This window comes from Coturnix japonica, chromosome 5, assembly GCF_054131305.1.
Source record: "Coturnix japonica strain WE chromosome 5, WE-NBRP24, whole genome shotgun sequence".
In the NCBI taxonomy this organism is placed as follows: Eukaryota; Metazoa; Chordata; class Aves; order Galliformes; family Phasianidae; genus Coturnix; species Coturnix japonica.
In genome coordinates, this window is record NC_140667.1 from 49,949,837 (window position 1) to 50,021,925 (window position 72,089).

A 72,089-nucleotide genomic window follows, 5' to 3' on the forward strand; every position below is an offset into this window, starting at 1 on the left:
GCAGCCCTCCAGGGACTGGCTGGTAACACTCAGAGTTGTTGCTACATGCCCAGAGGGAATGCCCTCTCCTTCAAAGACCTAATTCATTTTTCATGACAGTTTGGACTTGGCATTTTATTTTATTTTAGTTTTTTTTCCCCAGAAACTCAGAGCCGTGGTGGAACAAAGCAGTCAGAGATGGTGTGTGATACATAAAGAGTCGGTATCTCTCTCAGGTTGGGATATTTCGTAAGATATTGGTAATTAAAAGCGAGCTTAATATAGCAGATTATTTTCATTCTTCTCCTTCAAATATAAAGAAGAATAAGGGCCCGGAGCTTGTAAACCCAGAAAAAAAAATGGGAAGTGCCTTTCTTTAGCTGAAAGAGTTCCTCTTTGACAACTTAAATGCATTTATACTTAATCTATTTAGCCAGATGAGCAGCCAGGACAGCCTAGAAATACAAACTGCAACCACAGAGCCCTGAGACAATCTTCCACTCCCTTTGATAAGAGTGACACATCCCATCCTTGGCTTAAAATAACCATCATTGTGTTTCCAAACAGTGAGGGTTTGGAGAGTTTAAAATTCCCTGGACGGAGATGAAGTTTCCTGTGCCCTGTAGGAGTTAATCTTTTTTTATTAGGGAAGTTAATGTGGTATTGATTTTGTCTGGGGAGAAAAAAATATACTGCCATATTGCGATACCTGCGAAGGGCGAAAAGATCTGACCAAAAAAAAGGAGATTCATATTTTTATTCATTTTGAGAACAATTCCCATCAAATCTGTAATTGTCCAACATGGGAAACTTTTTTTTCCTGTGAGGCTAAACATTTTGCACTGTTCTTCTTGCAGCTACAAGTCTCTTTCTTTCCCTTTTTGAACACATACGTAAGAGAAGAGAAATGTTATTCCTTGCTATGAAGTGTTGCAGTTAGGTAGCAGCTGCGATGGTATCAGCCAATATGTTGCTTTTAATGATCTCACTCATACATTATGAATGAGGAATCTGAAAGGCAGGAAAACATGGCGTGTATAATCTTTAACTGTTCAGCTGCTAAAGAGCTTTCTACATGAAAGTTACAGTCCTTCTGACTTTCCTGTTTGCGAGAACAACTTGGCATCGTACTCAGCTTTAGATCAATGTAAAACGGATACGCGGTCCAACGGCAAGCCGTGTTAATGGGTTTTCATGTGTTCAAAAAAATCCAGCCTTTAGACTGTCAGCTTTGTTCCACCCCAAATTAACTCATTAGTTTCAAAGCAGTGATTTTGCCTACCGGATCTCACGGTGGCAGGGGACGTGCCTTAAGTCCTGATGTATGTGTTTAGCAGATGATGGGCCTTTGGGGTGCAGTGCTAAGCTTGCAGTCCCTTTTCAAAATGGCACTAGGGAAGGGTATTCTGAGGGCTCTGCTTCATGGCTTTTTAATCAGCCAACAGCTCTTTGCTATCCAGGGCTGGATCAGTCCTGCTGAGGATGCTGAAACACAGCTGACCCTGATGGGGCACTGCAGGGACTCCTCAGCCCCATGATCTCTGCTCAGCCACGTCCCACTTTGCCTACCAGACATGCAGTTTCTTCTCACTGCTCAGGGTTTAATCATCACTCTCTTGTTCCCCTTCATCATTTATTTCTCTCTTTGTGCTGAAGAAAAGGGAACTGACTGTGCAGGCATCCCATAGGATGCTTTGGGCAGCTGTGTGCGATCACTTGCTTTTTCCTATCAGACCAAAAGGCCTGATACTTTAGCTCCAATACCCTAGAGACAAGAATCAGTCATAGGCTTCTCTAACACTGGAGGAAACTGCTGCGTTTACACCCTGTCCTTCCTGCCATAATGGTGCTGGACACAGAGAAGAGATTCTTGCCCTCTCCCTTACAACAACCTTTTGAAAACCACCTCTGGTCAGGCTCCTTGTCATTACTCCCTTCGAGTGCTTTTGCTGGCTGACCTACACCAGGTCCTGCCCAACCACCCCTGTGCAGAAGCAAGTCACGAGCACCAAGCTACAAGCTGATGCCTCTTCTTCTTCCTACAGGTGGTTGTGCAGCAATGTAAAGGACATTACCAATTTACCTTGGTGGAAATGGGCTCACTGATCCTTATAGATCCCATCCAACTCATGATATTCCATGATTCTATGATTCTAGGAAATTAGTCTCTTTCCATCCAACCATTTTAGCAGTACACTAAATATATGGGTATGTATTCCCTTTCCTTTATACAGGACTGCAACACATTCCATGCACGATGAAAAATCTGGAAGATTCTTACTCATTTGCTTTCATTGCATAATAAGAGCACTTGTATGTCCTCCAGTTTGAGGGCCAACAGGGTCAGAGTAGTGGGAGCACAGAGCTTGCTCCCATACTCATATCATTCAGCCAAAGGCAGTGGAGGTGAACACAGCAGAGGAGGAAGAGAAAAAAAAAGTGATCCTGCTGAAGAAAGAAGAATCTTGGAAGACCCTTCTGCAGTTTTTAAGCCAGAATTTTCTTTGTGTGAACTCATGTCAAATCAAAGCGGGAATCACAGGGAGAAACGGTACAGTGAGTGCGCTGCAGGAAATGAAAGCTGATTGTGATTTCTCTTGCTAATTTTAGGAAACCATGGCTTTACATGCATTTCTGGATGATATTTATATGCAAATATTTTAATATGGATGACATATCAAGAGAGGAGTGATCACCACCCTACTAATAGAAAAAAAGAAATGAACATTTACATCCGATTCAGGAGATCGCTGTATAGAAAGCAGCCAGAAGGAGAAGCACAGAATTGTTGATTTTATCCCTGGTAGGCAGGTATGCTGAGCCGCTCCTGCCTTCACAGCATGGCACACACTCAAGAAGAAGAAGAAGAAAATAATGCAATCACCTCACTGCAGGGTTCCCTTGTTCTTGGCATCAGGATTACTAAAGACAAGACAGGAAGCACAATGTGCATAGGAAGAAGAAGGGCAGAAAAGCACCCCACTGTTCCTCCTGGGCTCTGCATGTGCCTGCGGAGCATTCTCACATACATTGTGTAAGCACCTAAAGTAATATGTGGTATGGTGGGCTGTTTGAAAATGGCTGGGGGCTGCCAGGCTTCACCAAGGCTGGGAAAATTGAGAGCTTTGCTGGCCTCTGTGTGAGCATAGGTGCACATTTGCTGGGGAGATGTGTCCATGTGAGTGCAATGAATGGGAATGTAAGGGTCCATGTGCAAGGCCCCCATCTCCTGCAGCCAATATTAGGTGGGCACACCAACCATGAGCCAATCCTTGAGCCCTGGTGCTGGGATGGGGCACCTGAGCTGTGGTTTGCTCAGAAGCGTGGCTCTGCACAGAGCTGGGGCCCAGCTGAAAGCATGGGCAGGCTATGGGGTGGTGGCAACATCTCTGTATCAAGCCAGGTTTAGTCCTTCCATGAAGGCAGAGGCACAAGTAGTCAGAGACTACTACACTGGGGGTATCTGGCATCCATTTCTTTTGAGGTCACCTCTGACAGAACATGAAAGTTTAGGGCTATGCCTTTAAGAAATCCTCTCTTGGCCACACCAGTTCATTCCTCCTTCAGGTTTTTTACAGACGTGTCGCCTTATGGTCAGTGGCTGTGATCCAAGGCAAGACATGATGAATTGTGACTGTCCTTCCTACTCCACTATTCTTCTCTTTTAAAATATCATTAATTCCCTTTGCTGCCCATTTGCTACTTTAAAAAGCCTCATTTGTTTAGAAATTTATTTGCTTAGACTTTGCTTTCATACTGTTTCATGTTGTCCCATGCACTGGGCCTGGGCAGTGAGGACTACTTAGCCCTGCTCTTTAGACACCTTGTAGTATAATGACGTAATAACTCATCCGAGAAGCAAAGCAAAGTCTGATGAAGTTTTCTCATTACCAGAATATATCTGTGGGCTCTTCTGATGGCTGCAGCGCATTACAGTTCACCTAACTGCACTCTCTGCCGTTTACTTACGGTATTATCTTACAATCGTTTCTCCTTCACGGGGAAAATAAAATATTTTCTCAGGCTGACAGACAAGGATTCATGCTCTGTTCTTTCAGTAATTTGGAGAATGAAAATATACTGCTTGCAGGGTGGGTTTTTGTTTTGGACAGATCTATATTTTATCCTCTCATGTCAGAAGTGAGACAGATTAATGGCTTCTGGAATTTATTTCCAATACTGATTTTGTTTCCAAAGTTTTGAGAGCATCGAGACAGATCCGCAGTCCTCTCCCCACTGGGAAAAGGAAGTGGCATCTGTTCCTGCTTTGTCCTCAGAGCTGCCAGCGAGGGTGTCTGGATCAGCCATCCATCCTCTGCCAGCGCATGTAGTCAGCCAGCAAACCAGGCCAGAGAGCCCTGTTCTGCTGATGTAAATGAGAATTGGCCTGGAAGTGCTCTAATATGTGGTAAGGAGCCAACAGTCCCTCCGATTGTCGAGGGAACAGAAGAGTTTTAAATCATCTTTATTCTTCTTGTCCTTGGGCGTTTTGCTAAGCAAAGCTCAGACTTACCAACCTTGGCTTCCTGCTCTGGCCATCACTCTGATGTCTGTTGTGCTGGCTGTGCCTGTGTCACACAGCAGGTAGGTGCAGCTTGTTGCTTTCTGTCCTAAACGGTGTTAAAACACTAAACCTCACAGGGAGCCATACCTCCTTACATGTGAGCTACTGCTTCTGCCTGGTCCTACTGTGAACAAAAAGTTCTGTGCTGAAACTTCTCAGTCCTTCCATGAACATTGTGATCAGCCCCTGGTTTCTGGAAGGTATATTGTACAGCTTTCCGGATGTTGTTAATTCAGGATGGCAATATTCCACTTACAGTTATCAATAACCCAGAGAGAGCCAGAAATGCCAAGGGTATGCACAGGGCTTCAGCCAGGAGAGACCTGAGCACACAGTTGAGTTGGGATGGAGGCAGGGACCAAAGCTTTGCTGCCTGTGTCACAGATGCCACTCAGCCTCGTCTCCCTGCTGACTTCAGTACGTCACCAAAGCCAAATCAGATCAGCACGGTGCTTGCTGTAATGCAATTTTCAGTGTGAAGCGGAGCAGAAAGAATAGCATATCTGAACTCCAGAAGAAGCAGTTCACACTGACTTTCTGACACAACAGATGCCCAACATTCCCTCCCTCCCACAGCAATTTCTGCACCTCTCCCTAGTTTGTCACTGAGCAGGAGCATATTTTGTGATCCAGGCTTGATTTAAGCTCTTTGGGTGATGGTGAATTCACAGTGTCCTGATCTAAATTGTTCTAATTAATTTGATGGTTAAGGATTTCTGCCTTATCCTTTACCTGAATTTATTTCTCTTCAGCTTCCAGCTGCAAAATCTTATTATGCTGTTGTCAGTGAGATTAAGGTTTCCTCTCCATGCAGGTACACAGAGTAGCATTAATCTCTCCTGTTTCAGACATTTGCAGTGTACATCTATATCTGCACTAATGGTTGGTGCTATGTGTATGGTCAAAAGAGAGAAACAGAGTCTAACACGATGCATATTACCATCCTTAAAATAGATGCTCAGCACAGATGGGACAAACTACTCTGGGGAAGCGCCTTTTTCTTTCAGGCTGGATGGGCAGCTCAGCTGCAGACAACAAAATTTAAGGGAGGTGAACCTTCACAGCCTGCAAGTATTCACCACTTATACTAGTGAAGCAGTTTGGGTCGAGTTATGTTTAAACCTACTGAAGAAAGAGCCCTCTATGAAACTGATAGAAATAGCAGGCTTCAGGCATACTTCTTAGGAAGGCTCTGCCCTGTTCTTCACTCTGTATCAGCAGATGCTGGTTGGTGGCTGGAAATTACTTCCATCTCACTGCAGAGTCTGCGCCATGTCCATTTGTCACTGCAGTCCCATTTCAGCTTTCAGGCTTTATGCATGTGCAAATTACACTTGTTTCCAGGTCTCGGTGTTTCAGGGTTACCTGGAATTTATCTTGCTTCCCCACAAGTAGATTACATGGAAGAAGGAGTGTTGATTTCTAGAACTGAGCAAACTAATGAGCTGATATTTCTTTTCCGTCATCTGATCTGATTTAGAAGTTATTTCTACCTCAGCTCTGGAAGGGAACAGACTATTGGGGTTACATCCAAAGAGAGTTCAAAGCCTGGTTTTTAACTATATGGAGAAATGGGTTACAATCAATAAGATTCAACTTTAATTGATTTCCTATAGGGAAGAGTCTGCCCTACAATATCTGAAAGTCATTAGTCAATGTCTCTTTGAAGTATTGAATTTATTATGAACACCCTGAAGAAATGCTATTTTAAATCCATGGAAGCTTATGTACTTACTGGATTATGGCTGTGTATTAAATATAACGCTCACCATCTAATGAATCACAGCAACATTTTCACACTATCATTAGTCTGAATTTCTTCTTGGTCCTGCACACTCACACAAAAAGTACCTATAAAATGTCTTTCTGGCATTATGCCCACTTAATTATCATCTTGAAGATTATTATAATGGGAACAAGGGGATCTCCTTTGAGAGTACAAGGCCCATATAATAGCTCCTTTATCCATTAATGTTTAGGATCTTCCTTCCGATGCTCCAGATGTCTGGCAAAGGGTTCTGGGTTTGGGGTGTTTGCTGGGGCTCGTTGCACTTGTCTATATGCCTAGCCATGGGATTTTCTGTCTCTGCATTATATTTATATTGACTGTCTCACACAGGCAAACGTGTGACTCAGTGAATGTCCCTCACCTACATTTTGCTGTAGCATAAAGCACATAGCATCTCAGCTTGTGACTGCAGGCTACATCTACTGATTAAACCCACTGAGCGTGAGTAGTCCTGACAGCTCTATCAGTGGGATGTTTTATGGGGCTTCAGCCAGCCCAGCGCAGAATATAGCTGCTGGGATTTCTGCCTGGAGGCTGGTGGACAGGGCAGGGAGATGCGATGCTGAATTCATACTTTAGGAGGGGGGAAGTCAGAAGGCAACATGTTGATGAGACCTGGCTTTCCTGGGCAGGAGCCATCCTCGGTCTCTCTTTAGGACAAATGATCCAGTAAGACCAAGGCTCACATATTACCTAATTTTGTCATATTCTCAGCCAGGATTTCTACTGATATTAGAGAATAAACTCCCCTAGTAAATAAAAACACTGCAGTTCGGAAGCTCCTACAGGGTAAATCAGCAAATATTTGTTCTGCTGCTGATGAGACGTGGCCAAGTCCATTAACAGAGAAAGCAATTTATTCCCAAGAAATAAAACTACTGAATGATGAAATATTAATTTATATCACAGTCTTTGTGTCAAATAGATTGTTGTTCTGCTTATAAACTAGAAACAATAGGTTTTTCTCTTGATCCTTTTAAAACTTCTTTAGCAATGTTTCGAATTGTTAGAGCTTTGGTAGTTCTGGTTCATGAATTGAGGAATTAGGTTTTATTTTATTTTCTTAACACTCTTAATAAATCAGTTTCATCTCCTATCTTACTTATTTGTTTGGGAGGTGAGTGCAGTTATGGGAAATGTTCTGAGCTATACACGAGGAAATGGTCTTGGCGTGGAATGAGCTGGGCACACTCAGGCACACAACCAGGGAATAAATTTACTCTTTCTAATTACCTTGCAGTTTTAGCCACTTGGAGCATCTGAGCCAGGAGTATCTGCAAAGAAATAGGGCAGTTCCCAGCTGCATGTGAATTCCTGAACACGATTCCCTGTATGAGAGCAAGGCCTGCTCAACACCATGGGGAGACAAGCCTGCTTGTACACTGCAGCACTGCACAGATCTAGGTCTGTAAAGAAGGTGATGCTCTTTGATGGGACTGAGTCTGGGCTGCTAAACCCAAAGATATTAGTTCTACAAGCTCCAGCCTGCAGAAAGATGGAAGTTTGTGTAGACACAAAGAAACTCACAATCTTCATGCTCTGTCGAGACTTAGCCAAGCAGCTGCTGTTGGCCACTGGTGCAAGCAGAGTATTGGGCTAAACAAACCTTGGGCTGAGCAAAAGAATCTTCTCAAGTCTTAAACATACTCTGAGAGATGTTGCTCATACCCATGTCTGGGTACTGCAGAAGTTTGTCCTCCTCTTTACATACAGATCTGAATGTTTCTCCCCTCTAGTTTTGCTCTTCCTTTTCAGGGGTATTTTCTGCCACAGGTTACAAACTAAGGCAGAATTACAGACATGCTGATACTATTCCGAAAAAGCAATGAAGCTACATAAAGATATAGAGTGGCACATCAACCAGACTGAAAATTTGGATCACTGTGGTCAGAAATGTAAAAATAAATCCCAGAAAAAGATTGAACCATTTTGCTGGTATCCTGGAGAACCAAGACATTCAATATGGGAAGAAAAAAGAGCCCTTCACAGCTATTTCTCCCACCCCAAAGGCCTCTCCAGAGTATTTTTGCTCATGTAGTTGGTTTTTAATGAACAGAGTGCTGAAATGGCTGTTATTCTGGAACAAAACCTCTCCCACAGAGGGCTCTGAAAGTCTGAGCACTCCTGTACAAATCCATCTGTAAACTGCGATCAGAAGTGCCACATAAAGAGCACACGGGGCTCCTGGGGAAGGGCAGGGAAAGACTTAAGAAGTAATTTCATCTAAATGGGATAAGTTTGCTGTTCATTACTTACTCTTGTTTAAAAGGTTGCTGTTGTCCAATCAGGGCAGAAGCAGCAGCACCCCAAGAAATGTCTGTAGCAATCACATCTTGATGAAAAGTGCTTATAAAGCCATCAAATGAAGAAAAATGTGTCCAAGCTCTGATGGCTGGAGGGCTCCTTCCTCCTCCCGGTTTGCTGTTTTTGAGGCAAGTTTTGAAAGCTTCTGCAGTTATTTCAGAACAAACGAAATATTAATTTTCATTTTGGGAGTTCTTGTTTTTGGTTTTGGGTTGATTTCTTTTTTTTTCTCTTAAAATCAAATCCAGGAACAGAACTGTCATTACAAAATGTAGCATTCAATATTTTCCATTTCAAGCACATGGAAACAAACAAAAAAAAAAGCTCTCTGTTGCAGGTCAGTGGGATCCATTCTTCTATATTAAAATGATTTTTCATATTCAAAATGAATGTACAATTTGCCTGATGCGAGAAACATTTCTAGTAGTAGAGTACTTGCCTGATAGTTCTTCTTCACTCATTAAATAAAGGTTTTTCAATAGGGAATGGAAGATAAGGCTATTCCCCAAAGCCTAAACATTTTTACATACGGATGCAGACAGTGGTTCACTAGGGCAAACGGTGGATGTTAATGTACTCTTGTTAGGAAGAACAACATTTTAGACTTCTTTTAATATGATGAATTTTCATCCTGTTATTCCCAGAGTTTCAAAAGTCAGTGGGGAACTGAATGAGAATATTTCCTCTGACTATTATGAAGGGTTTCTGGCTTCACTGTTAGTGAAGGCTTCGATGGAAAAAGAATGGAAGAAGCTGGGAATTATACAAACTGGTAATGATAACAGAAGAGGAATAGAAATCAGGCGTTTGGTGGCCTCATGGCTGGCGAAGTATTTCTGAGTCAAAATGTTTTATTTGCATTCAGACATTGTGCTTCGTGTTTGAAAGCAAAACAAAACAAAAACACGTGATGCAGTGGGGAACTGCAGATCTCTTCCTTGAGAAAAGTTAGCGATCTCCATGCTCACACGCCTTAGTAAAACAGCACATATAAATGTAATGCAAGAAAATAACATATTGATTTTGCCTTTAAATGTTATAATACACAATCTGTTGTTTCAGGAAAGGTTAATTGTGTTGCCCAAAAGAGAAACGTACTATTATATCCTAAGCTATTCCTTTATGTAACGAAAGAACATTTAAAAGATATTAGTGTAGGCCACGAAAGAACATAGGAAAGACTATTAACTTAGCATACAACATGACGAGAAACAGGCATCTGTGCTTATTGGAGGGCCAGGTTTTGCCAAACATGGCTTAAAAGATCATTTATTTGTATTTGTGCCAAAGGCATCATCAGCCCCCTTATTTGTCACCCACCTCTGTTTTCCTGCATACAAATGAATTTCTCTACCTCCTTGCAGTGGTAGTAGTGGTTAGTGTGGAGCAAAGCAGAGATCTTCAAGTAAAGAAAAGGAATTTTGCAGTTCACTTTGCTATGTTCAGTGATGTTGCATGCTAATCTCTGCCACCCATTCAATGATGTTCTGCTGCACCCTAGGTTTGACAGGTACCACCACTCTGTGGTTACCTCCTGCAAGGCATGCTCTTTAGCCTCATCAAATACATCCCCTACATGTTATCTCATGGAGAGAGACAGGCCCTTATAGAGGGCAGTTAATCCGAGCTTAGCTGCCTGTTCTCAGTTCAGATGCAGGACCAGCTGGTGAAAACTTCTTTTGATTACAGTCTGATCAGCAAGCTTAGAACAAATAGCTGATTTTCAGGCAGCCAGTTGTAGGTGACTTAGTTTGAGATTAAGATACCTAGATGTGTTTGTGTATGGGCTATCTGCTCACACTGCTTTTACAAGTCATGTGGTTGTGGTCAGTGCCATCAGCAGAGCCAATGGAGAGATGGTGAGAAGACTGGTGGATGTGGTATGTGACCTACATGAGATCCAAATCATTCTGGGGTTGTAGTTGGACAATTAAATGTCTCAGATGACAATGGAAACCAAAATACAGATAATGGAAATCAAGTTATGTGTTCTGTTCTCCTCAGGTCTGCATCAGGATCTGCATTCAGATGGATTGTCATCAGTGAATCAGTCCCACAGGTTAAAATCCATGGATGCATCCAGGTTTCATACCTTGATGCTTGGGCCCTAAACTCCTTCTACTCTTAAAGAACCGTAATAGCACTTTTACCTTTAGCTGAAATTCTTCCTTTAGTGTCATAAAATGATAGCTTTGTAGGCTCCATACTGAAGCCTCTCCATCACGTTTGCCATTAAGTACAATTTTCCTAAGAGCTAAGGAGGGAGTGATGAGGAGATCAAAGACACATCCAAGAGTGCAGGAGGTCTGCATGCTAAGACGTGCCCTTTTTTTTTTGCACAGTGTTGAGTATATGAACTGATTCAGACTTCAAGGAGATCAAAGTAGGCTAGCAATTAACCATTTCCAGGAATTACAGGCTGACCCCTGCAGCATAATGCATGGGGAAGACATTCTCACTACCAAGCCTGCTGTTTCATTTGGTGTGTCTAGCTAGACAGGGTCAGATCTTCACAGAATCACACAGAATCACAGAATGACCCAGGTTGGAAGGGACCTCAAGGATCATGTAGTTCCAACCCCCCTGCCTGGCAGGGCCACCAAACATACGCCTTTACTAGATCAGGTTGCCCAGGGCCCCGTCCAACCTGGTCTTGAACACCTCCAAGGACGGGGCATCCACAACCTCCCTGGGCAGCCTGTTCCAGGGCCTGACCACTCTCCTAGTGAAGAACTTCCCCATAAAATCTTGTCTCAGTGTAATCAGTTTACCACCACCTTTTTCTTGGGGTCCCTGTGAAAGTTGTCGCTAGGCTCTGCTGGACTGGGAAGGTGCAGCGCTGTGAGATGGCAGCATGTCCCAACTTCCCCAAAATGAAATCTGATGTGTCCCTTCACCACCCACTGAGATGGATATTTCATAAAAGCATCCACATTGTGTGTTCGTTCTTCATGTCTGGAGAATTTCCCCTCTACTTTTTATCCCTTCTGCTTGCATTCCTTCCCTGCCTCAGAGCCACCCATTTCTTCCAAATCTGTTCATCCATACTTCTTCAGGATTCAAGATTTACTTAATTACTTGGGGATTAATGGCTGTCACACAGTCAGAACGTGCTCCCCCAGGCAGCTCCCACAGAGAACAGCTGGCAGAGGCACACTGCAGACTCCTCAGGAGTAGAAGGGAGGCAGAAAGTCTTCTGTTTAAATAGATACGACCCCAGACTTGAAATTTGGCTGTGTTTTATTTTGATACAGAATTCTGCATTGTTGCCAAATCAGCCTCTTTCTCCCGTTCCTTTTCATATTGGTTTTGTTTCTGTAATGATCGCATTCAAAAATATCCTTTAAATCTTTTTCAACTTGAAAAATGACTTTTTAATGACATTGAAGTTTTGATGGAACCGTTTCCATTTTCATTCCTTCTATAAAAAGAGCTCCAGCAAACTTCTTCAATTTGCGAACAGAAATTTAAATACATGACAAAAGCACAACATTTTCAATGACATTCTTCTTTCTTTTCATGTAAAAAAGATTATGTATGTGTGTGTATATACATATTTATATCTTCCCAAAGCTGCTCTCACAAAGAAATAGAGAAGAAGCTTTCAAAACCGTTGCAGCTGATTTTCCTTTCTCAAAGCTGGAATCAGACAGTGCTCATGGGGACTGCTAATGCCAGTCCTTTTCTCACAGACTCCCCAGCAGGAGAGGAACGAGCATTGCAAAATGTGCTGTATTAACCTATGAGCTTTCCATGGAAAACATCCTGTCAATTTCTGCTGGTTTCCCTGGAGTTCAGGTGTTTATACTCTGGTGTTTACGCTCTGGTGTTTACAGGGTATTAGCAACTTATCATCTGTTTGTGATGGTGGAGCAAAAGGATGAACTAGCCTCTCTAGCAGTTCTTTCACTTCCTGAACATCCCTGTCTCCATCTTCCTCCTTCCCTCATCATCTCTTTTCCAAACCATTTCTATGTTCAATCTTGCCCTTCCAACTACACAGTTCAGACTCTTGGCCAAGCATCATTGCAATGGAAATGCTGAGTCATGGCCTTAAGCAGTGATTGAGCACCTGGTGGGAGGGCAGGGCCAACCCAGGCAAGCTCAGGTGTATGTAATGTACCTGAGTGATGAGAAGGGGTGGAGCAAGGATCCCAGACCCAGGCTGGGAGTGAAGGCAAGAGCACCTTGCTGGAGATTCCTGTGTTCCTGAGGTCTTCTAAAGAGGTCTTCTAAAGGTAAGCAGCTTCTTTCCTTTGTTTCTGTGCCTATTGCTGTTGCATTTGAGCAAATCCTTGTTTGCTGTAGCCTACAATCTTGCTGCTCTGCTGTCATTGATGTGTTTTTCCATTGCTTTGCAATGGTAAACACAGTTCATGAATCACCATGTCCTTTTCTGTGCTCCTGACAGTTTATCTCTTGAGTAGGCAGTCCTAATTAAGCTACTAATCATGATTTCCTCAGCCCTTCACTTTGAATTAGATCTCTCTTTGCTATCCTCGATGGGTTCCATCTTCTCCTTTGCTTTCTCCTTTCTGGCTGCCTACAGACGTTGCAGCCTCAAGCATGTTAAATGCCTTGGCATCCACCAAACTTATTTTCTGATTTCTCATCCGTAACCTAAGGCATTTCATTTTATCTGTTTAATCCACTCTAGTGACCTGTGTTTTCTTTCCAGGAGGGTATTTACACACTGCAATCAAGCCGTCACTCGTGCTTCATTCTATAACCAAAATGCATCCACCCTGCAAGACTGCTAGGCAAAGGCATTCTCAGGAGCATTCTTATCATACTATACTTATTTCCTACAGTTAGCTTAAATGTGGCACATGCACCATTCAGCACATTATACTGCATCCTGGATCTCAGTGTCCTGCACTGAGGGCAAATCTCTTCCCTATCCCTTTTCACTGCTTTCCTGGTTTGGAAGTTAGAGATGGCATGGCAATAAGCTTGCTAATGCAATCTCCTGGAGCACATGCTGTGATTCCATTTACAGACAAGCAACTTCTCCATTACTAATATGATGCCCTTTCCAGACTTAATGATTCATAGGATAGTTTCTATGTGCTTTATACTGGCTAACATGTCTGTGTTCTCAGATTTTTACACCTTTCTGAGTTAAAATTCAGTTTGTTATAGTAGGCCCAGGTTAACAACCAAGCCTCATTGCTTTAATGACCGACCAGTATTTTAATTTACTCCTTTAGCATTTGTTGCATGATACAAATATTTCTTGGCAGTTATTTTAACTCTGATCATTTACTACTGTTTGGCCTAGAACAGAAAGAAAGCTTGCCAAGCATGTATGATACAGGTGCATCTTCCTGCTCTTCCTAGTACTACTGCAAAATTGCTTATGAGACTCTTACGTCTGTGCTGGACCATTACTACTCATCTCTCAGCCTCCTCTTGACAATTAGCGTAGCTCAATTCTTCTAAAATTCCTCATATTGTTTTTAAGGATGGGTTTTTGTCCAGTGCTTTTATATATAACTTTTTCTGTACCTCATTAACTTCTCATTTATATTGATTGCTAGCTACTTTACTTTGTTTCTCTCCATTTATTATATAGTGTTATTTTATTTCCAGTTGCTGCCTGCCTTCCATTGCTGAACTAGGGTGGCCTTTTGCCAAAATGGTCTGTTTGACATCAGTTAGTCTGCTGATACATTGAGACTATGAGCCGCCATCCTGACCAATAATGTCTCCTTGTTCCTTATTTTCTCACTTTCCTCCCAGGCAGTCTGCCTGTCTCCAGTTACTGTCTCTTGTTTCCTACTTATACAAAAAGCTTTTTGGTCAGAGACTTCTGTCTTTGCACAGTATCTACCAGGGCTTGTTCACTTACAAGAACTCAATAACTATAAGCTATGGAGTCATACTTGTCAGAGGGGGAAGCCTTAACTTCTTCAGAAGGTACCACAGGACCCTGTTCCCTCTGACTGTGGCTTTCTTTGCCTGCTTTTACCATGGAAGAAGTGGTAGAATGGAGGTAAAAATTCACTCATGCTCTGGTTGCATTAGAAACCATCCTGGTGATGTGAATACCTGTTTCCTTTTCTTTAAATAACACATTGCTTCATGTCATGATCATTGGCTTTGACTAATGTAATTATTAAATACTCAGAAGTTGTAGCTGCATTTGTCAAAACAGATCAAAGTTAAGCTTTTATTAGTCTCCATGCAAGCAGTGTGGGTCTGATGGCACATCAGCTACTACTTATTATTCAACCAGTACGATTGGAAGGGAAGCAGAAGAAGAGGGTTTTTGTGTGTAATGCTATTTTTCAATTAGTTTGCTTGTGGTTTTCAGCATTAAATTGGATAAGTGAAAGATGGTGGATAGGACCCATCTGCCAGGAAATTGCTAGCATGTGGCCATCTGTTGCTATCCTGCATTTGATCAGTGGTACAGAGTGTGTGTTGATTAATTCATTCAAGTCCCTCTGAGGTACACTGCCTGCTGAAGAGTATACATCCTAATAAATAAAAATTCAATCAGGGAGAAGGATTTTCTGCAAACACTGACTCGTGTCACCATTGTGTAGAACAAACATGAGGGACTCTTCCTCTCCCTTTTTCCCCTCCTCTCCCACTCCAGCACAGCCAGGCTGCCATCTGAAAGAAAACCAACTCACCTGCTCAGAAGGAGCCATTCTCACATGTATTGCAGCCCTCTCTGATGCTTGAATATTTAGATGGCATGGAGAGAATAGACCAAACTCTAGTAGTTCTATGCTCAGTAATGGCAGGATGTTTTCACCAAGACCCAAAACAATGATTTATCTGAGCTGGCCCTCACCTTGCTCACTGCCTTTCACTGGAACCCCTCAGGCCCAACTCTTGTTGCAGGGCACTTGCAGAGAAGTGCATCCTGAAGATCCAATCATGCCCTTAGGACATGTCAGAGACTTAACAGGCTGGCCAAGAAAAGCAATGCTGATCTGGAGACCCGCTACTTATCTGCATAGGATGTTGATCCTGAAGGTGTATGTGCTGCCCTTAGTTCAGGAAAAAGATTTGCATGTTAGGTGTCTCATCTCTGGGCTTTCCGGAGGAAAAAGCCTAAATGAATGGTTTTGAAATTAAAAAATCAATGTAATGAGAATAATTAAAAATCAAAAAGGATGCAGTATTGCAGGTGGATTCAGTTATTTTCCCCTTTTAGCAGATTCTCTTTCCTTCCACTCACTCAAAATGGGTTAGATCATCTTTCATCCTTCTTCAGAATGGTTACGATTATCACAAACTCAAACTTTGTACCCCCAGCATCTTGTTTGTTCTTTCTTGCTCTCAATGCTGCTACCATTCAGAGCGTCCTACAGCTCATGTGGTCTTCTCTATATGTAGCAGCAGTGGATAGTAAGTGCATCCAGACACCAGACTGTAGAGCTCTGAGGGGGATACACAGTCAGGGATTATGACAAGGTGAATGAAGGTGAACCTCAGGAAGGCGCTAGTTGTTACACACAAGCAGTACTAGAGAGGGATGCAGTGACAAGAGGAAGCAGTAGCAACTGTTCTGAACTACTCAGGCTTCTGAATCAGCCAAAATATTAGCAGGTATTCAAGTGCTTGACAGCATTCCTTCATTCTCAATTATTCGATCATGCCACACCATCCGCTTGCAAAGTGTCCAAGGTCAGGCTTCCAAAATCATTTGAGTGAGCAGATAAAGGATTAAAAGCATCACAGTGTCTGCTCTGTAAAGTGAGGGGAATAAATATCTCTGCTTACTAAAAAACTTCTAGATCTTTTATACTTTGTGGCTGTTTGGTCAGCACCTCACAGTTTGCTTATACTTCTTATTTCTTTTATGTCCTTGATGAGGCCTATGATTATTTTAATACACCAGATCCTTTGGTAAACCCAGTGGTACCATCTGAGGCTTTCATTAAGAATGTGGCAACTAGAAATAGCAGTCATGCTCAGGAGGTGTAGTGATCAAGTTCATCGCTTATTACCTGGAATAATTCTCTATTTATCTTTTTCTTCAAATATGTTTTAAATAGCGTGTTCTTTTTCTGCTAGAGTGAAATGCTGTTAGTTCATAGCCTTTGTCCTTTCTTTTGTCATGCTTAAACTCAGAGGAGCAACAGAGCGACTGAGCAGTAAGAGCTGAATTAAGAACACTATCTTCTACAAAGCAAAATCACAGATTAAGTTGCTTCCAGGGAGAACTATTTACTATTCAGCCTTCAAATAAAAAAAATAAAGAATGAATAGTATCCCTTAGCAACCCTGACAAAATCCTTGATTTATAGTAAGAAACAAACAGTTAAGTTCTATTAGGTACAATCACTTCAGCTCTCAAATCAGAGGTAATTCAGAGCTGGTGAGGTCCAGGATGGTGTATTTGAGGCCTCAGATCTGAGTGGAGTTTATCCATCTTTGCAAAATGAGCTTTGTCAGAAGTTGTAAAATGTGGCTGCAGCTTTGAAGGAGGAGTGAAATTCATCCAAGGTGACAGCAGTCCTCTGCAGCTGTCTAGCTCCTGGGAATCTGCTGGGCACTTCCCTTGTCATGGTGCTACAGGGGCAAATGAGCTCATAAGTTGAGCAGGATTGCAAAATGCCAGGGACTAAAAAGACAGGGACTATGGGGGGGCTCAGCCACCTCTGCATTGCTCTGTCGTAGTCCCTTTCTAGCTTCTGAGAATAGAGATTTAGGGACCAAACTCAGATGCATCTTGCATCATGATGGAAGAACTGGCTGAAAATACATGCATGGAAAATCCCTGACCTCTGATCCTTTCTCTGGCAGACTGAGATCTGCCCATGGGATGTTCCAATCTGAGGTGCCTGGCAGCAGAAAGAAATGCTTCTAATGGAAAACTGTCACCTTTAAGCATTTGTTTTTGCCTTCTCTATTGTTCCACTCAACATTTCAAAGGTGGGTGACTGTCACTACAGAAGGTACTACAGGAATTAGTGGGATTGCCCTGCAGATGTATTTTGGGTATTTGTGATCACTGTGGAATTGCTTTCTATCAGCACCCACAACGCAGAATTCTTAGTGGGCAGAATGGAGCTAATTAGTTGGAGTTTATTCTAATATTAAATAGGAAATCCTCATAAGTAGAATCTAGAGGAAAAAATGTCAAGGTTTAATTGCTTTTTGTCTTATTGTCTTATTTCCTTTCCACCTTTGGAGTTTGAGTGCTCTTCCTACACTCTCCCTATTTCTGGGAACGTCAGGCAGGGCTTTCCGCAGGCCCCAGCACAGTGAGCTCACAAACTTGCACTGCACAGCTGGACTGCCCCATTATCTGCTGGGTACCCAATGGCATGGCTCTGTGCAGCACAGACAGGAGCTTCTTTGTCGGAATTGCAGACCCCAGAGGGCTGGTTTCCTTATGTTTGTGGCAGTTACCATGACATTTTTCCTTTGAGGGGGGTGAGGTGGGAGAAGAGCTAGGTAAATGCATGTGTAATAATAAATTAAAAATCTGAGGTTTAAAAAAAAACCAAAACGTTTTTGCAGACATCTTAAAAACAGCAGTAGGGGAAGCTTGAACAGTTCCAGGCATTGCTCTCCTTCAGCTCACAACAAGCTGCCAGACAGGAGCTCTGCATAGCCCTGATGTGTCTGCAGACGCTGCTTTTCAATCTACCCCTGTCCTCAATTAACATACAAAATCATCAGCAGTAACAACAGACTTCCCATACCCATGACCTGAGCAGTTTTATGAGTGTTTAGCAGGCACCAGCCTCATGTCTGCAATACAGGACTGTTTGCTTCCAGTACTGACTTATATAGTTCCCCAAATGCCTGTTTATTACAGGATGTGAGAATGATGGGACATGCAGACATCTGTGTTAACCTCACTGTGTTCCCTGTCTGAGTCCTGCCCTAATTAAATTTGGGAGTCTAGTAATTTCTCCACGGGCCAGTTTGCAACACAGACATCAAGTTCTCTCCTGAGATAATTAAACTGTTATAATCTGTGGGATACATTTTCCTGTGCTGCCTGGTTTATACTTGGGGTTATAAAAAGTGCAGGACAAGCTTGAAGTTTTATAATCTTTTTTTTCCATCTCAGTGGTAAGTAACAGTTCTTCAGCTGCCTGGGAATTCCCTGAGCACCATTGGCAGCATGGTGCATCACCATGCTCGACTCCACCTCTGATGCACGAATGTTCACTTTAATTTGTAACATGCTGTACTGTGGGGCCCATTAGAAGCCCAAATGATATATCTGTTATCAGTAGCTGGTGCTTTTGTTTTTCTCAGTGAGCAGAACGAGAAGCCAGCAATCCTGCTGTGTTGAGACAGGGCTGGAGAATAGTGTGGCCCACTGTCAGCATTCATCTGGCAGCCACAGGGACATGCTAAGGGATGTATTATCTTTATTTATTGAGGCCCCACCATGGCTTGGATCACTCTTAACAAGGTCACCATAATCACATTGCAATCAGGCTGCCCTTTTCCTTCCCAGTTCTGTAATTAGTGTTTGCCCTTGTAACTGGAAGATTAACCACATGACCTATTATTAACCTCTCTTCACCTATTACAGTCTCTTTGGTGTTCCTTTTTTAATGCAGATACTGTTGAAATAGGGGCTGGTTTAATTATATTGTATTAACATGGGAGAGATTCTCAAACATGTAGGAAATGTGGTGATTATAGATTTAATGATTATTGCAAGTATCAGAAAGTACCAGTGTTGTGTAATTGGAGAGGAACTCCAGTGCATTAGCACATGGTACTCACTACAAATCACTGGCTTCCCTGTACAAGCTGCTGACATAAAAATAGATGCACCCTATTTCCCTTTGAGTTTCATTTCAAGGCATCCAGCCCCAGAGCTGACAGTCAGGAGCCAGATTTACGACCTAAAGAACTTACTCCCATGTGGCAATCATCACTCAGTGCTTGTGTATCCCTTCACTGGAGGACCTTCATGCATGGATGGGGCAGTGAACAACCTGCTTTAGAAGGAGGTGTCCCTTCCTATAGCAGGTGATTGGAACTGGATGATCTTAAAGGTCCCTTCCACCCTAAGCCGTTCTATGATTCTGTATCCTTTGGCTAGCTGAACTACCTGCTACCCTTCCCAGCATTAATATCACGCCCGGCATCACTGCAGGGATATGTGCATGCACATAGATACCTCTCTTGACCCCTGCACCATGATCCTAAGTTCACTTAATGCCTCGTCACCATATCCAGTAATACAACATAGTCCCATCTTTACTTAAATGGCTAAAAGAAAATGGATGTGGTGTTGGGTCTCCCTAGCTGCTAGGGAGAAGGGAGTCAGCAGCAACATCTAATCATTTCCTTATGGCTTCTGTTGGTTCTTCTTTGGTGCTCTCCTCTCTCTGCCATGGAGAGTGGTCCTGGATCTCCAGTGCTGTAACTCAACATCTGTCAGCAACCAAGAGCCTCCAGTTCTACCTATTACGGTCTTGGATTATGGGGATAGCAAGAGAGGTAACATTTAGGGATAGCCTGCTCCAAAAAAAAGCAAATAAATATTAACAAGAGAGACATGCAACCAGCTCAGTGGGATGCTGTATTTTCATTTCTGTTACAAAAATAAAATAATAATAATAAAGAAAAAAAGGGTTAAAGTGGCATTTTAATCTAACAGCTTCATCTCAAGTGAAAATAAAAGCAACCAAAAAAGCCCTATATGACTGCGTTTGTCATCAAAATTATCACTGTAAAGTGATATCATAAATCTAATGGCCTCTAAAAAATACCTATAAACTCTTTATGTCTTATCTCTATTACAATTTGCTGTAATCACTAGGGGGAAATTTGAAAGCTGTCTACATCTCACAAACAAGTGGAAAGAAGGATTCATGATTTATGGTGTAATCTTCTTCCATCATTTTGAGGGGATATCAAAAGTGATGGTTTAATCACACATCTATGACAGGAAATAAAGGAAAGACGTGATATAAAGGGAGAATTCAATTCAAGCAGATATTCTATATGGTCAGGTGATGGAAAGAAAATTGTCCATGTCTGCTGCTAATTCAAATCCACTTACTGTAAGTTGCTTCTTAAAATATTTCTTTTTCTATTTAATTTGGTTTTGAACTCCAGTAACTGATTCTCATTTTTCATCTACACACAAACAACTGATTTCTGTTCTACAAGGCCAAGGAAATACCTCCGATGGTATTTCCTCTCCTGGCAGAGTTGGTGAGATCTCTTGTAGTTTTGTTTTTGCTTTCTGGTAACATTTTGGTGGCATATTCCAAAATATCCTGAAGGAGAAGTTGGGGAAGGTATGCTCTATTTACATATGAAGAGAAGTGGTGGAGTCATTCATTATCTGAGTCCAAAATGACCTATTTCTTATTTTCTTAAGTTAGCCATCCCTGCTGTACAGCTCCCACATCACTATCAGCATCCTACCTTTTGTCTGCTGCCCCTTGGCTGACACTTGTCCTGGCACAGAGGCCTTCTCCTTGCTGAGGTTTGAAACAAGCACTTCTTTGCACCTTGTGCATCTTCACGTTCATGGCATCTGTGTCCATCTTATCATCACTGATAACAGGCCATGAGCTGTTCTTCCTTTTCCTCTGGGCTTGGAAGATCCAGAGTACTGATCTGATTGTGTTACTGCTGTTTGCCATGCTCTGAGGTGATTTTCCCAAAGTTGTTCTGCTTATTCATAAGCCACGTGTTCGCATCATTTGCATGCAGTCGTTTCTTTCTCCTGCTTAATGGAAGATGATTCTTTACATGGAGAAAAACCTTTTTTTGGTGAATCATGCAGAGCGTTCAGGACACAATTTGCCTGTAAGAAATCCTGGAGATAATGTGACCTGACAACAGGGAGTTTGGTTCTTTATGCCCAGTACCCAAAGATTTGCCAACATGAAAGCTACAGTTCATGATTAATACAGCTACAACACAGTTTTGGGGAGATGAAAAAATACAACAAAATAAAGCATTGATTTACACAGAAAATTCTAATTTATATTATCATAGCATGATCTTCCTGAGCTGGAAGAAGTTTGGTACAAAGCAAGTGCTTTCCAGACCTATGGCAATATTTCAATGACAAAGAAGGGAGTGACAAGAGCAGGCTGTAATTTCCCCATAGAACTTTGTGTGGGAGTTCAGCTGCGTGCATATGAGTATGAGAAAAAGAAAGGGACAGGCAGAGAAAGGAAGAAACTTACTGCATTATGCATTAATGTGCTTGTATGTAGGCAGAATACAAGCCAGAATTTTCTCTCTTGGGGGCCCAGACTTAGGTCCTTAATTTCTTATTGAGGTAGTAATGCATAACTGTTCCAAATTAATTCTAAGTGTGAAAAACTGCTCACTGTTTCAATTATGGTCACATTAACAACACAGTGTTTGCTCACATTGCTTAGTCCACTTATGTCTCTGAAAAGCTGAGGATAGTAGGAGATGATATTGAAGTTTTTAACCCAAAACTTGATGAAAACCTTTTTTTCCCCTGACTCTTCTGATAACAGAAAACTTGTAAAAACAAACTGAATGAACATCCTTCCAGCCCCAGATAATTTAGAAGATATATTTGGTTTGCTTGATACTAGGCAAGGAGATGACTCCAGGAGGACAATCAACCCAATTTCAGAAGATGACTTCTCGTGTTGATTTCTACACTCACAGACCTCAGTGGCCTCCTACATTTGTGTGGTAGGAATAGAGGGTATTGCAGACGAGCTTTTATGCTCCTTAAGTAGCAAAGCATCCAGAGGTTCCCATGTTTAGTGAGACCCGACTCTGAATGTGGAAGCTTATAAATAAGAATTAGGCCTCTTACTGAAAAGAAAGTCTACATGTTGCTTTGGGAATCAAGCACTCGGGCCCAGGGGTTGCTCAGGCTCTCACATCCCCACAAGCAGAGGCGAGGGCTCCAGCTTTTCTGCACTGCTCCAACATGCTGAGCACACCCAAACACCTTGCCAAACCCCACTAAGCTGTACAAGGGACCTGACTTCTGTGCAAATTGTCATCATTATATCTACAAGCTCTGAACTGAAATATGATTTTAAAAAGCCTCATCCAAAGCTTTCAGCCTAACAGACAGCTTCTCCTGAAATGACAGCTCCTCCATGTGCCACGTTATCTAACACCCCAGTAGTATCTTTACACATCGCTGTCACCTCCTCTCAGGCTCACAGACCCAGAGCCTGGTAATTTCACAGCTATCATTTTGCCAAGCCCCATCTCCAATGCTGTCTTTAACATGGGACCATGCTGATTATTTCTTTGATTCTACAGCATATTCAAAGCTGTTTGCTCTTTTCTTTCTTGCTGTTTCTGAACTGGGCTCCAGCTTCAAGAAAAATGCTTAAATGTATGCTATGTTAGAATACTAGTCTGTGTGTTCACTCAGCAGTAGCCCCAGACAAGGATGCTACAGTTTAACAGCCCCATTCCTGCTATTTTTGGAGAGGAAAAATCACAGTATATCTCGAGTTGGAAGGGACCCACAAGGATCAGTGAGTCTAACCCCTGGCTCCACACAGGACCACACAAAATCTGAACCCTATGTCTGAGAGCAATGTCCCAATGCTCCACGAGCTCTGGCATCTCGAGGCTGTGCCCACTGCCCTGGGCAGCCTGTACCAGTGCCTCAGAAGTGCACTTTTGTTCCCACAGCCTGCATCACACGACGCCCTGGACCCAAGCTACATTTTTGTTCTGGTTCATCTACTTGCTGTTAAAAAATATTACTCCTACATAGATGCATACCTGTTTGTATGGGTCTAAATACACGGGAAAGAATTACATGCAGCACCATTTCAATAATATCTTCCCCTAGAAGGAAAAAGTAGGGCAGAGTTGTGTCTTTTATAATGATCATCCTCAATCTGACCCTTTTCAATCGCCCCATTAGTCCACTCTTTACCCCTCTTCCCAGGCATACTGAATATTTCATGATATTGACAAGCAGAAACCTTCCACAGCATATTTTCCACTTTCATGGCAGCTGATTACCACACCTTGTTAATGTTCTTTCATCTCTATTCTCTACATAAAGATCTTTTTTTAAAGGTGCCAGATGCTTTTTTCACCCTTAAAAGTCCCCCCATATCCAATCATGCAATAAACCATAGCCTAAAATAGTTTATAGTTCTCAGTTATTTTCCAGCAGTCCTTGTATAACACAGTGCTGGGAAAGAAGATGGGGAACTGCAGGTTTTTTTGAAGAATTAGTGTCAAAACAATTCTATCAGCCCATGGCACTAAATACTTTAATTACTGTTTCTTAATTTCAAGAGACAAAACTTCAATTGTAATAACAGAAATATCCATCAGAGAAGGCATCCTTGCCTTACGATTAACAGCTGTCCTGGTAAAACTCGGAGTTTAAGATATCTGCAGGACTCCATTTTAAAAACATCAGAGGAAAAACAAGCTTGAGTGAAAGGAGAATATTTAGTACTTTCCATATTGCTGCAGGGGCCGTATAGAAATTAAGGATTCTTCCTGGCATGATAGTCTACACTCTTGATGGGATTATTTCAGCAGATGCCTGGATCAGACAATATGATTCTAGCTGTATGTCTCTCTCTTTCTCTGTTCATTGCAGGGAGTTAGACTAGATGACGTTTACAGGTCCCTTCCAACTTAAATGACTCTATGATTCTTTAGAGTTCTCACCTTCAAAAGACCTCAGGCATGCAGGGATCCCCAGCAAGATACTCCCACCTCCACAGCCAACCCTTAAATGAGGTCCAGGAAGGCATGGATCCTGGCTCCACCCCTTCCAGTCACTCAGGTGCACTGGATTTCCCATCCACTGCATGCACCTGAGTTCCCCTGCACTGGCCCTGCCTTCCACCAGGTGCTCCATCACTGGTTCAGGCCATGACTTAGCATTCTCTCTACATTTAGTCACTTGAATAAAATTAGAGAAACAGCCTGTGCTGTTACAGGGCAGTGATTTGCCTACTGCCAGAGCTGGGTGTTATAAGTGATGACATGAAGCCAAAGCTAATTTTGGACTAGAAGAGTTTCTAAAATCTGTGTACACTGAAACAGACGTTTTTATCAGCAGAATAATAAGACTGCTTTTATTTTCCCCTGCACACAGTCCTGGATCGCTCAGCTACAAAATTAGCTCTGGGCAAAACTCTTCCAGATCAAATTGTCTCAGAATCACAGAATGGCCCAGGCTAGAAGGGACCTCAATGAACATGAATCTCCAACCCAATCCCACAGGCAGGGCTGCCAATCTCCACATTTAATAACAGCCCAGGCTGCCCAGGGCCCCATCCAACCTGGTCTTGGACACCTCCAGGGATGGGGTATCCACATCCTCTCTGGGTGGCCTGTTCCAGCACCTCACCACTCTCATAGTAAAGAACTTCCCCCTGATATCCAACCTAAATCTTCCCTAAATCTAACGCCACAACCTCTTAACTTCATGGTTCTGGTGTGCAGAAAGCACACTGAAGATTGCACAGTGGATTGCTGGGTTCACTTCTTCATTGAAATGAAGTTATCATACTTTCCTACTTCACACAGAGAACTTCAGTAAACGCTATTAATTGTTTGTATAATATCCCTCTACAACACTGATGGAGATGTTTCTGATCGCTATCAAAACTTCAGAAATGAATATAACTCATTGCGGTGCCACCATGAGTGAACAATAATTCAATCCTCCTGATAAATTTCCAAGTTAAAGGAAAGAAAAAGAGAAAAAAAGAGTAATCGTCAGTTACAGGCATGTATATAAGACCTAAGTGTTTCAATCTCTGCAGGAATTTGTAGTTTTTATGCCTAGGCTGATGAAGTGCAGCATCGAACTCCCTGCAGCCAAGGAAGGGAATTGGAAGGATGTAAAGAACAGGAGTTTGTAATAATATGAGCAAAATTCTAATCACAGTCCTACCTGCCTGAGCAGAACAGTACCTACTGCAACAATGCTCAACGCTGGAGAAGATTTCTGGGCCAAGGCTGCAAACCATGCTACTAATTCAGCTTTGTCTGGAGGACTGGGGTGAAAGGACCTCCTGCCTTCTCATACCCATCTCTCTGTACCCTATTTCAGTGATGTGCCCCGTGCTAGAAATTCTGGATATGTTCACAATTGGGCAGTGACTCACTGTCACAAGAACTCCAACAGTTATTGTATAGGATATATGGGAAAGCTCAGAGTTAGGAGGTCCTTCCATATCTCCTCAGCAAGGCATCATCATCATCCACAGGAGTCCACAGTCTGAGTGTGCCAGGGATAGAGCACCTGCGGAACTGTGGGTTATTATTGTCAATGAGAAAAAGGGAAAGTGAGGCACGTAACAACATCATATTGCCCCATCCTGAGCTTTCCTGAATTCCACCATTCAGACCCATCTGGAGGCAGCTGATGAGCAAACTGCAGCCAAATTCAGCTCTTCATTCCAAGCAGGAAAGGTATCTTTCTGCAAAATAAGCTGTCAATGTAACCAAAAACATCATCTTGCTGAGAAGGGACTGGGGGAGCTCCTTTGCTCTCTGTCATGGGAGCAGCCAGGAAGATCACTTCAAGCACTCAAAACTCCACAAAGTTCCAACATCTCAGGCAATTGGCTGAACCTCAGGACCTCACTTTCTCTCTGAAAGCTGCGCAGCAAAGTGTGCGTAGATCTATTTGTGGCTGTAAAAATCCTTTCCTTGCTGAAAGCCAGAACCCTTTTCTCTCTTGCAGTTCCATTAGTTCAGAAATCAAACTACCAGCTCTAGAGGTGGCTGCTGGGATACACAGGTCTGTGAGCTTTCCCTTAGTCCTCTCTTTGGGCTTCTCTTACAGATAACATACCTCTTCTTTCTAAGTGCGGCGAGACCTTTAGTCTCTGCAGGCTGCTGTTTCACACAGGTTCTCATGCAGCCTTTGCCTCTCCCGTCACACTGACAAATTGGGATCAGCTTCCTAGGAGGGAGGTGGCAATGACCGTGATAGATCACACATTGCCACAGCCTTGGCTGCGTCATCAAGAGGGCTGGAAATGGGAAACAAATGGAGGTGTCTCAGAGCAGAGGCACAGAGCAGAGCACAAACTGCCCTTCTCCATGCTCTGTCTCCCTTCCACCACAGTACATGGCAGCTCCTGACCGAATCCAGTGGGAAGAGGTGTTTTTGTCTGTTGCCTGCAGTGATCGATGAGGAACTCACACAAAGTGCCTGCAGCTCCTGCGGCAGAAAGCAGAATGGGTGCCAATGAATTGCATTGCCTTGGAAGCAGCCCGCATAAGAACCGCTGGCTCCTACGGGGTTCATGCAGGGTTGTTCATCACCATGGCTCTCAGCAGCATGGAAAAGAAATTAAAAGTGGCTAAAAAAGACCTTTTTGTTTAGCCGGAGGATGTGTAATAGATCAAAATGTTTAAAATATCCGCATATCACTGAGCTCAGGGCTGCAAGTGGGTTCCTGCAGCTTAACATGTGGCGGAGCAATCCCCTGCAACATGTATTACAAAGGACCACAGCATACTTACTGCTATACAGACCAGGGGGGAAGAAAAAATGAAGAGAGCAAGGAACAATTCCTGTTCGTTGTTAGTAATTGCTGATCTTCAGTGTGGAAATTTCAGCTGCTGAACTTACGCCCTTCATTGCATCGAGTCAATCACTGCCAAGGTGAAGGTGAGGTCAGAACAGCCAATGGAGACACATGCAATCACCAACTGCTCTCATTGCCCAAGGTGCACACTTGACAGCAAGGGCCTGGTGTCCTCTCAATAGGTTTTATGGCTTTCTATGAGAGCGCAGCCCATCTCACCCTTGCTGGGTGCTCAAGACCAGGTTGGACGGGGCCCTGGGCAACCTGATCTAGTAAAGGCGTATGTTTGGTGGCCCTGCTAGGCAGGGGGGTTGGAACTACATGATCCTTGAGGTCCCTTCCAACCCGAGTAATTCTGTGATTTTGTGATTCTGTGTGGGCTGTCACCAACCTTCTCCAGCTTCTTCTCTTACAGTGAAGGTGTAAGCCAGCTTCTTCAAATTCAACTCAGGTGTGCATAAACTCCACAGTACAGAAGATAACCTGTTTACAAACACATACATTAATCACAGAGTATTATGGAAAAGCTCAGGTTGGAAGGGACCTTAAAATCCACCCAATTCCAACTCCCTGCCACAGGCTGGCTGCCCCCACGAGGTCAGGCTGCCCAGGGCCTCATCCAATCTGCCTTTGGGCATCTCAAGCAATAGGGCACCACAGCTTCTCTGTGCAGCCTCTAAGCCTTGCAGAAAAGGGACAAGCTGTAGGTGTCCCTGTTCATTGCAGAGGAGTTGGACTAGTGGCCTTCAGATGTCCCTTCCAACTCAAAGGATTCTATGATTCACCTGGATAGCAGTAACTTGGTGAATTTACCAAAATACATCATACTTACATATCACCTGCACACATGTGAGGAAATGGGCTGTCTGGTGAATGCAGGCTTCAGAATTTACCTGCAGTCAGACAGCACAGACAGATCTTGTGAAATTTTATATCCTGTAGGCACATCAGTGTGGCCACAAAACAGAAAAGCAGCTGTGCATGTTTTTCTCTCTCCTCTCGCTTCAGTACCAAACCCATAAAATAATAATGTGCTTTTCTAGTATTATCATTTGTCTTTGATTTTCTGTAAAGAATTGCAGAACAGCTACAGTGCTATTAGCATTCAGCACTCAGAATTTTTTGCTTTGTGCTTTCTCCCTTATTCCTTTTGCTTAATAAAGAGATGAGTTTTGGTTTTGTTAGATGCCTGATGGCTCAGGAGGCTGGTCTGTCCTCTCTTCAATAGGAAAACATGCGGCTCACCTATGTGATAGCCCCTTCAAAACATGTCATCTCCATTTATGTATTAGGAGGCAGGGAAATTCAGATCACATGAATATGGTGATGCTGTTGGCAACCCAACCAAAGAGCCGGGACTGAGAGATGTCAGAGCCAGGGGCAATCAGGTACTCCATGGCCACATTTACAAGCCTTGGGATGTGTCAGCTGAAAAGTTCTGTGTGCAAGGACTGCTTTTCCAACATGGGCAGTGCAGATATGGCACATAGTAACAGCACTTGTGATGTGTGGTAAGTATAGAGGGACCACAGCAGACAGGTTTGGGAATCTTTGCAGATAGCTGCTGCCTTCAGAAGCTGCCTGTCATGGCTGGGTCAGTATGGAAAGGTGCAGCACTTCCCCTGCAATGAAGCAGCACCAGAATCTGGTTGCAGTGCAGCAGAGCATCACAGCCAGGTCAAGCGCTGTTACCAAGAGCATGAAGGACTTGTCCCTCTCCCTCCCCTTTCGAGTATTATGGACTAAGATATTTTTATTCCTAGAGCCAAGAGTGGGAAAAGGGAAATACTCGTGTTTTTCAGAGAATGGCGATGTTTACTGAAGTTCCCGGCGCCGCCACTAGATGCCTCTGTTCTCTGCGGAGCCCTTTGGAGCGGGGCATGGAACTGGACTTCAGATATACAGAGATGTTGATTGCTTCAGCCTCTTCCTCCCTAATGACCTTCTAATTAGCTGGGTCTGTGCTGGCAATTAGGAGGGATGTGCTGCTCAGCTTTGGGAACAGGCGCGTCCACCTGTCTTTTCTTCTGCTGTTTTGTGGTGGCTCTGGAGGAGGTGACACTAAATGAGGAAAGATTTAGACTGACTATAAAGAAGTTTACAAAATAAAGGTGAGGTACTGGCACAGATTACCCAGAGAGGTGGTGGATGCCCCATCCCTGGAGACACTCAAGGTCAGGCTGGATGGGGCTCTGAACATCTGATCAACCTATCACTGTTCATTGCAGAGGAGCTGGACTAGATGGCCTTTAAGGGTCCCTTCCACCTCAAAAGATTCTATGGTTCTATGATTTATCTGAGCACCTCGTAACTTAAGGAGAGCAAATGTTACTGATGTGATAGAGTTGGTTCCCTGGCCAGGCTTCACCAGCATGGACCCCCAGGTAGATATTACAGACAGATACTCAGCTAAGAAATCCTTTAAGGTACTGATTTAAGGTTTAAGATGCTGATTTATTGATTCAGTACCAAAAGACCTTGTTTGTGTCTGAGCACTCAGCCTCGCAAGGGAAAAGATAGATAGATCTCAAGCTCTCTACTTAATGAGCTGAGGAAAGTGCTGGGAAACCTTCAGGGGGGAACAAAAGTGGGCAATCCTGATAACAACACCTACAGAGGTTTTTTGCTGCTTAATTGTTCCTGTTTTTAGGAGCATGTTAATGAGCACTCCTGAATGTGTTGGGGGCTCAGGGCTTTGAGTCATCTGGCAAGACATACTTTTTTGACTGACACTGTAGGAGGAGCAAAGAACAACTCTAAGGAAGAGGCATGAAATATTCCTAGCAACGTTATCTCAGAAAACTTCTGGGATCCAAAATACTTTTGCAGATGTCTACAAACCATTAGTTGCTCTATACTTAGAATTGTAGAATCGCAGAATGAATTGGTTTGGAAGAGACCTTAAAGCCCATCCAGCCCCAAACCCTGCCCTCCACCAGCTCAGGCTGCCCAGGGCCTCATGCAACCTGGCCTTGGGCACATCCAGGGATGGGGCACCCCCAGCGCTCTGGGCAACCAGACCTTTGTACACTAAATCTGGTGCAGGGTGATGAAGCACTGGAGCAGGTCTCCCTTCTGCTTATAATTCCCTTCAAGTACTGAAAGGCCATAATGAAGTCTCTCCAGAGCCTTCTCCTCTCCAGGCAGAACAAGCCCTGCAATTAAAAAGGTCACTCTTATTTCCTCCAGAAGCTCTGGGGCTCCTCATGGAACCCCTCCTTCCAGCACCCAGCTGCATATAACTGTTTTGCACAGCCTAGTCCAGCCATGAGACCTGAAAGTTGGGTAACAAGCCTTATGGTCATGATGGTGCCAGCACAATAGTGTTTCAAGCAGGCTTACGTAGATGTGTTACTGACACCAGGCAGGCCAAGCTATTTTTCTACAAGCCACGCATCGCCTGCCATATTTTCCTAAATTAAAAAAAGGTTCAGAAGAACAATGGAAAATGAAGCCTGAATTAACTGATATCTCTCTTTTCTCAGTGATTTGCTTGTGTTTTCCCTTGGGCCTGTGCTGCTCTGTAGGATTATGGCTTTCCAGAGTCACTGGCATAATGATAACACGAAGCAAAAATATGGAGACTCCCCTCTCCAGGCTAATCCATGCCAAGAGGATACTGAAGGCAGGAGATAAAGGAGTCACTAACACTGAACTGCATTTTGCTGCTACGAATTGCCTCCCAGAGGCTGCAGCCATTTTGCAACCTTTTTAATTTTCGGAGAAAATGCCTCTTGTGCCCATAATTAAGAGTTTAATATACCACGGGGTCCTGTTTATCACGATAACTTATATTGCAAGAGAACACATAAACTCTGTTCTGTAGTTCCTTCCAATATCTTTTTAGCCGGTCCAATAGATGGGGCTGTGATACTGGGGATTTTGGTCACAGACATTTATTATTCCATCATTATTCATTATTTTAATAAAGAAGCCATTTATTTCCTTTGTTTCACAGATCTGGTGAGGGGTTTAGTAGCACAGAGTACTTCAGTTACCTTCACTGCTGACTGACCATGTTCATGACTTTGCAGGATGGACATCAGGCTGAGCTTTCTCTTCTTAGCACCAGACAGAAGGTATGTGGATCTGAGGCAAAGACACCTGTATGGATGGCATGCATCAGAAGACATATGGAAGTGGTCTTTAGTTTCGTGTGACAATTAATTGTACGTTCCCAGCTGGAATATAGTTTGAGAGCTCAGTTCATCAGTAAGAAAATGTCTCCATAATTGTTCTAACAACTGTGAGCAGAGGGCCCTGGAAATGGAACGTGGAATCACTGCACTGTCCTGTTAAGAGACCTCATGAGATTTAGTGGCAAGAAGTCAAGATTGCTTTAGTTTCTCCTTGATGCAGGATCATACGAAGGGCAAAAGTAACTGATCTGCCATGTCTCAACTAAAGAGCGATGGCTGGAAGCTTGCTGAGCAGCCAGAGAATAAGTGAGATAACACATATGCTGTGGATGTGTGTGTATGTATGCTAATATATAGTGATGCGTGACAAACACATGATATAAATCACAGCATCTCACGACTCTCTTCCTTGCTGTTCTACCCCACTTCCAGGAGACAGCCCAGTCTCCAGCTGACTCGTCTCCAAGCTCCCCTGTTAGTATATTCTGCTGAGTGGACTGTATGCCCTTGTTTAATTTCTTTTCTCTTTCCCGTGCAGAGGACACAGAGAAATTGAAAGCCAGCCTGATGCACAACAAGGTGATTGGAGAGGGAGAGCCTCTGGTACATTAGCCATTAGGAATCAGTACGAAGAAAAGCTTTTAGGGTGCCAATCTCAAATGGTTTGGGCCAGAGTTAACAGCCTCAAGCTTTGCCAATTGGATTTATTATCTGTTTTCACCTGTCATCATTGACAGTTCTGATTGGAGAGCAGTGCAATACAAATCCTGCAGTCCACTGGGTCTGTTTTTGTTGTTGATTTCTTTGGTTCAGCTCAATGAGAAAGCTGTGACACTGTGAAGCAGACCTTAAATACCCATCCCATTTTACATTCACAGCCTCACTGCAAGTATCTCTCAGCCTAGGGAGTACCCAGATGCTGCTTTGTAGGGGTGGGGGGGAAGAGGTAAGGGCAAAGCAGCTCCCCTTGCTCCCTGGCCAATACCCAGAGCAGCATGCACAGCCCATCAGACCACACTGCAGCTGTTCCCCTCTGCAGCACATCTGGATCCTGCCCTGACTCTGCCTTCCCCATTGCAGAGCTCTGTGGTCCCTGTTCTGGAGAGGAGAATTACCTCTGATCTTACTTTCAGAAGCAGAGTGGGACCACGCATGCCTGCGATGCAGACCTTGAGCTCTGCCTTCGCAGATGCATTTTTAAGCCAGTAATTTTCCATACCACTTTATGCTGCAGACAAGGCCTATTGAACAGTGTAAAATAGAGAGTGCCTAACATGCACAAAATCTGTAATTATACATATCTCAGCAGAGACCTTCACTTCACACTTCTGCATTTTGCTAGGCTGAGCCACTCAGACAGTAGAGAAACAGCTGCTTCTGTTTCAGGTCAGTTAAGTGTTGCATCAGGATCAAAACATTCCTCCAGGCTGCTGCAAAATACAGCATTTAAGCTGAGAAATGACTGGTTTCTCCACTCCTGTACTTTCCTGTTTCTTGCTACAAGAGGGGTATTGCTGGAGAAAATACCTTGAGTTCTAGTGGTCCTGCCAAAGCCATAAAGGTCGCTGTCATCACTGAGCCTTAGTGTAATAGTTTGGGCTGGTTCTCATTAGAAAGGGACACTGCTGGAAAGGCAGTGGTACTAAACGTTTACCCTTTGCAGTGACTGCAGCCAGATTCCAAGACAGGATTTGATTTTCCAGTTAGAAAGCAAAGAAGAAACTGAGTCTTAGGAATCTAGCACACTGCATGCCATGAACTGCCTGCAGAGTGTTGCAATGAATGGGAATGTGTCCCTAGCAGGTAATTCCTGGCTGCTCAGAAGAGCTCCAAATACAGGGATCTATTAATCCAGCTGTTGTTTCATTAGATGTATTTGCTTTCATTTTTTGCTCCTAAATATTTCCTGAATTACAGTAGCACAGGAGCCAGCCTACCGGTGATTTTAACATGTGGTTTGCAAAGAAAAAGACAGCATAACCAACATAACCATAAAGCTGCACTATGACAAATCATTGCTTGACCCATCTGATCCTAACTGCTGTTTCCTCGGGCTGTCAGATAAAGGCAATAGTCCCCTGATGTACAGCTATACTGGGATTCTGTGTGAACCTGCGCTACCAGTAATCACCCACATGCTCTGACATCCAAGCTAAGTTACATATTTACATTGATTTGCATTGTTTCAGGCATAAATCATACAAAAAACATAGCTTTCCATTGGAAAATAGTATGATATCCCACCCTCTCATGCAGGATCTTGCTGCCTGCAGTACCATGCAGTCTCAAGTTTTAGACTCAATATTATATCATACAAAGCATTTTAGATTTCCTTGTGGTGGGGTCAGACTTTAAACATACAGACTGTAATGATTTTAAAGATACTGTGGCTAAAATGCTCTGGAAAAGAAAGAACATGGAACAAAAACTATGATGAAGAGGGGAGAGAACAACAAATAAAACATGAAGAAGATACTATTGAAAGTGGAGAGGAAAAGAATAAAACCATAGAGAAAAAGAACAACCTTCTGCCCTTTGAACACATATACACACACTCACTTATGTCCATAGAGGCCAATTTAACATGAAGAATTTGCTAGGCTCTCAGTAGTTATGTCCTCTAAAGTAGATGACCAATATATCACTAATGAGGAAACCAGTTAAGCACCTGATTATCTCCCACCATGTGTCGAAGTCCCATTGACTTCAACAAGTTGAAATCATTGGCCAGAAGTCAATGTAAGTATTCTTTTACTCACCCCTTGCTTTGGCTCAGAGGGCTTCAGGGCAGAGATTATGGCCATTTTAGGAATGTGATATTGGTCATCAAATCCAGACCCTCCCTGTTACAAGAACTATGGAGCAGATGTTAAGACCAGAGGGATCTTCAGAACATCTGTTCTACATCCCTTCCCTCCTCCCCAGCAAGCTGCCAAATGCTTCTTAAGTCTCTCTAACATACCCTAAACCTTTCTTTGCGTGCTGAGCATCTAACAGAGCTTTGGGTTCACTTATATACAGAACTGTACATCTTGATTTGATCCCTACTCAGCTGGGACTTGAGATGTTATCATACCAGTTCTACCAAAGGGAGACTGTGCTCATTCTTTGTGAATCCCTCACAACTGCTGCAGAACGTATTTTACCCTTTCCTAAGTGTGTTATTGCTGAGGTGCCACCAGCGTCACTGATTGAGCAGCAGTCAGTCACTTTTAGAGATGGTTGGAACTGGCTTTGATCTAACATGGGGCAGGTCTTGGCCTATTCAAATAAGCCACACCTGCAGCCTCCTGCTACCAAACACTGCCACATAAATCCAATAAAACTGGCCAAGCCAGGGCTGATTTGTAAGTTCTGCCCAGTACTCATGTAAATGGAGGGATATCAATGAGGGGTGGACATGATTCATATTTTAAATGCTGGTATGATTTTCCCATGTTTCTACCTGGAAATCAAGCTGCAGACATTAAAATATCTTGGTAGGAACCTGTAAAAATTTCACTTAAGACATACTGGTCCAAGCAATGCCAAGGAATGATGCTACCTTGTGGCTGAGAAGGAATATCAGATTTTCCCATTTCCATAAGCTTAAAAAAGACTATGGAGCTACACTTGGAAGAAACAAATATGTACATCCCAGCTAAGCAAGACAAAGCTGCCCTTAAGCGATGGCACAAAAGTTCAATGAGATAATCACATTAGCATTACTGAGCTAGCCATGCATGTGAAGCACAATACAGCTCCTATTTCCTATTTGTCTGCACTATGAATCTAAAATATTCATATTTTATTGTCCTGCGTTGACAGCAGACTGTTAGAACAGAAGAATGGCTGGCTTTCTGTCTGAAGTTACACGTCTTATTTAATGCAAGCTTGAATGGCAAGCAGAATTAATCAGGTTCTCAACTCCTCTTTATACAAGGTTATTTGCACTAACAGTCCTTAAGTAGAGCTAGGGTTGGGAGCCTGGCGTCCTTTTCATTGCCTTAGATATATATATCCCACCTGCCCAAAAAATCCTGAGAGAACTGAGCACTCAACTCCTGTGTGGTTTCAGTAGGATTTTAATGCTTAACCTGTATTTATGCCTCTTTGCTTTGAGTCAAGACACAGTGAGCACAGGGCTGCAGCCTGCTCTGAGCTGGCAGTGCCCTTCAGCCCCATGTACTGTATGTCGGAGAGCTCTGGCACTGGGGCTGTGCCCACTGCCGTGGGCAGCCTGTTCTATTCCCAACGTCCTCCGGGTCACAGCCTTTCCCTAACCCCAAGCTGACCCTCCCCAGACATTGCCCATGGGAACATCTATGTTGTGTTTGTGGGTTTTGACTTGAGGAGCTGCAGCCAGAAGTTCAGAGAGCTGAGCATGGTGAAAGGCCCAGAGCAATGCTGCCAGTCACACCTGCCTCAGAAGGAAGCTGCACTGAAAACAAACGACTTTCAATAAAGGCTGTGCATTCATTTGGAAGTAATCAAAGCAAGCAGAAAGCAGCCAAGGAGCCCTTCTGGGGCTGCATACCGCTGCTCCCTGCGGTCACACTATAACCGCTGTCCCCTAGAACTGGGTCCCAACTGGACACAGCTGCCTGCCACAAAGCACTGTGACCCCATAGAGAGCTGTGTGCTGAGGGACCCCACTGAAATTCATGAATCATAGAAGAAAAAATACATGGGGAATTCTTTTCCACTGCTGAGGCTGGTGTTGGAGACTGGTTTTCTCCCAGCGCTCTTTCTCGCAGAGCTCTTACACGCTTCAAGTGAGGAGGAAGCTTCCTGCTCTGATGGTCTTCAAGGAGCAACAGTGGCCTCCATCCCCTTCATCACAACAGGAGCATCGTGGGCTTTTTTTGTCCAAGTTTTCCATGGGTGTCCCTGCCCCATGGGCTCCCCTGTGAACTGACTGCCCACCCTGCTCAGTGACAGTGTGAATTCATGCACCCATGACCATTCACAGATGCCTTCAACCCACAGCATTCACTTTTCTTCCTTAACCTCTTCTTAGCATTCAGGAAGAAACGCTGGGAGAGAGGAGGAGGAAAAAAGCTGATTTCTGCAGAGTCATCAGAGTTACCTAATGGTTTATTGATCATTCTGCTAGGAAGGAAATACCCCTAAAGAGTAGCAGTCTGCATCCCTGAGGGTTTTAACCTCCTTCAGTTAAATGTGATGGCTATTGTATGAAGATTGTGGCGGTCCTGGAAGGATGGACAATTCCAATAGTATGTTCTAAAGAAAACATAAAAGCATCGATTCTTTTTTAAGTGCATTTCACAAGCACATTTCTTACTCTACAACCCAGCAAATCAAAAGTCTTCTTCTCTCACCTGTAATGAGTGCTCAGCTTCCACAGTCTTCTTGAAAAGTCTTGCTGGATCCCCACATGGCTTCATTGACACCTTGTGTGTTTAAATTAGTGCTTAAAGAGATTACTTGGAGTTTATTGCTCAGACCTTTGTCATTCACTGGCTATGCTGATCCTGTTCTCTTTTTTGAAGCTGAAATACAGCTTTTCTACTGCTGGGCATTTGCAGCAGCAGCAGAAAGATAAAAGCAGCAAGTTTTCCTATTCTAAGTTTGCACTTTATCGTCTTCCATCAATGCAAACCCACCAAATCTGAAGTTTACAAATACATTCATTAACAATTTCTTTCCTATAGCACAAACCTAAACTATTAAGGCAAGTTAGCAATTATTCTTCCGCACTAACATCAACATAAAGCAGATTAGAAGAATTAAATGCACAAGAGTGCAGTTCTTTTATGATTATGTACTCTTAATCTCCAGAAGATGCTTAATTACATTTTAAGCAGCATAAGAGCCCTAACATATTTGTGTGTTAATAAAAATTCACACCAGGGGTTTAAATCTAACATGTAGTCACAGGTATAACTAATGGCATTTTTCAGTAATGCTGTGGAAAGAAAAAATTATGCCTGTAAGTTAGTAGGTTCACACAGAAAACTGCTGGGAGTTTTTAATTTACTCTCTAACTATTCTCCTAATCGTTCTCTTATCATGCTGGGATGGCTAAATGCATACAGATTATAATGATGGTGTGCACCCTCCATAGCAGTGTCAGCAGTGACATTTGTCAGTGTTTGAAGTTGGGCTGCTGCAACGAGAGCTCTGCAGCTGAGGGAAGAAGGGAAATGAAGGGGGTTGATACTGCAGCCCTGCTGTTTCACTAGGACTCGTGTTTCCTAGTTTAGGGTTTATCCCGATTCAGAAAGTGATTAGCCTCTAGCCAGCACAGGTCCAGACATCTGTCTGTGATTCAGAGCTTTTAGGAATACTTGTTAACTGTGTCACACTTGGAGATGTTGAAGGTCCAAAGAGACTTCTTCCCTTGAAATCCTAATAACTGAAGACAGAGACTGTCACTTACTATGCTTCCAGCCTCCAGGAAGCTGGAGTAGAATCAGAGAATCATAGCATGGCTTAGGTCAGAAAGGATCTTAAAGCACCCCCACCCAAGATCAGGCTGCCCAGGTCCACATCCTTGGTCCACAACCACCCAGCCTTGACACCTTCAGGGGTGAAGCATCCCTAAACACCAAGAGTTGAAGAGCAATTCACATTCTTTATCCTGATGTGCTCTTGGGAAATTTTGAGTTTCATAGTTTCATAGTTTCATAGTTTCATGCGGGTTGGAAGGGACCTTAGAGATCATCGAGTCCAGCCCCCGGAATTCGAGCCTCTGTGTAGCAGAGCGGCACTTCTACCACTTGCGCCACAGGGGGGATTCGAACTCCGGGCCCCAGTGTTGCAAGGCGGCGTCTTTAACCACTGCGCCACCGGGGCACACGTTCAGACAGTCTAGGATTTTAGTTAGGTTTAAACGTAATCTGATGCAAGGTTGAAATCCATTTTGCTTCCCATTCCAGGCAGCTCCAGCAAAGCAGATGAAATGAGCTTTGAGTGGTCCCGCTGCTGGGAAAGAAAGCACGAAAATGGGAGGCATGTAACTTCCTCCCAGCTTTACCCACTGGATTCATTTCATCCACTGATACCAGAGCAGAGAAAGCTCAAAGAATGGGTACAATGGACGAGGGGAAAAAGAGGAGCTGGTGATGTCTTCTGTAAGCACGGAAGTCAGTGGGCACTGGCATTGCCTCAAGTATGTTTATTCTTACAGTTTGACCTCCATCATGACAGTTTTATCTGTGGGGGCAATCGGAGTTTCAGGAAAAAGAAGTTCTACAGCTTAATTTTATTCTTCTATATTATTTGGTCATTTCTTCCCACAGTGGATTTTCCTCACGTCTGCTTCCTAATACAGGCATTGTCACTCCAAAATATCCCCAGGGCACATAAGATAATTTGGGAAAGGAGGAAAGAACTGAACTTTTGAAATATGTTTCCTAATTATTAGTATTCCTCATTCTAAGCCTTATTTGTGGCAAGGATGACTCATTGCCCTTGAACACCCACTGCCTATCTATTTCCTCTAATGTTGCCTTCCTTTTTGATTTCCCAGATACAGATAGCTGACTGCTTATCTATTCCTACCATTAAAATGATGCATAACTGCTGTATTTTGTGGATGGAAACATTATGGACATTGAAATGTCTTCACAGCTCCATTTGCTCATCTGCTGTTATTTACTTTCCAGCAGACAATATTCAGCGCGCAGGCACACACAATGTCAAAGTCAGCACAACATTCATCACATTGATATCAGGGCACACAATGCACACTGTTGCTGATCAGCAGTAACAGCCTGGACTGGAGGATATGCAGAGCTCTCCATCTCCATTCAGGCTCTGGTACAGATTTCTGAGCTGTGTAGTCTTGATACTCAGGCAAGTTGTGTGAAGCAAGTGCCCAGCTACCCAAAAGCATGTCCCAAGGAAATCAGGAGTGTAGCCCACTGGAGATAGCTTAGATCCTTTCAGTCCAAGGCTTGAAACCAGAAGTCACAATGCCTTGTACCTGTGTATTATCATGTGCTGTGATGTCCTTTATAAACATCCTGCAAAAATGTTCCCTATCCGGGAGAGTTTCCACTTCAGTGGTAGAAGTCAGTAGGCAGACATGGCACCTGAAGATCTGGCAGCAACTTAATGACCCCTTCCTATGTGTACTGTGATAGACTATGATAATGTTCAGGCAACCAATGGGACTCCCTTGTCAGGGATCTAGCACACTAATGAGGATGTGGATGTTGCCCTTGGGTTCTCTGAGGACCTTTCCTCTTCACTAAAAGCATGGATTGGGCATTTCTGGAAGGTGGGAGGCTGGTCACAGGCTGGCAAGGGGATGTGGCTCATTGATCCCCGGAGGCTGGGAGACTGTTGCTGCATACCTGTCTCCCTCTCGTTAATTCATTGGCAACTACCCTCAGCCACTTTTTTGAGAACGTTCCTGTGCTAGCTGGACATTTGATAGCTGTTCTGCTATGCTTAATGCCTCATAGTCATAGAGAGACCAGAGAGAAGGCTCAGTTATTAAAGGGGGATGAAAAGTGGTTTGTGTGTGTGCATGATGAAGCTCTTCTGTACCACATTTTGTTCTTACTGATTCGGCTTTCTTTAAATCAGCATTCGCAGCGTGTCAAAACTTCTGGCTTCACATTCACATCAAGATGCTCTTAGAGCTTAGAGCACAAATCTGCCACGCAGCACTGAAAAAGAGCAAAACACCCACAACAACAACGTATGCAGAAAGGTGTGTGGATGACAGCAAACAAACAGAGCCATTTGGAGAGCACTGGGGGGTGGTAGGCAGCTGGCTGCGAGGCAGAAGGATCTGGGATGAAACCCTCAGTTTATACAGGACTGGGGCTCAGCCCAGCTGGTCCCCTGGAGCCAGATCTGCTCCAAGTAGCTGTTTGCCTTTTCTTCCACGTGGTTGTGAATTTTATCTTCCTCTTTTGATGCCCTTTCAAACAAGAAGCTTTGCCATATGGAATTTCACAATTACTCCGGCTTGTAGTTGCCTCCTATCTTCCACATAAAACAAAGCCAATCACTCCTGACATCTGGAGGCATGTGGCTGGAGAGATCAGAACCAGCTTCAGACAACATTCACATCAGTTGGGCTTGTCTTCAAGCCCCAGCTCACACTACTGCTTTGACACAACCAGACAGTTGTGTAATTTTTACAAGCTGTCTCTCAATGTAAGAGTGAGAAAGAACTTTACCAGGTCAACCTCCAGGCCCTGTGTGTCCCTTCCACCCAGCCATGAAGGGGGGAAGATATGGACTTAGCAAGTAAGTGGTCAAACTTCCTCGGCATCTAATATTTGAGGTCAAATAACACAGCCAGGTATACATTTATTTACTGCAGTGGAAGAGAAGGTACAAAATGTTGCTGATCACACAAATTTCTGATACTGTCAGTCATTGCCCCAGCACTGCCTGGGTCAGAGAGGGGCCACTGCCAAACCAAACACTGTCAACACTGCTATGTATGATGAGAGTCAAGATTTCTAACCACTTGTTTCAAGCAGACATTATGAAGGAGTTTCATTCATACAACTTCATCTGCGTCAGCTGTGGTCTGGAAATCTCTGCTCAAATAGGGAATAGATTTTATTCTGACATCCAGAGGCTGAGAAGTTGCATCAATTCCCATTTATGTTCTCCCACCTCACTCCAGCATAGTGTAAATAATTCCCTCCACCCCTCACCTCCCTTTTACAGGCCTTTGGATGAGCTGAAGCCAAAAGCCACTACTTCGGAAATATGGGAAATCACAGAGCATCATGGCATTGTGAATCATAGAATGACGCAAGTAGGAAGGAACCTTAAAGATCATCGAGTTTAAACTTCCTACCATGGGCTGGTTGACACCCACCATCTCAGGCTGCCCAAGGCCCCATCCAGCCTGGATGTGAGCACCCCCCAGGGATGGGGCACCCACAGCACTCTGAGTAGCAATGTCAGGGCCTCACCACCCTCCAAATAAAGAAACATCATTGGCCACAGATTTGCCATGACTTTGAGTAAGTCACTTCATCTTACATCAGCACCACAAGCAATGAAGGCCTCGCTGGCATTGTATTAATATGCAGTCAAAACTTCACATAAGGATTACAGGAATAAGCTACTGCAGCAAGAGAATATTCTCCATCTGGATGACCCCTTTGTTCCTCAAGTGTGTATTATTGGCATTTTCACATCTGTTCATCACTTGGAGCAACTTTCTTTTGTCTCTTACTAAGCTCAAGCATCCATTTCCCCCTCCCATGCTCCTCCACACCATACGTTTTTTCCTTAATCTAAATACATTTTCTAAAGTTTATGACATGCTGTGTAATTAAAATCAAGTTGGCAAAAAAAAGAACTGTTTCATCCACTACATCTCTTTTCATTCTATAATCCTCCAGCTGGAGTGCAGGTGGGGAATTTGAAGTGCTCTCATGCTCAGTGGCAACAGCAAGGTCATGGACATGACTGATGACACTGAATGTTCACTGTGACCCTTCTTGTGGCAGCCCACCTTTCAGAAAGCATCATATAAAGCTTCTGACAATATGATCTCGCAGGATATTTTCTATGAGCATCCCAAAATCAGAAATCACTTCTGCAAGCTGCGACTTCTGCACTCACACTGGGGATTGTACAGGAAAGGTATAAACTGCTCAGCATTTCCAGTGCCCCCAAGGCTTTTTCTCACTTTTAACTTCCTTCTGTTATATGTGAACTATATCTCCATTCTCCTTGCAGACTCCTTCCCAATATCTTGTTAAAGTAAATGAACTTTAAAATTGGAGGTGGTTCTCCAGAGAAGTAATTCAGCAATAATTCAGCCTACAGAAGTTCCCAAGTCTGTAATTTATTGATTTAGCTAACAGTTTGCACTGACTGGTTAACAGTTTCCTATCTTATTACCCTGTGTTTTCATTATACCCAACCTGTCTGGTGGAAGGAATATCAATCTTTGGCAGCTTACAATTGCTAACAGTAGCTGTTAAACATCTTTAAACTTGCCTTCGCTTCTTTTTGGAGCCTCTTAAAGCTTCCTGATTTGGAGGGTTGGCAGAGAGTTTAAAAGATTTACTTTTCTTCCCAAGAAAAACAACAAAAAATATTTTAATCCTCACTTTTGTCTCCAAAAGAGAGACAGACGGCTCTGCGCTATTGATGCTTGCGCAAAATCCTCAGCTGCACTTCCCATCCAGCCTGCAGAAAGTGTTCACAAGCTTTTTGTCACGTCATCCTCCCTCTTCATAGCCATAAATGCAGACAATGTGCAGTTGCCTGGTAGGAGGAATAACAGAAAGCATCAATGCACTTTATGATGCTTGGCGTGGAAGACAGATGAGATCTCATTGCATTTTTAAGACGGACTAGATGCTGACACTTGTAGCTGAGGAAAGGTTCCCAAGGTCAGAGCTGCTAAAATTGGACCTGTAAAGAGGAATGCGTGGGGAGAGTGGGAATAATACAAAGCAAATGTTTGGAACATTTGGATCTGTGAAACAACTTTAATTCAACAAAAGTCAAGCACTTTGTTCTTGAGCTTGGAGGATATTTGAATGATGAGGTAGCTAATGGCTTTCAAACTGCTGTCTAAGTTGCAAAGGAGAGGAAAATAAAAAGGTAGACAACGAATTCAAAGTTCACATACATGTCAGTACTGACACATCAGGAGCACTCCTGTGCTCTCATAGAAATGCTGGCCCCATGGTGCAATTAGAAGCCAGGAAAAGCCCTCATGACTAAAGTGACCATCACGCCTGCTACCTTCTCAAAGAGAAAGCACACAAAAACATTTTTAAGCAAGAGAAGCGAAAAAGCCCTTCATCAGTTGCTGCAGACAATAATCACATAGCTCAGTTTATCAACACAAACCTGGCTCATCTGCCTCGATGAAGAGCTGTAGGGCAATGATATGACTTTCAGCTGGTATTTAGAAGCCACTTGTCCCATATGGCTAATATCAGCATTAATAAGGAGGTCTGCACAGGGCGTGGAGAAGTTCCATGAGAAAGTATATAAGCTTTCCATCACACTGATGGAAAACTGATTATCTGCCTGGCTTTATATGAAGCTAACAGATATTTCTGTGCGAGCAATGGAACTGAGGCTTTGCTCTCATATGGATTCTGGCTTTATCATTGCTCACATTGAATCATAGAATCACTAAGGTTGGAAGAGACCACTAAGATCATCTAGTCCAACCCCCAAACAATCCTCACCATGTCTACTGAGCCATGTCACTCAGTGCCATTTCATCTCCATGTTCCTTGAACATCTCCAAGGATGGTGACTCTACCAGTTCCCTGAGAACAGACCTGCTGGATTTCCTGTTTCTGGGACAGCACAAGTTAGTAGGGAGACTTTGAAGGGATCTGCACAGATGCTCTACACTCATTTAGGGACCATTCCTTCTCCAGATCCCAGTTATCTCTTGATACCACCACTTCTGACATGCCTCCTGTACACCTGCGTGGACTAACAACCACACTGAGCTCCTTAACCTTTCCAGTCTTCCGAGAGAAATAAAACATTTCCTCTATCTTTTCCTCCATTTCCTCAGCTCTGTGATGATCAAGTGACTGTTCTGCATCTCCTGACACTATTTTGAGCCCAAGGACTGCAGTAGTCTAGACACATTAGCACTTCCAATGTTGAGTTCACAGGCTGTATCAATTAGTGGGCTGATTTCTGCCCACATATCCCAGGAGGCAGCATGTATACTCTCCTAGACTGCAGCACTGATGAACAGAGACTGTTCACGGATGGCAGAGGCTCCTCACCCAGGGGACTGGTTTGTGTGTGCTGTTCCTGCTCCTCTTTGCAGGGCTACTTGCTAATCTAATGTCTTTCCAAGACAGTGTTTCTTACAGAATCAATATGCTCTTGGTGGGACCCCTGATTCAGCTTACAAGCTTTCTTCCAAGAAGGGTCAAGCCAATTCCCTCTGCGTGGCAGAGCACATTCTCAGCCCTTAAGCAATGCTCTTGTTCCCATAGCATCATCCCACTCATAGACCAGCCACTGGGAGCTTCTACGTCTGCATCTTTTCCCCCTGAAACAACTGAAAATAAATCTCCATAACCCTGCTGCCTCCACACCCAGCAGCACAGCTCTAGCTGAGGCAGCCTGCATGACTCAGAGCTCTCCCTGCGAATGCAGCAACCTTTGTTAGGAATAAAACCTATGGTTTTGTTACCATAACAAACTCAGCCTTGGGTTGTGCTGAACTGGCCCAAAGTCATCAGACAGGCTGTGTAGTATAGCTCTCCTCTCCCATCTCTTTGTTGTTTAGCTCAACCTCCCGCAAACCTTCTGGCCTGTCTATTCCCAGGTATGAATACAATAGTCTGAGCTGTGGTTTGTCTTCTTTTCCTGACAGATACCCCATTTTGAATTTTCCAGCCAGTTATTCCAAGCTGTGGTGATGCTTAACAAACTTATGATATCTGGTTATCTGGTGGTTGATCAATATTATACAGTAAAAAACAGAAATCCACAATTAATAGTGTACTGTACAATATCTGTGCTCCTGTGCCAGCCTAGACATAACATAAATGACTTATTTCTCTCTCTCTCATTTCACCTTCTCTCTGGAGGAGTATTTGATATAGCAATTATTGGAACACTGTAGCTGTTCAAGGATAAAACAGCTTAGCTGCTGGCTTTCCTACATTACTTACCCAAGGTTATTTTGGCCATGGATGCCAGCGATAGCCTGGAGTTTCTGCACTGCCCAGACACTTCATGTGACACATCTGTGCTGAAGTTACATCTCCTAAGGTAAAGTTCTGGGGCATAGACTGCAAATCTAAATGAAACCACAGCAACCTGTGGGTTGGAAGACATCAAATCAGCTGTGTTGGGAGAGGAAACGTTCATCACTTCAGCCTGCTCTATTCCGTTGGAAAAGAAAAAGAAATCACGGCCCCTGACCAATGCTGTGGTCAGGAAAGCATTTATCTTACATCTATCTTCAGTGCTCAATGCTGGATTTTATGATTGCGCCTCTTCAGCCATACAAGAGCAATAGGAACCATTCAGAGACCAAAGATTCTCTTCACGTCCCTGTGAGGGCTCTCTGCTCTGAGCCCATTGCTGAAATACCAATTTAACCCTTTTAGTGAGCTGCCAGTAATTATTGTTTGATATGAGATCTCCCAGACTTCCATTTTCCGTTAAAGACACTGTCAACCAACCACAGAGATAAGATGTTAGTATTGACTAAACCCAAGAGCAGGATCCCAAATAAGCAGACACAGAATATCTCATCTATTTTTAACCAGATATTTTGGTGTAAGGGATGCTCATACTGGCAACATGACTCACAAAAGCCCATCCAGTCTCTTGTTCCTTTTTTCTTGTTATGCTAGTGTCTTGGAAATGAGAAGGCAGTGTCATGCCCTTTCCTCCATGGTGATGTCTTTCTCCAAGCTTGTCTCCTCTGAGCTCCCTGCCTGGGTCTCCCCAGAGGGACACCTTCAACCTATTCACTCAAGTCAACCAGATCCCTTATTGCTGTCACCTGGAGAGCTTCAGGTGGTGGTGGGGTGAAGTGCCTGCTCACAGCAAGCAGAGAAAGACACCCTGCTCCAGCACATGTTCAAAGCCAGACAAATCCTTCCTGTTCACTCTTTGTAGTGGAAAAGCCTTTGGGTGGAGGAATGGGGCAGGCTGCATCTGCATCCTGGCCCTATCCAGACCCCAATTTAACAAGTCCAAGGGAGAAACAGGAGAGAAAAGAAGCAGACTCCTGCAGATAGCCTTAGGAGGAGCTCTGTTTCCCTGTCTGACATCCCTGCTAACCCAGTCATGTGGTTTCCATTTGTTCCTTTTTTTTTTTTTTTTCCATGTGGAAACACTGCTTTCAAAGTCATCAGCAGGGATGAGCAGAGCGGCCATGCAGCTGTTGCTAACATGCTGTTCCCACCTGCAACTAGGCAGCTTTTGACAAAGTGGGAAATCCTGAGGGGCCTCGCATGGCGTTGGCAGGTTTGTTTTCCTCCTGCATGCAGACAGTCTCTGTATCAGCAGAAGGTGCCAAAGAAGAAGAAGCATTAGAAAAAGCTGGAAAAAGATGCAAGTTAATAAGGAGGCAGCATCAGTTCCTGTGATGCTTAGTATCAGTCCTTTTCTTTTAGTAGAGAGCACTCTAGTTTCTTCAGGGAAAATCTGCTACCAGCACTGGGCCAAACACCTCAAAATCAGACACCAGCAGAGCACTGTGGAGCAACATAAAATCACCCCGTTGAGGAACAGGCCTCTTCCATATGGCATAGCCCTATGGCTGTCCCAGCACACCCCTACTGAAGCTCAACCCAGGCACTGACAGACAACCTCAGATTCACCAGACAGATTTATTATTTCCTATAAGATTCTTTGGATTTATTCAAACATTCATTAGGACATGTCACAGATTGGCCATGAGATAAAAACAAAACAGTAGAAACAAAGACAAAGCTTTCCTGCTGATGAGTCCTAATCCTCACTAATGACATCTAAGCAGATAAGTAAGAATCAGGGCAAGGCACATGACTCAGGGTGTCTGCACTGCAGTCAGGAGTAGAGATTGGAGCTGCTGGGTGGAAACTCCCACTGGCCTTCCTCCATCTATGATTAAGAAGCAGTGCAGGTTTGTTAATGCCCCCCTTAGTACCTCCAAGACAACAGGGACTTCAGCAGCAACTACACATTGCAATCCATTCTGTTCTTCCCCTCTTGCTAAGCTCCCAAACCAAAACTCATATGGAGAGGTTACACACAGCAACCACACTCTAAATGAAGGGTCTTCTACTAACTATAGCTAACTCCAAATGATCTGTATCCCAAAAGCATGTCCCAAACTCTCATCTTAGTACTCTGGCTATCCATTAATTGCACACTTTGAGGCTGCTGGATTCAGTTGGGTTGGTTTTGAAAGATATGTTTAATGCGATTAGCTGCAAAGAATTTGTTTTCAGCCAAAGCAGCATCCTGGCACTCTTGCCTGCCCCACTGAATGCTAGTGCTGGCAGAAAGCAGGATACTGCTTGAAAGAGGGGAATACAAACCCATTCCTTTCTATATCAGTGTGGATTTAGACCGGCTTAAACAGATGGGAAAATTATAGCCAAGGACATTGGAATGGGAGCCCAAATCTGGATCCACTTCTATCCAAGCTCTGAACTGCCTGTATGATCTTGTACATCTGTTTCCAGTCCTCTCCCTCTGCAAAACAGCCTCTCAGGATCATCAGTGCAATGCATTAAGAGGGATGAACAGAGCAAGTAAGGGAAGAGAGGAAGAAGGAAAGATAAGAGTGAAAAGAAAGTGTGGCTAAAAGACTTCCACTGCGAAGAGTAGTCTTACAAACCAAGCTGAAAAGAATATGTTAAGTTTTGAAACTATTGCATGAAATGAAATTATCTCATTCTAGCAATCACTTCAAAACCATAATAAAGACATTAACAGTATCCCCCATCATTCTGGACAATTTTCTGAGGAAAATACTAGCGTTGACTCTGGAGCTTTCAGTGTATTTCTATACTAACTAGTATAGAATCACTCAAGGTTGGAAAAGACCCACAAATTCACCTAGTCCAACCATCCACCCATCAGCAATAGTTCTCACTAAAAGCAAGTGGGGACTCTGATTAAGGTACCAGTAAAATCACTGTTTGATGCTAATTGCACCTACACTGTCAAGGTCCTCTCCGTTCCGCTTGTCCACTCTTCTTCATTCCAACAACTGATGTTTGAAAGATCTCTCCATTTTCTTCTCCTCATCTGGTCAGAAGAGAAGCAACATTTACAGGGATTTCTGCCTATTGGGGAATATCAGTGTTATGTCTGTGAGGCTTGGTCAAGACTGGGAGAAGAGTCCTTCCTGTTCAGGTCATACTTTGACTCTCCTTGAAGATCTTTGTTGCCTTCACTGTCTTTGATTCAAAATTCTTTTTCTTCTACCATTTGTAGAGATGGCAAAATCATAGATAATCTCATGGGCATCCAATTAATTCCTTGTTTGCTCTTTTAATAGCCTAAGGAATATTTTCTCTTCTTCATTTTCCACCTCCTTGCTTCAGCTGCTGGACTGAGAGGACAAACTGGAAGCTTCCATGACTGTGGGCAGCCACCTCTGCCCACTTGCTCTCCCTCCCTGTCATCCCTGGAGATGAACATTGCATGGCATCCTCAGTCATTAGCAAGACCTTGCCAAGGAGATTTCCCATGGAGAATCGACAAATGCAGCTGCCACTTTATTGCAGCATCTGCAGTGAGAGCTTCTGTTGAGAAGGGATATTTTTAGCTTGAAAGTGATCAGCCAACTGGGCAGAGGCTGCCCCTGGTGCCTGAGGATATAATAGGAAAGAAGAGGTTTCAGAGGTCCCAGCATTGTCTATTTTGGGAACTCTGCTGATTATATTCTTTGCAAGGAAGGCTGTTCCCTCTTTATAAGTGAGTGTCACAAGTCAATTGAAATTGCAAAATTCACACTCTGGAGAATGTATCCTGAGCCATTCTATTGGGTAAAGCACATACATTAAAGAACCTATCATAGTACCCTAGGGAAAAGGGAGAGACCAGAGATGCCCTGATATGCATTATATCAAATGTGCCTGGCATGCACAATTGTGTTATAGAGCCACTCCATGGGTACCTCCTTGCCTTTTGCTGCCTATTATTAGCTTGAAGGAGAAATGCTCTAAGTGGTGAAGGAAGTCAGGGACAGCTACTGCAACAATCATCAGCTGGAAATTTATAATGGACACCATCCAGAGATGCTTCAGGATAAGAGGCATTTCACTTTCAGAAGACCAATCCTTGAAGTGAAGAAGCTGGTGTTGTTAAAAAACACAATGGAATAGCAGAATAGGGTAAAATGTGGTAAGAAAAGCTCTTTGTCACTTGATTTAGAAGGAAAGGATTCTTATCTATTATCAGTCATCACAGTCCCCTGAGACTGTGGAGTCAAACTTGCATACTGACATTGGGACTATATAAAAATTTCCAGCCAAGAAGATCTCCTTTGCCCCTGGCTCATGGCCCACTTTAATAAAAGAATCTTCTTAGTGATGCTGCAGGATGTGGCCCAGCTCTTGCTCACACACTTAGATTGACATAGAAAGAGAGCTCTGACCAAGTCTAAGATGTCATTTCTCCCTTTTGCTGAGCTAATTTGAAGGCTCAGTGTTTCCTTGCCCTGGGTCTGGACACAGCTGCACTGAGTGAAGATGGCACAGGGCAGGAGGGGGAAGAGCCAGCACAGGCTGTGCCTGCTTAAACCACCCTGCCACCAGATGTGCAAATCCAACTTGACTTCATGCACCATACAGCCCCTAGCTCCCTACCTGCGTTCCTGTTAGCTTCTTCTACAAGCTCAGTAATCTACATTTAAACAGCAGTACCTCCATAAGAAACACATGCAGACTTGAGTTGGAGCTCTGGCTGAATTCAGGGCAAGGACTTGCAGAGCAAGGACCATGGGACAAAACCTTGCCCTGGTCTGCAGTTCTAACCAAGTCACATTTAGCCACCATGGCATGGAAAAACTTTATGTGAAATGGGATAATATTGTATCCTATGAATAGAGGAAATCTCTTGACCACAGTTAGCACTGCCTGGATCGTGTTCCTGCTCATGGGAGCCTATGAAGAAATTACTGTATACAAACACTTCCAATAACTGCTTTTGTAGATTCAGTAAACAGAGCGGTTAAAAATTATACCCTGGGTGAGTATCCAACAGTGTAACCTTTTAAGGTTGGAAATGAGTTCTGGATTGCCTGAGTAAAAACGGCTTTTAACTAACAGGATGGAGTCTAATGAGAGATCAATGCCTATTGTGGGAGAATTATCCCCCACTCCAGGAAGCTGAAGGAGATATTTGCCACTATAAGGAGTGCTGAGATGTGGGAAAGAGGCTGGGAAAATGAAAGAAGTTTGATTTTTGGCCATCAGCAGAATGAGAGCAAAGTGTGGTGACACTGCAGCCTGAGAGGGAACTGCCCCCAAGACCACACCTATTCAGCATCTGGATATTAACATTTAGCTATCCTGCAGAATCAGTGCACAGCACATACCAGCACACAAGCTAACAAAATACAGTGGAGCCCAAATAACAAGCACTGCTTCAATAATCTCCTTTGGCCAGTCAGAGACTGGAGGGTGGAGAGCCCTGCACACTGCAGGCAGAGCAGCCAGGGGAGGATGGGAAGAGAGGAGGGGAAGTTGAGAGCTGAGGACTTTATAACCCACTGCAGTAGAGCAAGCTCCAGCTACATAAAGCTGGATGTTAAGCCCCTCCTCCTAATCCATTCACTCAAAGTATAACAGGTGGGATTTGGGAGACTCCAAGCTGATCACAGGAGCTTTGTAACTGAAAGAAATGAAGCCCTGTAAGCAGAAAGTGTGTAAATGCAACATATCTTCTACCACTGTTAGGAATGGATGCTGAGGAGAAACAGCAGATTTGCCAGCTGGGGAGGCAGCTGTACATTACAACCATAGACCAAACTACAGAGCTGATCTGACATGCCAAAAAGATGCTATCAACTTAACTGGGCATTAGGTGAGATCACCAGTTCCACTCAGGAGATATTATAGACATTTTTTCAGGTTATGAAGTAGTTTCATCTTCCCAGGTATCTAGAAAGAACCATCCTTGTCACATCAGTGAACAAAAATGAGAGATAACTGCAAAATAAATCACCTGAAATGAATTAACTGCTGCTGGAAGTAGAGGCTGGTTGACAGAGAAACATGCTCACCTCTTCAAACCTCCTGTGAGTAAAACACTTCAGACAAACAACCACTAAAGCTTTTGCACTGGGCTGGGGGAAAACTGAGCACAGCAATCCATCCAGTCCATTGCAACGATATAAAGGCAGAAGAAGAAAATTCCTGTACAGCTTGAGGCTTGCCTTCCTCAACACTTGGCTTCTCACATCATCTTGGTTTATAGGCCCTCAAGGGGCAGCTGGGTTAATTGTCTTACCAATCAATTTTATGGACTCAAGAAGCTTGCTAATGCTTTAACCAGAAAATGATGTACTTCCAATGGCTTGGAACAGGGAGATGGACTCAGTGGCTTCTTAATGTCTCCTCAGGTTCTGTCTTTAGCAATCTCCATTTGACCAGTAAACATCATCTAGTCTTTGACCGAAACTTCTGATGCTACCGGTGGGTTCAGAGGATCAGGACAGCTGCTGCCCTTGGAAGATGTGCTACAAGGAAGCAGGGCATGATCCAAGATGTAATGAGAGCAGTGCTGCTTAACCAGTGGGAAAGAGAATTTGATCCAGACCTTCCCTGCTCACTTGGGTGGCAGGGATTGAGTACTGGAGAAAACATTTTGCCTATAAAATGCCCGCTGAGGATGTTGCATGGCTGCAAAGCATAGCAAGGCTTGTTAGCAGCTAATGTGCTTCTTGTGGGGTCATCTTTGTGCTTTGTGTTCTGATTATCTGCCTAAGTGCTTCCATGGCTCTCAGCAGCATAGGAGCCCAGCCATTTCTACCTGGGTGAGTGATAAGAGAATCCATCACTATTACCTGCATTACCTGCTTATGTTCCCTGAGTAGTTCTGCTCTATGAAGTGTTGATAATGTTGCACTTGCCTCCCTAAGACATTTATTTCCCTCTCCCTGCATTAAGCTTATATTCGATTATGCTGGAAGAAAATCTCATTCTGAAACTAAAAACCTCCCCATGCACAGCTCCTCTGCTGCTGACCTTCTTCAAAGTCACAAAGGCAGCCTGTGTCCTTTAGGGATTTCTCCTCATCTGGAATTAATGACTTTCTTCCCAGGATGGCCCCATCTCTGTGCAACACATCAAAAAATTCCTGGAAAATAAAACAGCCTATTTTCTTAGTTATTCAGACACAAGTAGGAGATATTTTTCCACATAGCTGAGCCTGCTTTGAATAGGAGGTTGGACTAGAAACTTCATGAGGTCATTGTCAACTTGAATCATTCTCTAATTCCATGATTCTGGGCTTTTTGAGACAAACTAAAGAGTGCGTGGTCCTAAATGGGATAGTCTTGCAGCTGCCTTCCATAGCCCACATTACCGTGCTCTCTAAGACCAAACAGCATGTTAAAGCATGGATGGACTGTGCCTACAATTGATGGCGCAGGTGTGACACTTAATACCTGACCAAGGTGACCACATCTGGTCTGAACTGATGTGCCCCAGCCTACAGCAGGGCCTCAGAAACTAGAAGCTGATACAGGAGGGACAAGGCCTCAGTTTCATTCTTTCTAGAGCTCTCCCATGCACTAGGCATTGCTGCATGTCCAAGGCAAGTAGAGACTATAATTACCCATAGTTTCAGTGTTAACTGGAAGCCTCTTGCATCTTTCATCCTACCTTGGTGCATCCACACACATGTGCCATTTATATCACTATTTCTTACCTAGGACTATTAATAAAACAGAAATGTTACATTTCTATCCTTTCCAGAGAAAGTTTACCATCTTATTTTGGATGTACATGTGTACTGTCAACTTAGACAAAAGTCTTTGACATCACATTCTACATGGAAGAGTGTAGCAACTGGACAGATCAATACAATAGGAAAGGCAATACAGCAGAGGTGTGATGATAGAAGCACCAGCACAAATAGAAAGGTGCTATAAAACAAGAAAAAAAGATTGCTCACCGATAGCAGAAGATTCCAAATTCACAGGGAAAAGCCTCACCAAGAAGAAATCTCCAAGAAAAGATTCTTCCCCACCTGCAGTCACCCTTTAAATGCGGTCTAAGAGAGGTACAACCAGGCTCCACCCCTTCTGGATCCACAGCTGAATTGCTTTCACCTGTACTCCCATGGCTGATCGGGTCTTTTCCCCAGGTGCTCAATCAAAGCTTCAGGCCGTGACTCAACAGTTCCCATACAAACAGGTCCTGATGTCCTAGTGAGGTCCTGGCTGGGACTCTGAAATGAATCTGTGAGTTTTTCCCCACACTGGATCTTAGTCACTCGATGCTCATATTATATCTCTTTTGTACAAGGAAATTATTTTTCATCAAGTTTTTCATCTGTGTTTTTTGTTTTCTTTCTCCAGAGAATGGAGAAGAACAAAAAAATAATGCAATAAAATCATAATCTCACCTCCTGTAAACAACTTTGTAGATAAATGCAATGAGAGGTGTCCTGCATATGAATACTGCCAGGCAGCCCTTTATAGATCTTAAGCTTGTATTGATCTCTGCATCCATAAAAGCTCTTGTTCGTCAAGCATAAGAGAACAGGCTCAGTATGCATGACCACACATGCCAATGTCAGTGGAGCTATAAAGCTGCACCCTCAGAAAAATAAAGTGTAAGTAAGTCAGATTTGAGTTCAAAAGAATGGAAATCTGTGACATTAGGAATTAAAAATCAAAGTCTTCTGACCCAGATTAACTTTCTTTGCTCAATCACCCGTATATAACATACTCTAAATCAGCTCCTGGAGATGTTCTTTTGCATGTTTTTCATGATTAATTGAATTAGCAATTGATTTGTGTAATATGACTCACTTAGAAATAAAGACACAGCAACCTGACAACACACGCAGCACGCAGGGAGCAAGAAATCTCAGCTCCTACAGCTAATCTCACCTGAACCCTCTCAGGTTATATAGATTTGCTGTTTACCACCAAGAAAATCAACCATCAGAGAAAGCATGTACGTGCTCCATGTGTATGCATACAAAACACATGTGTGCACTATAAATGCTGAAACAGGGAAGGTTCTTTCTAAGACTGATCTACAGATGCTTTGTTGAGCCCTGAATTTGACCTTATGCAGTGCAGGGGTTGGAGCTGTGAATCATAAAATCTGAGGATCGTAGAATATTCTGAGCTGGAAGTGACCCACAAAGATCATTGTGTCCAGCTCCTGGCTGCACACCAGCACCCAAACCCTGTGTCTGACCATGGTGTCCCCTTAATGAACTCCAGGAGCTTGGGGCCATGCCCATTGCCCTGGGAAGCCTGTTCTATGCCCACCACCCTCTGTTGGACAACCTCATGAAGTAGGAACTTCCCTGTGTACCCCATCCCTTCAGGACACACCACGATTTCAACCCACCAGGGCAAAGCATTACTTTGATGTGCTCGGAGCAATGGCTTCATGCATCGATCCCTTTCCTCTGCTGTGGTTCCTATGGCCCCGCAGTGCCACAAGCCCTTAGGAGGTGCTAAAAGCTTTCATAGGAACCGGGAGAAGGAGGGTGGCTAACAGCAGTGAGGGAGAGCTGACCTTTCCTCAGCCCAATTATTTTGATATTTAAAATGTGAAACCAGAAATAAGAGTTCATCTTTTCCTGCGCTGGAGATCATTATGCAGTGAGAAATGGGCAATACTGTGAATTATTATAAACTGGCACCAGACCGAGACGGCTCTTTTTCTTTACCCTATTCTTTTTCTTTCTCAAGAAGCATCCCTATTCGCAGAGCAAAGCAGAGGCTTTTCATGAGAAAATAACATTTTTATGCTTGTCAAAATTTCCTTTCATTTAAGCCAAGAAGCCACGACTGATGCCATGTCTCCTTTTCTCCAGGGCGTGAATCCCTCCCCAGCACCAGCTAAGTGGAAGGAAGAGAGAACTTTATCTTCCCTGCCAGCTTGGCTAGACACTACTGGGAAAGGGAAGGGGCAAGATGACGGTTTTCTGCTCCCTTCTACTGCGCTGGTTTAACCCTACTGATCCCAACGCACTTGGATGAGTGTTATTCAACCCAGTCTAAGCTATGGCCATTTCCAGGGTCCAGGGGTCATTTCCCCATATGTGATTCACAGCTGGAGAAATCAATCCTGACTTGTTAAAAACAGCATCCCTGTGTGTAAGAAGGACGGGCCTTATTCCTGTTTTCCTCTGGAATATTTTCACTTCTTTGGAGTGGGATTGCAGTTTTTAAGAGGTTCACGAGCAGGCAGAGCCTCACTGACTTAAAGACAGCAGGATTTGGCTCACTGGTCATCAATCTGCATAAGCATGCAGCAGCAATGTGGTCATTACCATAGTAATTCCCCCCCTTTCAGGATTTCTCTGCTATGCATACACATGCTGGGGAAAGAGAATCATTTTGTTCTCTGCAACTGCATCATGACATTAAGGCAAGTGTCCCTGCTGGCCTCCACTCCTGCCTGAATGAGGCTGCTCAGCAAACTTGTGTAGTGCCTTGTTTTGTTCGAAAGTGCTGATTCCTAGAAATGAGAACTGGCTTTGTGGGAAATGGTCAGTTTTGATGCATTTTCCGACTTCTATATTCTCCTCTCCTTTTTTCTTTTCTTTTTCTTTCTATAGAGAAAAGGGTTTTGAAACACTGAATTAGCTGCAACGTACTGAAAACAACAAAAAAAAAATGCTGCCTGCTTTTTCTGCCCAGCAAATTAATTACAGTAGTGAGAGCAAAATTCTTTCAAAGTAGGGAAGCTTTGAATCAAAGGGAAGCATTTCTGAGACTCAGACTGCCTTTTTCAGATTTTCATTTCTCAAATGTGTTTGGCTTTTGATGTTTTTACCCTCTTTAAGTTGGGATATATTTTGTTTTAATCTTAATATATATATATATGTGTGTGTATATTTGCAGGGTGGGAAAATAATCTGCTCAGCAAGACCTCAGTGGATGTTTCAGTGCACATGACAAATGTTACAAAGCAAGTCACTGTTCTCATCTGCTCCTGGGGGACCTGGTACAGCTTCTTATTGTTTTCGTCTCTTTGAAAGACAAGTCATCTAAGTCTAAAGAAAAAAAAAAGCATTTTGCTCTTTCAGATAAAGGAACTAAGAAAAAAAGAAAAAACAACAAAACGGGTTTGAGTCATCTCTCAGTATTATTTTAATTCTTGGTCTGTTGAACAAGGAGTGGGGTTTAAATCAAGTGCTGTGATCTGGTGCCAGCTGTTGTTATAGGGCTGCAGAGGCTGTGTTATAACATTCACCAGACACTGGTTCTGCTGTTACAGCCTTTGCAGGTATAGTCTGGGTAGAAAGGAAGACATAGATTTAAGACTGATCTCACTGAAAGAAGGGGTAAAATGCTATCCTTGCTTCTTTGAGCAACCTGGTCTAGAGGAAGGTGTCCCTGCTCCTGGCAGGGGGTTGGTCTGCTTGATCTTTAAGTCCCTTCCAACCCAAGCTGTTCTGTGATTCTAGGATGCTGTGATTCTGTGATCTTCAAGCCAAAGTCTCACAGAACATCAGTAACTGATACCTGCTAACTCTGGCCCAAATTCACTTCCCATCTGTGTGACTCAATCGATAGCAACACAGCATTAGATTTGCATGCAGACAACTTCAGGGATAATAAGCCCAAATTTCCCTACTGATGACTGTGTGGAATGTGGAGAAAGGAGACTGAAAGAAACAAGCTGCAAATCTTATGATTTTTGGTAAAGCTGAAGCCCACTTGAACCTTCCCTGCATTTCTCAAACTGATAAGTCCTGCAGCACTCCCAGCCATGCTCTTTCTTGTGGTCTCCCCATGCCCACAGCACTCAGAGCCCTCACTCTAGGAGGGTCAGATCTGGCCAAACTTCCAGACAAAAATACTCCTGCTCACGTCTTTGCTACAGACTATGGAAACAGCAGGTGAAAACATCGCTGTGCTGCAAGGATCCTCCTAGCAGCTGGCAGGCAGCTCGCAGGGAGATTAACTCTTCAGAGCTTGCCACCAAGCTTATTTTCCTCAGATGTTTTACTCCTTCAGGGGCAGTCTGAGGTAAAGGCTGAAATAAACTAGTGTTGGTTTGGTGTTTTGAGTAGGCACAGTGTAGTTAGGAGACTGAGGAATGTTTATACAATCAAGATGCAGAAAATACCCTAAATTATTCATCTGGGCATAGACTGCCTTACAGTAATGCTCCTGCACTATTCTGACTTCAGCCAAATGTGCAAGGTTTAGCAGAGCTACCAGGATATTTCACTCAGGCAGTGTCCCTACTACTTTGATGATCTGCCTAGTCTACATTTTCTGGGATTCTTTTGTGTTTTATGTTAACCTTTGGTATTAGCAGCAAGACCAAGGGAACAATGTGGAATCAGTCCTGCATAATGGAGATGGCAACCTGCTGCCAGTATAGGCCCAACGTGTACAAATCCTACCTGTCCAGTCTTCCTCTTCTTGGACACTGAACCCAGTTTTGGACACTCTATTTCATCTCTTTCAGAGTAGGTTTTTATCTGTTGAAACTATACAGTCAGTAACAGCAGCATTGTAATGGGACTCAGAGAGCAGCTCCATCATTAGAGTCAAGAGAGAAGGTTATATTTAATTTGACCACTTAGCATAACACCAAGCATTTTGCAAATACTATTAAGGTACCTTTCTTTTTTTCCTTCTTGCAGAGATTGTCTCCCAGCATTCAGGAAGGAGATTAATGCACATTCAACGCAAGCATCCTGGGGTGTGTGTCAGAGCAGGGCTGTGCCGTGGTGGTGGGACTCAGGGCTAATTAACACCCGACAATGTGTCCCCAATTCATACCGACACTAGAAACAGTGTCTGATAGGGAAATGCAGGCATAGCAGCTGCTCTTTTCACAGCGGTACAATAACTATCTCTTTAATGGGAAGGGATGTGGGGGAGGGATGCTGCCCAAATAACAGCACCTGCCTGCTTATGCCACACCGCCACGCTGAAAATCGCAACAGCTAATCCTCCTTGCCTGTCATGTTAATTGTTATGAAGCCCCTTTTGATACCAACCTATTTGTCCTTTGACTGAAATAAATCAGGCCTTAAGCACTGCATTTATCTCATTGCAATACAGGATCAGAGGTGAGCGCTGCGGGGAGATTTATATAATGGGAGCAACGTACAGCACGCCGGGGTGGTATTTATGGGCTCAGGATCTTTTCATCAAGAAAAGCAGTCTGTTGACATTGTTCACTACAAAGGAAAGTTCAAATGCTGTATATTACAGTACAGCCCTAATACACCATTTGACATAAGCAGGAGGTAAATAACGCAAGGGAGGAGGGGGAAATGCCTGGCCAGCTTTCACAGGCAGCACTGTTTTCAGCTGGTTCAGCAAGGTATTTCAGGCTTGTAGATGAGTATGGGGTCCAGCAGCTTCATCCACAGTGTCTGCTCATTTGATACTGGTGTTATATAGAAGGCATTTGCTGAAGCTGGAAAATGCACTTCTGCAGAGCCCATGGTGTGCACAGGCACAGCCCTTTTGGCACAGGGGTGATCAGCAAAGGAAGGAGAAAGGCTTATGCCACAGGGGCAGAGGTCACTCTGAATCCACCTTCCCACCCGTTACTTCTACCATTGTGGTAAATCTGTTGTTCGAGATACTGAGAGAAATCACTCAGAGGAAGGCAGGTGGAAGACCTTCCAAGACATCCTACCTACATAGGGATAATGGAGGGTGAGTGGTGAGGAATGGATCCTGGGCTTCTTTGCTCTCACCACCATGTTTTGTCAGCAGAACATCTCCATTTCTTAGGAATAACTAAAAATGACCCTGCCTGAATCACTGAGCTGACTCCACACAGCAATCTGGGACTTCTTATTTGTTCCACCAGTAAATGGATGCTGTCATAGTGGTCCTCTATTCCATGTGTAATTCCCTCCAAATAGGTCCTAAATAGGCTAATTGCTCCCGAGGGTTTGCAAGGGCATCTCTAAAAGAACCAAGATACGCAGTAGCAAAGGATGGGGTTATCTGCTTCAATCCCTCTGTGCCTTCATGCACAGCAGGCACAGCAGGCACAAGCCTGCCTGAATTTCACTAAGCCCCAGTGAATGTTATTGAAAATCTTCCCATATTCTTTATGGTGAAAAAAAAAAATGTAGATATCCAACAGTGACAGCGTCATCCACAATTCCAGAAAATCCTGTTAATCTTTCACACCTCCTAAGAAACACCTGTCCTCTATTTTTACTGCTCGTGTTACTAATGGAAACCAAGCAGTTTAACTTTGTTGGTGCAAACGTGCTGCTCTGCCTGTGAAACCAAAGCCAGCAATTCCCTTTCAGTTTTGTTGGTGTCACTGAGGGAAAGAACTTGGGGTGTTTTGAAGGGACAAGTTCCAGAGCAGTGTAGAAATGTTTTACACCATCTCTTCTACAGGAGGTGAACTGGAAGTTATAATGGCTAAATGAGGCTCCCTTCTCTCTCATTATGAAGGACCCTTTGATTCCTGGGAGGTGCTTATGGGTTTCAGTGGGATCCCCAGTATGTTCCCCAGATGTGGGCAGCAGGGGGAAAATCCTGCTACCCTGAGTCTCTTTCCTCTCTTTTCCAATGCCAAGGCTACCCCAGGAAACCAAGCCAAGCACTCGGAACCACATCTGATGTCCCAAGTCCAAGTCCAGCTCTCCTTGCCATGACCACTTGCATGGAGCCCTTTCCAGGAAGAACAAACCTCAAGGTAAAACTAGAAAACCTTACCCCACCTGCCTCAGTTTACAAAGAGCGCTTGAAACTATTAGATGAGCAATCCAACCTGTGGAGAATCCACTGAAAAAAGCACCGCATACAGTCCCAGAGCACAAGGCAGATTGAACTGGGGATGATCTCACCCCGTTTAAAGCCAAAGCCTTCTTTCTGTTCATCGAGGTAGTTGCATGTAACTTAATGTGAGTGCAGACAGCTGCTTTTTGAGGAGCAAAATGCTCTGCTGTGTCATCAGCTCCAAGTCCTCTCTCAGACTTGCACTGCATCTGAGTCCCCTCTGCCTGGTTTCTAACAGGAGCAAGGTGGATGTGTGCAGCAACTCAATGGCTTTCCTACATGCCCACCAACTAGCTAATAAATCCTGAAGCCTATTGGCCCATTTTATTCAGATCTCCCAGAGAAGCAGAGGTCCCAGAAGTACTACGCTCCATTTCTCATAGAAAAAAAAAAAAAAAGCAGCCACTGCAGGAGAGAGAATCTGTTAGCAACAGCATCAAGGGGGAGAGTGAGCAGTGATCTTGATTAGACATGCTATAATTATATATACCCATCCTTGCGGAGAGCATTTATGCCTGTGTGTGGCATCAGGTGGATATACACCTTGGGCACAGGGGCTGCAATGTGTCTGGCATTGTGCACCTGCTCTGAGAGGTCCTCCAACCACACACTGCTGCAGGCAGGGAGAGGAGCTCTGGGGAGGCACTGCTCTCTGATGGTTGTTTTACACCTTCTGTGAGATAAGGTCTCACCTGGAGCCATCACAGCCCTTTCTGTTGTCTTTCATGCCCATAAAGTTTCTTCCAAATGGGGCTGCAACATAATAACTGGAGCACACCCCATTCCCAGTATATCACAGTTCTGGAGAAAGTTGTGCTTTCTGTTTGCATTTAATTGGCCTTGAAAGGACAGGTTTTCTGTGAGAAGTGCTGTTCACAGGCAGCAAGGCTGTATCTGCAGACTGCAGGGAGTTTGAACTTTCATTTCTTAATGACATCTTTTCTGGCTCCGAAACTTTTGGGCTTCATTACACACTTTTTGTTGTTGTTTCTGTTGAAATTTGCAATTAACAGCCTCACTTTGTGAAAAGCAAGCCGTGAAACTGGTACCACAACCTGGGTCCTGGGTCACTGCTGAGCTCATCTGCCCATCTGTGCCCATCAGCATCTTCCTAGAACAGAACCACGCATTCACACTATTCTGACTCTCTTGTTAATTTGCTTTCAGCTCTAATCTCTCATCAATATGTAGAAGTTCATCCCCTTCCCCTCTTCATCCATCTCTGGAAGCAGTTTTACCTGCAGCACAACACACCTCACTTCAACTTGGATGTGCCTGTAAAGGTTTCGTCCCTGTTTACAAACATGCTAGATCTACCCAATGGTCCCTGCTGCACCTTTCATGTGCTGTGCTTGGCAAAATAGCGCTGATCTGTGCCTTGATCTGTAGTCAGCAAAATCACTTGCTCACATTTTCTACATCAAAGCATAGAGGAGGGGGGAGCAGCCATCTGGTGAATTAGCTCTAATAAAAATAAAAGGAGTCTCTTTGCATAATAGAGTATTAGGGGATGATACTGCAGGGTTGTCGGGACAAACGGCTCTAAAGGGTTTTGACAGCTCACAGGCATCTCAGCTTATGTTGCAGTGTAAACATCACGAAACCAGAGCTCCATTAGAGTCTGTGGCAGTGTGTCTATTGATTGCAATGAGGCCATGATTCCTTCCCCGCATAAACGCCTCGGTCAGCTGAATCCCATCACAGCAGTGTGCAAAGTGTTTATTCAACATGGCTGTGCATCATGAGCTACTTCTTTCTTCCACTGTCCCTGTAAAGTTGCTTTAACATTTCCACTGCTCATTGCTCATCTAACTTGTTTCATTGCTTGGGATTTTCCAGTAGCAAAAATGGACTTCCTGAGATGCTTAAAAGTTGGTCCTTCCTCATAGAATCATAGCCATGAAATGGTTTGGGTTGGAAGGGATCTTGCAGCTCACACAGCCTCAACCCCTGCCATGGGCTGGTTTCCCCCCACACCAGCTCAGACTGCCCAGGGCCCCATCAACCCTGGCCTTGGGCACCTCCAGGGATGGAGCACTCACAGCTCTCTGGGCAGCAGTGCCAGGGCCTCAATGCCCTCTGAGTAAAGATTTTTTTCCTAACATCTAACCTAAATTTACCCTCTTTTAGTTAAAAACCCAACCTCTTAGTTTAAAAACACTACCAGACCTTTGATCCTCCTTTAACTTCTCTTTGCAGGAGAGCACTCCTCCAGAGAAGGGAGGGGATTTCACTTGAAGGCAGCAGATCCCAAAGGGACTGCGGCCCTTCCCTTGTTGCCCTGTTCACACTGCTGACTGTTAATATCTACTTCTTAGGGCACACTGAACGGATACTAGCTCGTTCCTGCTTCCAATTCCGGGTGAAAGGAGTTTGTACTCAAGAAGATATAGAGTGACTTGCAGGCAGGGAGGTTTTATTTTTAAATCAGGTCCAGTTTGCAGGCAGCTGGCATCAGCTCAGATTTCATTTGGAAACTATCTGCTCCTATTTGCTGTACAAAGAAAAGAGATTAGGATTCTATTTTTGTTTGACTCTGGTCAGACCTCTCCCTTCCCTTCCACGACACACACATCCGCACACTTACACACGTGCCCACATTAGTTAAGCTCTCGTTTCAAATATATCTGAGGTTCCAGCTTTGCTAAAGAGTTAAGAGAGATCCATTATTTGGTGGATAAATAGAAGACTGATTGGCTGGAAAGGACTTTCACTGATGGGGAAAGGGTTGCAGGTGCCCCACTGCAGGGAAACCACACCTAAAATCACAGCTGTTGGGTGGTTATAGCAGATCCTGTCAAAGTCTTACTTCTGGTATTTGCTGAGTTGCTTGTGCACTGGAAGGTAACTGCACACATGCTCCTTAGCAAGAGTAATCTATTACATTTACACATGGATCCCCACTGTGCTACACCTGTGTGCGTCCCAGAAAATTGCTGGGCTTTAGGAGGTAAAATCTAAGGGGCGAAATGAAACAGAAAGCTGCTGTGGCAACAGCTATTGGGCAACTTAATTGCCCTTGTAAGTGAGAGGATGCGCAATAATGATCCATTAGTCCCATCTTACAATTTCAAAAGAGCTGAGCTCTAAAAGTGCTGGTGTTTCCAACATAGAAAGACCTAATGCCTGTAATTAGGTTTGTGTCTGCATCCTTTCCCTCATCTCCTCCTCACACAAGAATAGAGCTTACGCCCTTTGCTCAGTCAAGCTTTAAACTTCAGCAGTCCGCACACCCACAGTCTCTCCAGGGCAGCTCAGTTTGTCTCATGCCCAACACCATAACTGGGCAAAAGGGAGCTGTGGAAGCCTGCAGGGCACTGTAGATCAAACAGCAGGGGAAGAAAAGTTTCTCCTTCTTGTCCCAACTTCCCCAGGGCTGGGTGTGACAATTACTGTCAGAGCATAGCAAGGTGATTTGAGGGCAGGAAAATATTAACAAAGTACAGTGATCTGAATTCACCAAATGCTTCTTGACTCCCTCCCTTAACAGCCTGTTACCAAAGTCAGGGGCATCCTACCTGTACACCCAGATGTAGGGACTGTGGGGTGGATGACACAGGGTGCAGGACAGCACCCCCTCACTCCATTTGTCTCAACACAAAGTCTTAGCCCTGAGCTATCACTCTCCACATTAACTGCAGCCAACAAAGTGCTCTCTTCTAGCCCTGCCTCCCCTTAAAGCTTTGGGCGGATCCAACATCTGCTGTGAGCAGCTGAATTGTATTATAATGACTTAAGCTGTGTTGCAAACTTTGTTAAGTCTCCAGCCCTGTCCCTGCTCCAGTAGTACGAGCTGCTCAACAGCATTTACCCCAAGGGGTTGATAATGTTTCACATTACTTCTCTAGCTCAGGGTTAATTAATTAATATTTGGCTAAACAGATTCAGACCCTTTGTGAGGAAACAGCATTTGGCTCTAATTATGACCAAGAGTCAAAATATTGAACCGGAGGAGGAGAAAGGAGCGAGAAGCACAAAGCAAGCACAGATCTCATCTTTTCTCTATGATATGGTTTGGTTTCAAGATGCTTCCTGTTAATGTTCTCCTAAATTATGGCAGCCACCAGCTTCTCTGAAGTAGAAAGTCAAAATCTACTTAAGCAGCACCATTTCTAGAAGCACTGAACATGTGGGAGAGAAGCTATGAGCTTTCTGGCAATGGAGCTGCCTGTGGAGCAGCTCTTTGTAACATCATAGCTTGGCAGACCTCCTCCTACTTTCCCTTTTGGCTCTGCTCTGCACTTTCCAGTTCTGGAGGGACGTAGTAACAGCTTTACTGGTGCAGAATTGTTGTTTTGAGTGGGGATGGAAGGGGCAGATTTAGCAGAGCTGTGCAGCCCCACTCCTTGTCTCCCCACCTGCATCCAGTCTCTGCTGCCCCTTCATTTTCAGCCACCACCTCCAGAAGAGGCATCTTTCTGCAGACTCTAAGAGAGGCAGCAGAGCAGGAAGACTGATGTCAGGGTGCAGGTGCTGCCCACTTAGATTGGGATTTACCTTGCTGTGCTTCACCTCACCTCACCTCACTTAGTGCACTTTGTTAAGAGAGAAGGGCAGGGTCTGATTTGTCTCTCTACAGAGCAGATGTCAGAAGATCAGCTGTATCACACCTCAGACATTCCTGGTTTTCACTGAACGTGAAGGGAATGTGATGGCTCATCTCAGTGAGAAACTTGCAGTCAGCTCAGATGCGCCTGTGAGCAGTCAGGGTCCCTGACCCTATGAAAAAAAAGAAATGTTCATCCTGTTATTTCCTATTAGCTAGCATGTTCCTGACAGGACCTTTTCCCTTGAGCACTGGGGACAAGTGTTCCTGGACAGTCTAAGACTCCATCAGAGCAGGAGTGTGGGTCAGGAATATGGGGTGTGTGGGGGGGGAAGCTTGGAAAACGGATAATGACCCTCCAGTAATGTCCTCACCTTCTCAGCATCCAGATCTTAGCCACCAGTCCAGGGAGCAGAATCAAAGGGCTGGAAGTACACTTTCTCCCTTTCTCCTGCAAATTATAGAATCACTGAATATCCACTTCAGGAGGAACCCATAAGGACCAGGAGGAACCCATAAAAACCATCAAGTCTAGATCCTGAAATGACTCTGGATAATATGGCTTTCCACACTGAGCATTACAAGTACCACGTACCCACAATGACCAGGTCTAAATGAGCTCCCTTGCTCAGAAGCTCTGTTCCCAAATTCCCTGCTGTGCTGGTGGGGTGGCACAGTCTCTTGCTCCAGGCAGTGTCACACAGCTTTTCACTTCCTCCAGGGATGCTGCTATGGCCACAGTGTCCTGATGATCAATGATGGTTTTAATAACTTCCATTAGAAAGGACTCATTAATCCCGAAAGCAAACAAGTAAACAATCTTCTGAAGAACACAAACATTTTTTAAATCATTCATGCCACCACTTCTTCATTTTTTATCTCCTGTGTTTAAGCACAAGTTGAACACGTGTAGCAAAAATCAGCTTGGCAGCCTTGATTTCTGGCACCGTTCATAACTGCCAGCTAATTGTGCTGAGCGATACGTCTACTTGATTTATTTGCTATTCAAATAAAAAAGCAGAACATAAGACAATCATCATGAAAATGTCTAGAATGAGTCACATGAATGTGTGAGAGATTAATTTATTAATATTTAATCAGTGATTTTGAAAAGGTGAAGTGTCTAAAAATGAAAAGCGCTATGAGAACTCGGTTAATGATGAAAGATGCGGGAGATATTTTATTTATGCAGCTCGACTATATAGCAGGCAGAACAATGCAGCTCCAAGCGAGGACAAAGAGATAGCCCCTGCAAGAGAGTTTGTTGCAAGAGGCAAATTCTAGGTCCATTAATTTGGCTGCTTTCCTCTCTGAGTGCAAGAAGAGAGGCCTAAGTACAGCCAGGTCCCAGTACAGTGATAGCACAGCAATAGCTCTGTGCTGGGACAATGTCTCCTCTTCCCCTGTGTGAGATACTCACACTTTGCCCATGCTTCCACACCTGGACCTTGCCCAATTCCTGTTCCCCTCCTCTGACTCAGAGAGAACACTGATGTGAGCACCTATATACTGATATTTGCTGCATGGATAAGTGCTTGTACAGAGAAACTCATACAATGACTAAGGTCAGGACCTCCACAAGGCTTTTTACTGCCAGGCACAGCTTTGAGCTGCTCTGTGTAATGTACACTGAAAATCTCTGCTTTTTATGCCATGATACTAAGTATATATATACATAAATAGATTTGCGTGCACCTCATGTACCACAAACATTTGAACATAAATCAAACTGCCTGCAGGCAATGCACTTAGCAAATATCCACCCATCTGAGGTGTGAGCAAGAAGGAACTTTCAAAGCTATCAAAGATTAATATTTGCTTGGGCTGGGAGGCCAAATGAAGACCAAAACTTCCTTCTAACTACTTTGTGCTGCCTTCACTTTGATATAATCTCAGCTGTTTCTATGTCGTCTTTTGCACATGCAAATACCTTCCCCACCTTGTTCTCAGTCAATTTCCAACTGGTTTCACTGCAGGAAAACATTGGAAAAGGCTAGTTAAATTTTCTTCCTTCCCTAAACATTCTTGCCTAGTTCTCACTGAGAAAGGATAAATCATAAATGGAAGGGGAGTAAGGATTCATACATTCTCTGTGACAAAGCATCACTGCGCTGTTTTCTGTCCTGTCACACTCGCCCTTTTTACACATCTCCCATGAAAGCTCCTTCTGGGCCAGGATCAGCTGTGACAGAAAAGAGCAGTTTATTAAACTGGGAGTAAGAGAAGTAGCTACTTAATGCCATGCAGTCACTCTCTCAGAGGGCACAGCAGAGCTCTGTTGAGACAAAGGCTCTGGGCTGATGAGTTCAAGGGTTGCTTTTGCTGACTCTCCAGGTGAACTGAGACACTTGTTCCCTCTAAGTGGTTTTACCTGCATGAACATTTTTTCCCATTCCGGTTTATTTAGTTCATAAGAGCCAGAAGGTCACAAAATATGAGAACAAAAGGTCTGACATATATGATATCATCTTACAGTGAATGAACACCAGAATGAAAATGAACTCACCTGCATAAGCACTTACATGGTTTTGCCCAGACAGAGAGGTATTTTACTTCGGGTTTTTTAATTTCCCAAGTGAAAATCAGACCCTGCTAAGCATCTTCACTGGAGATCAGGCTGTGATGTGAATAGCCCTGTGCTGGATGTCACAATTTCCTTCATGGCTTCCAGGGGTATCCCTTTGTCTGAGCAGCAGCCTCTACCCTTGCTTGGGTGCCCTTAACCCAGATGCATATAACAGGTGTACCAGCATTGCAGGTGGTAGTGGAAGAACTCGTTCCTCTTCCTTCACCCTCAAAATTCAACTGAAAGTGCTTTTCTCATACCAGCACCTGCAGAGCTCTGCTTCTGGATCAGACTTTTCGATAGGTTTGGCCTATAGAAATCTTCTTTGTCATGTTTTCATTAATACCACATATCATTTGACGTCCCTCTTAGCAGCTACAGGTTTATTCCTTTTCCTCTAAACTTAGATGTGAACTCTCTATTTCTCAGAGACTTGCTAAATGATATCACTTAATAGGTTCTCTCTGCCTCTCTTGCATTTCCATAACTCGTTCTTTAATCTCCCTTTGATCCCGAATACCAGAGAGATTTATGTGTAATTTATTCTTACGTTGTTGTACTTGTTTAATCTTTCATTTTCAGTTGGATTCATTTTCAAACAAGAGCACTTGTTATAGGTTCAGATTGTTGTTGACAGTTGGGACCTACCTGCTCTTTCTAAGATGATTTTCCATTGCTATTTTATCTTTATCAGTTCCTCTTAACATGTATTTAATTCAAGGGCTCTGAGAGATGTAGCATAACTAACTCTGCATCAAATGGAGTCCAGGGTTTTCCCTTTCTTCAACACGTGCTTGATTAGACCTTCCTGCTCTATTTTTCCACCATGCTCACTTTGCCTGTGATCTGTAACATCAGTTTCATCCCTTTTTCCTCCCCTTTGATCAATAGATGAAGCACCTTTTATCTCTGCTTGTTTTTTTTGTTTTTTTTTTTTACTTTCTATGGGGAGGAAGGTTTCAACAAATCTGGTGCCTTAGGAACACTCTCATCCTGGTAGGTCTAACAGATGATGGGTGTCTCCAAAGCCATCTCTTGCAGAGGTACCCAAATTAAAGCCTCCGGCTGCCCTCGTAGCCAATTGCACTGACAAAGGAACTGATTTGCTCCCTGAGAAGATCACAACCATCTGTCCACCTGATTCTTCGAAACAAAAGAGAGATGAGCAAGCAGCTGTCTGGCTGCGGGTGAAGCTGTCTGGATAGCTCACCGACACCATGGAAGGTGATCCACAAGTGGACGGTTTCCCAGAGTGTGTTTTGAATCAAAGGAAGAAGGTGCCTTCGGGAAGAAGCTGTGGTAATTGAAGCAGAGAAGAAAAAACTCCCCAGCTGAGATGGAGAGCTCGTAGAGCTCTGGGTTCACTTTGAAATCTGAGATCAGCCTAGATTTTACCATCAAAATAAGTCTCCAAAGAAAAAAGAAATAGAAAGAAAAGCAATCAAAGCTTCTAACATACACGAGAGTCAATAATTTGTCAATATTATGTCCAGGTCCTGCAGAACAGACAGCTTACAGGTGGGTGGTGCTATGGAGTAACCTGAAACTCATACAATCATGGAACCATGAAGGCTGGAAATGACCCTCAACCCACCACCACCATCCCATTAAACTGTGTCTCTCAGTAGCACATCATAATGGCGCTGCCTGGTGAGCCTGCCTTGAAATGGTGTGGGAAATGTGAAGGAACTGGGGGCGGAAGAAAAAACAATACAGTAATTCTGAAGGAAAAGAAGTGAAACTAAAATAGAGGCAGTATATCAGCAATTTAAGAATGAAAACAAGTGGCAAAAATGGAAGAAGCTCTCAGTTTAATTCCCCACATAGAATTTGCCTTTATTGTAAAGGAAAAATCAGGATGCGAGGAAACTAAAAAAAAAAGTTAACTTTGCATGTAATGGCGCCATGAGGAAAAAATATGGGAGAAAAATGCCCATCTAATGTCTCGTTAAAATAGATTTAATCTCATCTCAGACCACAGATGCTAAAATGATTTCATCATAATTGTATTGTTATGAAATGACTGTTCCATGTAATCTTCGCTCTGAATTTCTCAGCATTATAAGGTTTGATTATGAGGGGAAGGAGGTTCAGCATTAATTTTTGCATTCAGCTTTGAAGAGGTGTAAGTGGGAAACAGAAAAAGTGATGTCTAATGATAACATGTGCAACTCTAGTGAAGTTGGAGACATTTTAAAAAGCAATTTGGTGGCAGACTTGATGTTTTGCAGCATTTTATTCTCCTATTTTGCTTTCCAAAGTTGAAGGAAAGATAGAACTCATCCTTTTAAGACCTGCTCTCCATTTTCAGCTCATCTGAATTGCTGCAAAACCTGCAGGACTGTTCCTGAAAGACAGCAGTGAGCACATGTGCCAAGCCCAACATGGCTGTCATCCATACTGAAATTAGGGCCTCACAGTCTATTCACAGCCCTAATCTAGACCCTGACTAGTCTACATAAGGTCTCATGATGTAGTTTTTTGTTTAAAATGACAAAAGAGCATTCTCGGCCATGGTTGCTCCAATGGTGAGTGGACAGTAGGTGTCTCCTTCCTCTTCCTCTGCATGTGGAGGGGCTCACAGTGCTCTGGCACAAGCTGACATAGCCTGGATTTGCTGTTCACCCCCCAGCTTCCTTAAGGCTGCTTTGGGTTACAATAGTGCCTGAGCAGGAACGGCAGCTCCTCCCCAAAATCCCATATCAGCAGATCAGAGTGAAATCAGCCTTGAGATAACCAGAGAGCTAAAGGGCATTCAGCTGTGCTCTTCTTTATCAGGCTTGCATGAGGAGACCAAGCGAAATGAGACCCTTGGCACATTATTACGTGGTTCTATCAGCAGAGAAAAGCCATTAAAAGCAGATTCCTACAGGTTTGCCTCTGAAGTTTTGTGCAAGTCTCCCTCACAATGCCAACAGATCTCCTTCCACAGCAGTCTTCTGTGTAGAACCCACTCTTTACACAGGGTCTCTCCTGACCATCTCCATCCAAGCACTTTCACTTTGGGCACATCATGATGGTACTACCAGCCTGTGCCATGTTCTCTATCTCTGCTTTTCCAACAAAGCACAGGACAGGTAGAAGCCAGGAGCTTTGTGGGGGAGCTGCTTGGGCATGGATTCAGCCTTTTCCCTTCAACACAGTCTCCTGTTTTTACAGAACTTGCAGGAATTTCATAACTTGAAAACCTTTAGCCTCCTCATAAATGCTGTTGACGTTGGCCAACACATTGAGAAGCTGTGGATACAGGCAGGGGGTGCAGGCAGGCAGGCAGACCAAAGCTTCGTTGTCTTCAGCCCTCAGGCTTAGAACCAAATCACCAAAGAGAAAACTCAACCATTTCCCCAGGATGTGTGACTTGGACAGGAGTCAGTTGCGCCCGATCACACTGCGAATGAATGAGAGGGAGAGCATCCAGCAAGAGCAGCTGAGTGCGTTCATACATTCCTATGGAGACTTTGTACTGCCCTTTATCCCTTCTTGCTAGTAAAGCCCTGCACCCAGCAGCAGTTTGGAGCATTACACAGTAAGCACTCAGAATGGTGACAGAAGGAGAACAGCTTGATCAGAGCCTGCTGCTGCCACTAATCTGCCTGCTGCAACTTCTGTTGTTGCTATTTTGGCTGCTGCTGCTTCCATATTGTCTTCTGCAGCATGTTCGGGAAAGCTGGGCTACTGATCCTAAACTCAGCTGTACCAAATTCAAGCAAAGACCTAGCAGGGAGATGGCAGAACAGCATTTAAGTGGTAAAAAATCAAGAGTGGTAAGAAATCAAAGACCTTGCTGCTTTCTCCAGTCGCCAGTAGAGACCATTCCTTATACTGAGCTTGTAAAGGGACACCACTGTAAATCCAGGAGCAATTTTGTAACCTAAGGTTACAAAATCAGCAAGGTCCTCCAAGCCCTCCACATGTAAAGGTGCTACCTGCTGTTGTGTGTTTTTTTATCTCATACATCATATTTTCTTGCTAAATTCCTTCCCCCCCCACCATGATTTCCTTCAGAAAACCCACATGAGCAACATGCACATCTGCTCTTAAGCCACAGAAATCTGTTGTTCCCTGCAAGGCCACTGCATGCATGGGGCCATTGTGTGGAACAGCAGGCCTTGTTTTGGTGCCAGGAGCCTGCACTGCGTCATGCAAGGAAGCTGTGCAGCTCTCAGGGCTCCTCCACAACCACAGTAGGGACAAAGCCCCAAAGGATGCAGCAGGGACAAGCTCCAACCTGGGAGGAGAAGGCTCCATAAGAACTATGCCAGCAGATTAGAGCAAGCCCAGCAGCAGTGGGATGTGGTATCCTGCCAAACTGGGACTGGGAGCAGAGATGCACCAGCCTTTGCTTTAACTCAGTTCTCACAGCTTGGGCCTGAGGAAGCAAACAGGGACTGACAAGGAGCTGTGGAAATAGGTAGGAGTTGGTATTGCAGAATGGATGTCTAAATTTACAGGAAAGAGGGCAGAGTTCCAAAAGCGTATTGACAGTTAGATATCATTTTCCTCAGTTAATTAGTTTCGTAGCGACTGTTAACAATATATCAAGTGAACTGAAAACTTCACCAGCAACGCTGGGAAATGCTCTGAAAATGTTTCGACCCAGCATTTGGATATTGCCAAGTTTGGATGGTAGGATTCTAAGAAATGGTGGAGCTTGTTTCAAGCCTCTCCTCTCCTGGACCCTTCCAAGCTGATCCTCACCCCTTATAAAAGAGTGCAGGGTTCTGTACCTATGCAAGCTGTGTGGCTTGTAAAACAATGTAAACTTGAGATCATGGCAAAGCCTTTCAGGTGAGCAAGGTGTGACACAGCTCAGTCTCACAAGAGGACCCAAATGGTGCCCTCTGTTAGTCATATGTGAAAAACTTGGATTGCACAGATGGCTTTGTCAGAGTTTTGCATTGGAATGGACTGACCTTATGTCTGAGAACTCAGTGCTCCCTGAGCTCTGACTGCTCAGGGCCATACAAAATGCTCTGGGCAGCCTGTTCCATACCCACCACCCTCTGGTGAAGAACCTTGTTCTAATATCCAACCTGAAGAAGCATTAGGCACAATACTAAAGGGGGAAAAAAAAGAAAGAAAAAAGAAAGCCAGCAACTGGTGGAAGATAGGCCAGATATAACCTCCACTCCTGTAACTAATTGGTACATCTCACTCTGCACCAACACTGGACAATTATTCTGCAAATGTCATTTTTCTTTCACCAACTTCCTGCCTGCCATTTCCCAGCCACCTGCAGAGGGGAAGCAGGGGCACAGCATATGGCCACCGCTGCTGCGTGCTGCTGCACATCAGCTGTGCAATGAAGCCAGCCTCGGGGTTTTTTCCAGCAGGACTCTGATTGCTTC

At 43.8% G+C, this 72,089-nt stretch overlaps 1 long non-coding RNA gene across 1 annotated transcript; it reads left to right on the top strand.

Annotated features, from left to right (window-relative positions):
• The first annotated feature begins 31,086 nt into the window (after positions 1 to 31,086).
• On the top strand, positions 31,087 to 32,046 carry LOC146760804 (uncharacterized). Its single transcript, XR_014946161.1, has 2 exons — positions 31,087 to 31,209; positions 31,808 to 32,046. It is a non-coding gene; the product is annotated as an uncharacterized LOC146760804 (long non-coding RNA).
• Positions 32,047 to 72,089: the final 40,043 nt, after the last annotated feature.